Genomic DNA, 72,089 nt, shown 5'->3' with positions numbered 1-72,089 from the left:
CACATCAGTAGCTTTCCCCTGTCACCTTCTCTATCATGCTCCAAATTTCCCTCTTTTGATTTGCCCATGCCAACACCTCACCCTGACTCAAAGCACCACAGAAACTCCTTAAAGTCAGAGAACATGTCCTGAACACCTTTGGACTTCCCCCATGATCTGGCATTGCTTTCAGTATTAGGTGGCTAAAGACCAAGTGGTTTTCAAAACATATTTCCCTGTTTGTCCCCTATGGAAAAATTGTCAGCCAGGCACACATCGCTCTCTGCTTCCTATTGAGATGACTTAATGCCACTCTTGAGATTTATTAAAAGAAATATTATAAGTAGCATGGCTGTAATTAAGTCATTAAATATTACAGGGTGTGGTCTGCAATATATTCATTACTTTGCACTCTGTGAATTATTGGGAAAATGGATAAGGGCCAAGAACATGTGTGAAAATAGATGCCAGCCAATAGACCCTGATATTCAGATTATGGACTATCATGGTCCAAGTATTCTTTCTGAAAGAATAACTGTATTATTAGTAAGAGATAGGGTGGTGAGGAATCCAATTAAAATTCCAAGAATCCGGCCTACCAAACGCTTTCTACCTGAATACCTGACTGATTTCTGAGACAATAAACAAAACTAAATACTAGTAAAATATGTGGGACAATTCAAACAATGCAGAAAAAAAATGAATGCTCAGCAAAAATCATACCATTTTACCTCTTTCAAGTTCTTGTTTTGTTTTATTTTCTCATCCACATGAGAAGAGACCTAGATCTCCATATGATAGACAGAGTGCTCTTTCTGGATTCTATGATTCTAACTTTGTTTAGGCTATCAGAAGCAGAATATACGGTATACTTCCCAACCACTCATGCTGACATGGTTTATGGCCATAGAAAAATAAATGGAACCAAAGAAAGTCTAATAGGAGAGCCCTGAGTCACCACTTAGTATGATATGGTAAATGATGTGCATAACCAAAACAAAAGATGAACCCCCTTACTGGTCAACCTTACCTCTTCAAGTTTCAGTCAGGCATTTTAGATCTACAGGAGTTGACAAATAAACATGAGAAGCACAATTTGTATACTTTTTAAACATGCATTTTGGAAGGATTCTCTCTAAATTAATGCTTTGTAAATTTGATGCTACTTGAAATGTGTTAGAAAAGTATGGTATTCTAAGAAACTCTGTGATGATTGTTTTCCCAAGTAGCCAATAATTGACAGCTCATGTGTATGACTGATGGATTCACTTTTTCCTTTATGCAAAGTCCACCCTTAGCAGAAAATGAGGTGCCATAATGCCAGGGTTTCTCATCAGGTTTGTTCTTGCCTTTGTTTTGTGAAGATTAAGCAAGTTAATATATGTAAAGCTCTTCAAACCCAGCCCAACAGCTGTAAGCATTCAAGAAATGTCAGCTTCTGTCATTCATGTTGCATTTTTTTTCTTTGTGAGAGTATATTCATAAATTCCCAAATATTCCTTAGTGAGGTGGGTTGGAGAAAACTCGTTGCTTTTCATAGAAAAGGCTTCTTTTCTACGAACCTCTTCTTACTACCAGATTCTCCCTGAGGCAAATAAAAACTCTAACTGGAAAAACAGGATTCAACTAAATTCTTGAGAGGATTTCACAATCAGATTCAGCCCGAGTAATGCATTATTCATCACACTGAGTTCCTATTTTGGCAAAGATAGAAAGCCAGCTATAGGCCTTGGTGATATTACTGATATTAACTTCAATAGCAAAATCACATTTTTATTTAGTGTTTTGTTTTTTTCAAATAAGGTCTCACTAAATTGCCTGGCTTGTCCTTAAACTTGTACTCACACTGCCTCAGCATCCTGAATAGCTGGGATTACAAAGCAAAGGCCACTACATGGAGCTTGTATTTATCCTTTCATTGTCAAATCGAATGACTTAATTTGTTGAAGTTTATTTACCTTCGTTATCACCTGTGAAAATTAAAGAGTTTCATTAAGATTTTTATTTTTAACTGATAGGTTCATTTAAATTTCAAATATTTTACAACCTAAAAACACAGATATATGTTAATACTACCCATTCTGACACAAAGTATAAAGTAGGCAGCGTAGCATAGCTTTAAAACCTGGGTTTGGGAATCCAATACAACCAGGCTCGTTCTTTAGCCATGAAGCTGGAGGATCATTACTTATCCTTTTCTAACTTCAGTTTCCTTATTTCTATTGTAGGGCCAAAAGAGTTCAGAGATCTTGGAGATATTGGGAAGAATTAAATTATTTAAAATAAATGGTCAAGACCTTAATACATGGTTAAGTTCACATTATGTGTAATTCTACAAGAAAGTGAGCAGAATTTCAGGGGCCATTAGTATATCTTTGAACAGGGAATTATTAACCTCAGCAACGATTCCTTTACTGAAAGAATCAATGGAAATACAATACGTATAGGCTCCTTAAGTAGATATTTACTTGTACATTTTACATTAACATTCACTTGAATTTAAGCACACACACACACACACAACATTTATATGTGCATTTGTATATACAATGTGTATATTACTAGTCTATAACTTCCTTTGCACAAATTTAAGGACACAGTATCTGTGTATCTTCTAATCTTGAGATTAGCTCAGTATGTTCTCATTGAAAATCAAATGTTCTGTGACCTAATGTTTTCATACAGCTTTTTACAACACCCATTATTATGTATTCTTAATCCAGAATAAATCTGAAAGCCTTAGTGCTTTATGTCTAAATTTGGACTACCTATCAAAACTTTAGAAGGAGCCAAGAATGGTAGTACATGCATGTAATCCAGCAACTAGAGAAGGCTGACACAGGAGGTCAAGTTCAAGGTCAGCTTCAGCAACTTAGCAAGGACCTGAGCAACTTAAAAATAAAAAGGGCTGGTTATGTGGCTCGGTGGTTAAGCACCCCTGGATTCAATCCCTGGTACCAAAAACAAACAAACAACAAAAAAAAAGAACTTTAGATACAGTATTTCCTTACCATTAACCATTTCCAATACATCAAATACATTAATCATGTTACAAGGTCACTTGGGCCCTGCAGTACTTAGTTGGGTAATACTAAAATTTCTCTTGATAAAAGTGTGCAAAATTACCCAAGTGTAGGAAAGTATCCACTTATTTCTCTATTGGTAAATATTGGCAATTGAATTTATTGGGCACATAGGGTTGAATAACCTACTGATTTTAGGAAATAATAATATCTCATACTTTGTAGTAAAGATGCTGGTACTATCTTACCTTCACAGCACAGGAATTTTGAGTTGCTTTTGCCAATATAGTAAGGCAAATCATGAATATTCTCCTTTTAAAATAAGTTTTGCCCTGCCTGCTCCCACCTTTCAATCCACTTCACTCCTTTTGTAATCAAATACATTTATGGCAGGGTTAACTTGGGCTTAGAGTATAGCATGTGTCTCCACCAGATCTCCAGGCTTAACTGGCCCAAATGGAGCACGTGACCCCAACATCATTAAGAACTTACACTTATTAACGAAACTAACTGGATTACACTTAATTAATATTAATTGGATTATTGAATAAATTGAATTAACCCCAATATGCTTTTAATTCCCTTATGGTCTCAGTAAAAACCCCATCTCACAGTGAAGTTACTTTATTCACACCCCTCTCTCTCTTTTACAAATATTAATAGGGTAACTAAAACATGACCATCTTAACTCTTCAGGGTTCTGCTTTGTTTCTTTTTTTTGTAATATGTGTGTGTGTGTGTAATTGTTGTTGTTTGTTCTACTTAGTTGTACATGACAGCAGAATGCATTTCAATTCATCATACACAAATGGAGCACAACACTTCAATTCTCTGGTTGTATACTATGTAGAGATACACCATTTGTACAATCATACACGTACCTAAGGTAATGATGTCCATCTCATTCCACCATCTTTCCTACCCTCATAACCCCTCCACATCTTCCCCTTGGCCCACTCCAAATTTCCTCCATTCTTCCCACATCCCCGTCCCCCATTATAGATCAGCATCCACTAATCAAAGAAAACTTTCAGCCTCTAGTTTTTTGGAATTGGCTTACTTCACTTAGCATAATATTCTTCATCTCCATCCAACTACCTGCAAATTCCATAATTTTTATTCTATTTTAATGCTGAGTAATATTTCATTGTATATATAATCACCATTTGACCCAGCTATCCCACTCCTCTGTCTATACCCAAAGGACTTAAAATCAGCATACTATAGTGTCATAGCCACACCAATGTTTATAGCAACTGACTTCACAGTAGCTAAACTGTGGAACCAACCTAGATGCCCATCAATAAATGAATGGATAAAGAAACTGTGGTATATATACACAATGGAATATTACTCAGCATTAAAAGAGAATAAAATTATGGCATTTGCAGGTAAACAGATGGGGTTGGAGAATATTTTGCGGCTTTGTTTCTGATTGGTGTTTTTTCACATTGTGTATTGGCGTGTGCTTGCATTTAGGGTTTTTCGTTGTTGTTTGACACCAAGAATTGAACCCAGGGGCACTTAACCACCGAGCCACATTCCCAGCCCATTTTTTATATTTTACTTAGAGACAGGTCTCACTGCAGTTTTTTAGGGGCTCACTAAGTTGCTGAACCTAACTTTGAATTTACAATCCTCCTGGTTCAGCCTCCAGAGCCACTGGATTAACAGGTGTATGCCACTGTGCCTAGCTGCATTTAGGGTTTTCTTTTATATTTAAATACATTGTTTCTTCATCCCAATTTCTCTTATTGTTCATAAAAATGCTAAATATTGTTGGTATGGTATCTCATTTCTGTGAAGTTGGTTGTCTCCACATCATTTTATTTATTTCTTCATCTTTTTTAAAAATTGACCATCTGCTTTTTCCTTTAAACTGTATTTTCCTCTTGTTTCTGAACTTTCAACTTAAAGCAGAATTTCACTATTAGAGAATTAAGACAAAGAATAGGAAGGTATACATTCACCTAAGTCATTAAAAAAGAGAAACAACTTAATGCAGTCTGGAGCCTGTTTTAGGGAAATTCTATTTTGTGCTCAGTGATCTATAGATGAACTTGAGCAATTTCAGGCCAACAGACAATGCTTATATTAAATAATAACAACAATGTGAATACATAGTAATATAATTTTATAAAACAATTTGAATTATATAAATATTAGTACAAATAATGCATTAGAGTTTATAATTAGATATTTAAAATAAAATATACAATGAATAAACATGTTAGAACTATTAATATCAATTTATATGATATAATTGAAGACACTACTATGATAAACAGCATAATAGCCTTATGCTATTTATATTATTAAATGTTGTTTTTGTATTATTAACTCACTTATAGGATTAATTACAGGAGCAATGCTTTGGACATCATTTTTGGCCTCATTGTGCTACTTAGTAAATGTAAATCAGAAATTATCAGATATCCCTTACTCATTTGTTTGACACTGAATTCACTCTTGTGCCTCTTAGGCTCTTTGTTGAGAACTGAGGGCACTGCTTAAAACAGGGCAGCAATGCCCCCTGCCCTGATGTGACCTGCATTCTTGGGTGATGCAAGCAACATTTGAGTAACAAACATTCTGCATCTTACACCACCAAATGCTTCCCTCCTCTGGAGAGGTGGGGTGGTGGCTCATCAGATTTGTGAGTTCTCAGCATGCCTATTCCAGCCCTTTCATTTTCCACTGTTAGGATGATCTCTCTGACAGGTACCATTCTGAATATGCATTAAATATTAGGAAGCTCCCTTTGGCCACACATCTAAGGCATTTCTTCCAGTCTAGTATTCAGTAATAAAACTTAAATTTTGACCTCCAGGATTATCTTTACACTTTCGGTTGTATCCCCCAAGTGTTTCCAAACTCAGATGGTAAAGACTGTTACTCTTTCGTGGATTTCCTCCAGTCAAACGCTGAGCTAGAGAAAAACTGGGAACTGATTCCAGGTAAGATAACTTCTACCTGCCAGGACTTCTAGTTCTTCTCTTGTGACCATACAGACTGTAATTCCTTACCTCATCAAATTGGGCCATGGGCCTTTGCATCAGCCAATGAGCAGAGGACCTGTGTGACTTGCATATGGATGTATTCATAAGCCAGCGTTTCAGTGCAATATCCAGTGTGCCTATTCTATTCTGCCAGGGATTTCATAGAGGGAAACCCATCAGCTCAGAATCCTGAATGACTACAGCGAACAGAATCGTCCTGCTGAGTTGTGCTGGACTTGACATGTGAATGAGGAACAGAATTTTGATGTTTTAAGCCATAAAGACTTTGGTGTTCTCAGACATGAATGCAGACGGTCAGATTAAGATTCATCTTTCTGAGGAAGGACAGTGACAAGGGAGTTAAGGCTAGGGATAAGAAAAAAGCAACACCAATGAGGAGCAGAAAGATAATTTTAAACATACACTGAAGAAACAGCTGGCACAAAGGACCAGACTAAGTAAAGAGCACGGATTATTTAAGGAATTGATGGAATTCCAGCTTGAATAGGATTTGAAAGAAAAAGACAGTGGCTAGAGGGTGTCCCGCCCACTTATTCTACAGAACATCAACACCAGAGAGTTGACATGTGATTTTTATTGACCCAGCATGTTACCAATCCTGATTTTCCTGCTCAATGTGGAGGTATAAAAGGGAACGTTTAGGAGAAATTAGAGAAACGCAACTTGGGCAAATAATTTTCTTAATAGAAAGGCATCATCATTTGAGCCATGATAGATAAACTATCCTAGTGAGCACAGATGCAAAATGATTAGTACAAAGTCATCTGTGTCCTGTCTGAAGTATATGCCATTTTTGGGGAGAGGTCTCTTTAGGGCTTTGAAGATGGAGGTCTCAGAAGTTTAAACTTTATCAATTCAAGTCAACATACCTTTGTGTGTGTGTGTGTGTGTGTGTGTGTGTGCGCGCGCGCGCGCACACGTGTGTTATATTTTAAACCTGTTATATCTTACTGCCTACTTTAGTACTTCTCAAGCTTTTTAAAATTCAAGTTTCTTTTGAGGTACATGAAAATCTCATGATCCCTTACCACCCATTGATTCAGACATCCTGAAGGGACATAAAATACCTTCACCAGTAGACCACAGTCTGTATTTGTAGACCTATCATTTTCACAGGTGTCCCTTAGCCAAAACCACAAGGCTTTCTGTGTATCTTTAACTTGTGCTAAAGTGTTTTCTTAAACTACAAATCTCTGACTCCTACGTTCTCAGTGATTGCCCAAACTGTGGTCATTCTTCAAATTTCAGTTTGAATGTCTTTCATCAGGTTAATACTGTTTCAGACCTATTTATTCAATTAAGCAACTCTTTTTTGTGTGCTCCTCAGAATTCCATCCTAGCGCAGAATAAAATGCATTGTTATTTGTACATGCATCTCTCTCCACCATGAACTGTCAACTTCTGTGGGGAAAGTATTATTTGTTGGTGGTTCAACAAATGTTTGCTGATGAAAGGCTTGAAGGAAAGGAAGGAGGGAAGCAGCACTAAAAGGGAGGTAGAAGAGGCCACGTAGTTGAGAAGTATTTGTATTTGTATGAAACTGCCATATCAACACTTGGCTTTCTGGTCCTTGTGATTTTTTTTTTCTATTTTAAAAGTGATGCATGTTAAGTGTAGAATTTTAATGTAGATAATTTAAAGAAAAAAATCACCTGCAATCTCCTTCATATTGCTCTAAATTAGTGTTTTTCCTTGGGCCTTCAAATTTCCCATGACTTTGAAAATTCCTTTTTGTGCAAACTGTGAAAACAGATTTTTGTTATTTTGAAGAAATTGTGTTCATTTAAAAAAATGAATTGAAAAATATATCAACATCCTCATATGGTTTGACTTTAAATGCTGACTATAATTTGTGGTGGGCAAATATCTAAAAATGATGAACATGTGTTATGTTTACTCTGTATTTCCATGAATTTAGCTAATTTAAATAGAAAATGAACTTTTGATATATTATACTAGTTTCAGCCATTGTTTCCTAATTGACTATCAAATGAAAGTATTGTATATTACAATTTGTGGAAGACAAAATAGCAAAATAGGCTGAAAACTTATTTTAGAGAAAAGATAATTTTTAGATATTAAAGTTAAATTTTTAAAGTAATGTATGCTCATGATTAAAATTAGAAGAGTCAGAAAAACAAAAATGGATTCTATTGCCCAAGATAAAACTAATAAAAACAGCTTCTTGGCATCCATGCAGAGTTTTCTATTCATTTATAAGCTTTATAATCAAATTATTCCATGCTATTAAAAATTCTTGTGCAACTTCTTTTCAGATAACAGAATATTTTAGCTTTATCCATGTATTAGAGAATTTTCTATACCTCTAAGTGAGTGGATTTGAAAAAAGATAGACAAATGATGGGTACATATCTTAGTCTTCTTCTTTTATCTCTGTGTTTTCTGGTATGGCTGAGCCAAAACACATTTATGTCCTCCAATTGACTGAAATATAGGCTGCTTCCAGGTATATTAGTCAGGATTCTCCAAAGAGACAGAACCAGGAGAATACAGACACACACCCACCAACACACCCACAGATAGGAGAGGGGATTTCCTAGGGGAATTATCTTATGCCAATACAGAGAGGCTCAGATTCCCACCATATGCCATTGGAAAACTGAGGAACCAAGAAAGCAGGTAGCGTGGGTTGGTCTAAATCCAAAGGCCACAGACAGGAAAATCAAGGATGTAACTCTCAGTCTGAGTTCAAAATCCTGAGAAGCTGGAGTTCTGATGGCCAAGGACAGGAGAGAAAGGGTGTCCAGCTCCAGATCTTCACCATTCAGTCAACTGAGACACCAATCTCCTCCAACAACATGCTCAGGGACCCGTCAGAAGTAATGCTTTACCAGCTATCCAATTACTTCTTTGTCTAGTCGAACTGACACCTAAAATTGACCATCACTCCAGGGTTTTTATATTTTAACAGTACAGATTTTTTTTTGTCTGGTTGTAATTTGTTTTAAATCCAAACTAAACTTTTCTTTCAAAAGTAATTTTATTTTATTAGTCTTTCGTATAATAAGTAAGTTGGATCTTAAACTAATTTTTATGATATCCTAAAAAAATTTATTTTTGGTTTTCAACCCATTGCTATATGTTGTTTTATCCATTTTGCTTTATTTCTTTCTTATAGTAGTTTTCTTAGTGATTATATTTTAATTTCATTTTGAATACTCAAATATGGAAAGTGCTAGTTCTTGACTTTTTTTTTTCAACTTCAGGTAGCATTCATAGTTTGTAATACTGGCAGCTATAAAATACATGATTTCCCCATCAGAATTTTCTTTCACCTATTCTGGCTTCCAAGTCAGATAATTGCTTTCTCTCCTTTAAGTTTACATTGTTAAAGCTTTAACGTTTATATCCAGTTTGCCATCATAATCCCATTGATGTTCAGGAGAAGTCTTACATTTAAATTGATTTTATGTTCCTTGACAATTCTTTCAAGGCAATTTTTTTCCCCTGACTTCTTTGATTCATCTCTTAGAAGGCTGAATTATATCATCAAGGAAGTTTTTTTCATTTTCGTTTTTGTTATCTTTATCTAAGACCTAGTCATGAGTACTATATTTCATGATTACTTGTTTGTACTTTTCTTTAAAAACAGAACTTTGAGTAGGTTGCAAATTCTTGCCTCTCATTGGTCTCAGGGTTCAGATCTGGCAATGAGTTCTGATGGCCAAGGGCAGAGAGGAAAGGTGTCCAGCTCCAGATTTTCTGCTCTGAGACCGAACACATTTAAAAGTAAACTGCTTTTTTTTTTCTGTTTCTGTCTATAGAGTTGGTCTCCCACACCTACCAACGGGATTTTTTTTTTTTTTATCTTTACTTTTGAAAATTTTCTTCTGCTTCATCTTTGGATATTTTTCCATTTCTGTATGCTATACCTCACATGTATTAATTATATGATCATTTGATATTCTTACTTTCCATATCTATCAACTCTCTAATTATATGTTTCTTTGTGGCATACGTAACCCTATGGTGTTAATAACATATTTGAGGTTTAAAAATTTTGAACAATATCTATTCTATTTTTATTGTTGCCTTTAGTATATTTTCTAATTATTCAAGTGTTAGTTTTTAAACTTCATTCTTGAACTTTTCCAGTTTCCTAACATTGTCTTATATTTTAATCACTCATATCGCACGAATTTTTTAAAAATATTCACATCTCTCTCTAATTCTCTGAGGATTTATATAAAGAAGTACTAGGCTAAATTTTTCCTCTCTGTGTTATACTAAAGTGTACTTTCACCTGCCCTTTATGATAAAGTCTGTCTGTTTCACCCTCTTATTTGTGTAGCAACCATGCTAAGGTCCTGTTGGGCTATCTTTTGCTTATCATCCATCTTTGGATATTAGCTGCTCTAAGCTAGCCTACTTTTCCCTAAAAAACATTATGGGGAAGGGCCAGATATGACCTGCATCAACTGATTTGTCATCTCTGAACTCTTTTTCACCAAATCTGTTTTCTGTCCTGGGGACATCACTCTGCCACAGATTAGCCAGGCAATTAGTTCTATGTGACTTGCAGAGAAGCATCACAAAGTTCCTTAATTGGATGGTTAGTTTTTCTCCTTGGCCAGCAAGCAGTACAAGCCCAACCGTCATGTTCTTCATTTTTCTCATGACTATCCGCACCTTCACTTCCTCTATTCCCAAGTTTAATCATCATCATCATCATCATCATCATCATCATCATCATTATCATCATCAGGGGATGGAATCATAAGGACACTTACTCACTTTGAGAGAATGTATATTCTGCTTAAAGCCCCCCTCCAGAGATATATATGGGTTTTCATTGTCTTCCCTCTATTTGCTCCTAGTTACACTATGTTGGATGCATAGTTACAATTCATAGATTGTGTGTTGGGTTATAATAATCATCATCATCATCATCATCATCATCATCCAAGTTTCAATGAAATAATATAATAATAATCCAAGTTTCAATGAAAGTAAGATTTTGCATTTCCAAATTTAAGTTTGTGTTTTTGAGGTTCCTGGTGTGGGGAAAAAATAGACATTAAATAAATATGCTTTTATATCACCACATTTTGTAGGAAATGTACTTTGTGTGACAGGAGTCTGTTTTAGGGAATTCATTTTCATATATCAGTCACAAAGTTTTTGCTAAGTTTAATTCAAAAAATAAAATAAGAATAGGGGTTGGGGGTGGGTGTAGCTCAGTGATAGAGTGAATGTCTAGTATATGCAAAGATCTGAGTTTGATTCCCAACACTGAAGAAAGAAAGGAAGGAAGGAAGGAAGGAAAAATTACTGATGTTTACTATCTATATTTCTGGTTATGGGGATGTTATAACTATTTTCAATACTTGAAAATCAACTCTTTCTGAAAATAAAAGTAATACATTTCAACATCTCTAGCAATTAGAGAAATACAAATTAAAACTACTCTAAGATTTCATCTCACTCCAGTCAGAATGGCAATCATCAAGAATACAAGCAACAATAAATGTTGGCAAGGATGTGAGGGAAAAAAGTACACTCATACGTTGCTGGTGGTTCTGCAAATTGGTGCAACGGCTATGGAAAGCAGTATGGAGATTCCTCAGAAGACTTGGTATGGAACCATCATTTGACCCAGCTATCCCATTCCTTGGTTTTTTACCCAAAGGACGTTAAATCAACCTACTACAGTGACATGGCCACGACAATGTTTATAGCAGCTCAATTCACAATAGATAAACTATGGAACCAACCTATGTGCCCTTCAACACATGAATGGATAAAGAAAATGAGGCATGTATATTAGATGGACTACTACTCAGCTTTAAAGAAGAATGAAATTATTACATTTACTGATAAATGGATGGAGCTAGAGAATATCATGCTAAGCAAAATAAGCCAATTCCAAAAAAACCAAAGGCCAAATATTCTCTCTGATATGGGGATGCTAATTCACAATAAGGGTGGGGGTTGCTAGGGAAGAATAGAGTTACTTTAGATTTGATAGAGGGGAGTAAAGGGAGGGGAGGAGATATGGGTATAGGAAGGATAGTAGAAGGAAATAGATATTATTATATTATGTACATATATGACTGCATGACTAAAGTGATTCTACAACATGTGCAATCAGAAAAATGAGACATTATACCCCATTTATGTATATCAAAGTGCATAAATGCATTCTACTGTCATGTATAATTAATTAAAATAAATACAAAATTATTTGATTTTAAAAAGTAATATATGTTAACTGCCAAAAATTTAGAAATGCACGAATTATAAAAAGGGAATTCAAACTATGCATAATTCTACTACTCAATAACCAATATATTTAATTTACCATAAGATGAGAATTTTTTCACATTTTAATCTCTCCTAAAAGGGTTGTGACTTACAATTGGTGGCATGTCAAATTTAATTGAAAGCATATTTTATTTTTAGTGGCATATGAATTATGGTGTTTCATCAGAATACCATTTAATGCCATCTTAGATTTAATGAAATAGCACTCAATATAATGTCATATTTTTTCAAATATATTACTACAGGTTGTTTATCCCTAATCCAAAATTCAAAGATTTTTGAATTCTAACATATCACTCAAAAAGTTTTAAATTTTGGAGAATTTCAGATTTGGGATTTTCAAATTAGGGATACTCAACCAGTAAAGTCTGAAAATATTTCAAAAAAAAAAACACTCCTCAAATGGGACTACTTCTAATCCAAGCATTTCAGATAAGGAATACTCAACCTGTATTAAAACCAGAATTGAGTTCGTATTTATGTAATCTTGTGGCCAAGGTTAAATGAAACAAAATAATGAGATCCTTGTGTAGTAAAGAAACCTTATAATATCATGATAGATTTATTTAAAAAAAATATACTTTGTAAAACTAAGCAACTGCATAATTTAAAATAAAAAGAAGAAAAGGATTAGTTCAAAATCAACAGGTCACTTAACTTCTCTAAGTCAGTTCTATGAATCTCTAAAATGAACTTATGACCAGTACCTACTGTCTAGAGAAGGTATGATGACCCAGTGAAATTACCACCTCACTGCAGCACATATTAAATACTCAAAAAATGTGAGTACTAGCTCAATCATTACTAGTGGCAGTATTATTAGTGGTTCTCCTTCAGGGAATGGTTCCTTGTGCATTTGCTTCAAAGAACAGGTGACAAGCTCTATTTTATTAAATTGACTTTGCTAGGCACTGGAAACACATCACAGCTCCTGCCTAGGATCCTCTATGAACCAGTTCAGTTTCAGGATCTTGTCTCTTTTTGTTTGTGTTTTAGTTAACAGATCAATTTTCTCTGAACTGATCATTCCTGTCCATTAACCTCCAGCCAAATCTCTATGCACTATATGCTCACACATGACTTGCCACACTTTCTCAGACTGTCATCCTATTTCTGCAACTGTCTTCTAGTCCCTTCTTCCTTTAGAATGCTCTTCTTTCCTATTTTCAGAAGTTCAAATTTTCCTTAATCCAAAGAATATTTTAGAATCGAGAAAGAGGTTCTCTTTCACTTACATTCTGTTCAACCAAAAGCACAATGAGGAACAAGAAGTAGATAATAAATTAGTTCAGAGTATTGGGCGATGGCATTCACCTCAACTCTCCTGGCTCCCTCCCCTAATCCAGCTACTCTAAACATTACTCTTCCTCCATACTCCCCAGAGCATTATTTGCAACATTTCATTTCACCTTTTCCATCATAGTATTTGTGTGTATGTCTTATTTGCCCTACATTGAGAGGTCCTTGAACACAAAAATGTTATCTGTCTCTATAGCATCTGGCACACAGCACATTGAATAAGTAATTTTTGAATTAAAATTGTTCTTGTTGCCTCTTAAGAATATCATCAGAGATACTTAGTCTTTGAAGCAAATTATACCATATCACATATATGAGTATATTGATATATATGAAAAATCATAATATATATAATAAAACATCATATTTATATATAATACATGATATGTATATTACATATATGTATAAGTTTATATACACAGGTGTGTGTATTTATGTGTATAGATATACATATATGTGTATGTGTGTGTGTGTGTGTATATATATATATATATATACACACACACAGACACATATGTTTTTCTTTTTTTTTAATCTCAGTTTTCCAAGGTTTTCAAGACAAAAACCTGCCATCTCATTGAGCTTCTTCCCACCCTGGCCTCATCCTCAGAAGCAAACATTTCAATCCCTTGTAGCTAATCCTTCCTGCCACTTGTTCCTGCATATATACACAGTGTAGAGTGATTTTCCTGACCTTTCCCATGTTATTTAGTGGAAGATGAACACTGAGCTTTGTACTGCCTTCCCTTCCCTCACGCATGTTTTGCCTCCCTCCATACTCCATCATTGTTCAGTTTAACCCTCCTCAGTTCTTCTGCCCTCTCTTTCCAATCTGGACTGTTGTTCCTAAGGTCTGTTTGACAGCCGCCATCCAGAGTTTTTCTTCAGCCTCATCTTAACTATCCCTTTCTGTCCTCTCCTGTGTGGGTTCCCATGTTTCCTGGATCCCAGACATTTGTATTTGGGGTTTATTTCTTATTTTGGTGCATCACTTCCTTGGCACCTTTTTTCAAGAAAATTTTTATCAAAAAATAGTATTTACTCTTTGGGGAAGTAACATTTTAAAAAACTTGCATGTCGTAAAAAAATAAATAAATGAAAACCTTCATTCCACTTTTCACATGTGACTAGAAGTTTGTCTTACAATAGAATTCCAAGTTAGAGATGACAATTTGGAAGGCATCACCTACCTCCAGAGGCCTCAAGGAAGCTCAAGCAAAGGATCTCTAAAATTATGTGAAAAGGCGAATCATTGCTTATCCATGAGATGCAAGATACAAATCCAAGTTAGGCAACATTGGCAGAGACTGGGAAGAGGGACAGTGCCAAGTTTAAGGAGAGGCAGAGTCTCCAAATCATCAGTGATTTAATAATGATAGAACAGGGTAAAACTGAGAAAGTCCCCTGAGAACAAAGGGATTGGCTATGCAAACAATTATGTGGACCCAGAAAAAAAGATTGTCCTGTGACAAAAAAATACATAAAATAAACTATATCTATTTTCAACTGGGTGCCAGCAACTGGCTGAGGCAGAGCCCCTTTAGGCGCTAACTAAAATCTTGACACCCCGATACCATTTTCTTAGGCAAGGTTAGCTTGGCTCTCAACAAATTATATATGATCCTGAAATATGAAATGCAATCACCACCAGGAAGTTTTCTTACACTGATGATCTTTTCAGTCCAGCAAATAAGGCCAAGAACAAAATGACTCAAGAGCTCTTTCAAACTATCTTGCTGAAGAGGACCCTTTAGTTCTACAACATTAGGCAGCTGCTATCTCTGAGATGGGATGGTTAGGGATACTGGCGAGAAAAATAACAACCTATCTGGCTACTGAGCAATCAGAATAATCACTGCGTGCAGAATTCCATGAAGATACAGGATTCCAGCTGAATTTGCACAACTGCAAACAAGTGTGCGGTTATGCCTATGCTTAGACTGATGGAAAGCATCTCTTTGGTTAGTGGTATACACAACACAGCTTGATCTTTCATACTTATTGTGGAGAGCCTCAGGATAATTCAGGTGCTGTTCCCATACCAGACCACAATACAATAGTGTTTCCTACTTGTGGATATCAGATGATATTAACAGTCTGAGGCTATCCACTATTATTATTAGGTATGATGTGCTTGGATCTTCTGCCTCTTCCAAAACAGATCTGCTATATATCTGCTCTGAGAAAGAAACACTTACAGTACAAGCAAATCCTTCATTGAAAGCTTCTTCCCTGCAAATACTACTTTTTGAGTTTGGTGTATTTATGATGCTAAAAAAGCACTGCAGAAAGAAAAGCACCCCAGCATATCCCAAGTAAGGTAAAGGAGATTCTAGGGGAAGGTTATAAAAGAGATATGAATACTCTCCCTTCTTTTTCCCCTTTGCTAAAGTTTGTGGGGTTTTCATATGGGCCTTGATTCATAAAGTGTGGTTCCCTTGACATTAACATCGGATCACCAAGGATCTTGTTAGAAACTTAGACTTTCAGACCCCTGTCCTCCTCATTCAGAATCTTCTGCTTAACAAGATCCCTAGGTGAAACATATAAATATTAAAACTTGAGAAGCGCTGCCTGTAGAATCATTGCAACATATCAGAAGGCATAGGATGCCAATATCTTTCAATACTAGTGAAATGGTTGAAGTGATTGTTTGGTTAAGGCTATGTCTGCAAGGTTCCTCCACTATAAAGGTATAGTAGTCCTCCCTTAACTGCGGTTTTGGTTTCTGTGGTTTCAGTTATTGTCAGTTAACCAAAGTCCTGAAATAATAAATGGAAAATTCCGGAAATAAACGCTTTGTAAATTTTAAATTTTGCCTCATTCTTAGTAGTGATGAAATCTTGCCTCATTCTTAGTAGTGATGAAATCTTGCCTCTGCCCACTCTATCCCACCTGGGTTGTGAATTAATCCTAGGTTATTCATGTTGTATGTATAACACACCTATGTGTCACTTAGTAGGTTTCTTTCTCAGTTATTGGATTAACAGTCATAGTATTGCAGTATGCTCAAATAATACTGATTTTATTTAATAATGGCCACAAAATGCAAGAGTAATGAGCTGATCACCAAAATATGCCAAAGAGAAACTGTAAAGTGCTTCCTTTAAGTAAAAAGGTAAAACTTCTCAACTTAATAAGGAAAAATATTGTATGTTGATATTACTAAAATCTACAGTATAATAATATATTTTGAGATAGACCATGTTCATATAATTTTTATTACAGTATGTTGTTATAATTACTCTATTTTACTATTAGTTTATTTTCATTGACTTTTTACTGTGCCTGTTAAACTTTATCATAAGGTATATGTAAGGAAAAAATATAGTATATAGAGGGTTCAGTAATATCCATGGTTTCAGGCATTCTCTGAAGTCGAGGAACGTATTCCCTGTGGTAAGAGGGGACTATTCTACTCTGTAAGAATCAGAATTTTGTGATGAGATACTTTAAACTGCACAAATACTTTGCCCACTAATTTTAGGATCCATTAGTCATACTTGATCACAGCAATTATTACTATGGTATTTGTCAAAAGGTTATTTTAATATTTTTAATAGACTATTTTAGAACAATTTTAAAATGCACAAATATTCTAAAGTTTCCCCTATCACTAACATATTATGATATATTGGTTATCATTAATATACAAATATTGATACATTCTGACTAAAATTCATAGATTATTCATATTTCTTTTTCTTTAGCTAATGTCCTTTTCAATTCCAGAATTCTATTTGGTTGTCCTGTCTCCTTTGACTGGTTTGTGACACTTTCTCAGTTCTCTACTTCTACTACTCCCCTTCCTCTTAACACAAAACGACTCAGATGCTATTTAGAAAGTTTTTGAAATTGACTTCCTGACATGTATATCAGTTTTTGTTGTTGTTTTAGTTCTTTTCTAGTTTCTACTATCATGAAATGCTCTAGGTTTATCTTGTACTTTCCTGATTTCAGCTCTTGAACCAGATATTTGTCTGCTATGGAGTCTGGATCCTCTAATTTGTAAATGATATTTAGAATCCAAGATCTGGGGGTTAGATGTCCCTTTTGCTATGGGGATGTCATTACTTCTAGGTTACTTCAGCAGCAGAACTTGAAAGTATCTGTGTGTGTATTAACCCCTGCATACAAATACATCCATGTTTCCATGTATGTTAAAACCCATGAGCTCAGCCAGACACAGTGATGCATGCCTATAATCCCAGTGGCTTAGGAGGCTGAGGCAGGAGGATCACAAGTTCAAAGCCAGCCTCATCAAAAGAGAGGAACTAAGCAACTCAGTGAGACACCACCCCCCACCTCCTAAATAAAATACAACATAGGGCTGGGGGTGTGGTTCAGTGGTTGAATACCTCTGAGTTCAATCCCCTGTACCAAACAAACAGACAAAACAAAAAGCTCATGAGCTCATACTGAGACCTCAGATCCCAGCCTAACAGCATGAGGTTCTCTTTAGCCTTCCTCTTTTACTTATTTGCAAGTTTTCTGACAACAAGAAATTTGGTTATCATTATCTAAGATATCCACTTATTCATCTGGTTCTAGAATACAAATAAAGAAGTTTCAGAAATGCTTATTCATGTTTCTGTGAAAAATAAATCAACTAAGGAAAATGTTTGTGTAAAGTTCTTTTTATCTACAACCTTTCAGTATTCAACTGAAGTTATGTTTCCCAAAAGTAGGTAGATTGGCTCTTCTCTTCTCCATCCACTTCACTATAGTTATGTGAGTCACTTGTAATACAGTGAGATTCATCTATTGCTTTGTGAGATTGATTTTGAGATTCATTCATTTATTATTATATTCAATCTTAGATTCCAGAGAAGGGGATTGTGTCGAATGTCAATGAATCCCACCTATAACAAAGAGCCAGAAGCAGAGAAATCAATATTCCAGGACCTTTTGGCATTATGAGGTATTCAATGGGTATTGACAGAAACTTAAACCTCTTTGATTAGGATATGATTATGAATATTTTTAATTCTTCTTTTAAATAAAACCCCAAAAAGAAAAGTGAGATTTAGTCCAGAAAAGAGATGTATTCCTGATTTATGCTTGCCTTAGAACAATGATGTACTTCTCTTATTCATTTAATGAAATTTCTAATCTGAATTTATACATTCAAATAAAACTTGGTTGAAAAGAGAAGGATGTGACAATCAAAAAGCCATTATTGAAAAATATATTAGGCATTTACAAAATAAGACAGGGAAATCAAAAACAAGTGTAGGAAGTCTAAAAGATATCTAATATTCCATAAAACAGAAAAAGCACAAATAACTGAAAAAAATATAATAATTTATAAGAGAAAAATATATATCCCTTTGGGGACTAGATATCTAAAACTCACTATAACCATATACATTTTTGTGGACTCAAGACAGAGGTTCAGGATCGTAAATTCTATTAAATTATTAATATTTATCACCCTTTCTGCCCAAGGGAAATAGAAAACCCTTTCTTAATACAGGCCCACAAATAATACCCCAAACCTTAGTATGGCCCCTGTGGGTCTTACCCAATACCTCTAGTCTCACTCTTATTGGTGTGCTTTCCTACTGATATCTAAATCCCAGAAAGTCTCTCCTCTTAGTAAAAATTTTGGAACAAGATCTTTCTCACTCTCCTTATTGATTAGGAGAAAACGGTTTAATAGCTCTTTAGAAACAAATAAGCATACATTGAGAAATTCATGGACCAGGCTTAGAAGTGATGCATATCACTTTTGTCCACTATCCATTGGCAGAACCCAGTCATGTTGTCATGGCCAACTGTAGGGAGGCTGAAAAATGAGTACAACTGAGCACCTTTCAGAAAAGAGCAAGAGTTTGATCAATAGTCAAACTGCTACACCATGGCTAATAAATTCCCATATGTTGAATTCTTTGCTCTTTGCTTAAACTCATTTGATTTGGCATATTGTACTTACAACCAAGGATATAGACTAATATAGACCTTGATGATAATGATTGTTATGGTTTGTATGTGAGGTGTCCCCCAAAACTTCACATGTGAGACAATGCAAGAAAGTTAAGAGAAGAAATGACTGAGCTATGAGAGCCCTATCACAATCAGTGAATTAATCACTGATGGGATTAATTGAATGGTGACTGAAGGCAGGTGGGGTGTGGCTAGAAGAGATGTGGCATTGGGGTACATGGCTTTGGGGTACATTTTTGTGTCTGGCAAATGGAGAGTCTCTCTCTCTCTCTCTCTCTCTCTCTCTCTCTCTCTCTCTCTCTCTCTCTCTCTCTCTCTCTCTCTTTCTCCTTCCTGATTATGTGAGCTGGTTCTCAGTGCTACACTCTTCTGCCATGATGTTCTGCCTCACCTAGAGCCCCAAGGAATGGAACTAGTCTTCTGTGGATTAAGACCTCTGAAACCAGGGGCCCTCAAATAAACTTTTCTTCCCTAAAATTGTTCTGGTCAGATCTTTTAGTTACCACAGCAAAAAAGCTGACTAAAACAATGATATAAGATTGGCCAAGAACAAGTCCTAAATCCCCCAACTGAGCATTCAATTAATTGTGGTATAAATTCCATTTCATTATTTTTCTTATGAAAAATAAGAACAAAGACAAAATATAAAGAAAGAAGTAAAACATGCAAAGAAGGGTTACACTATTTTGCAAAATATTAAAGATCTGGGGGATTTTTTTTTAGTTAAACTTTTTCTCTATTCTCTAACATGCAATGCTGTCTTATAAAGTGACAGATTTCTTTATACTTTCTAAAAAAATTTTAAGCTTAAACGCTCAGAGGTTTTATAAACTCTAAAGTTATTTTCTACAGGTCTACACACACACACACACACACACACACACACACACACACACACCTGTGGTTCTTAGATTTGTACATGATCAAAATAAGGAGCTGATTTAAAATATTGATAACCGGGCCAAAATCCCAGACATCATCAATCATTGGTCTAGGTTAGGGCCTGTGTATCTGGGTTTATTTCATGCCATAGGTGATTCTGATACACAACTAATTTGGAGAACCACAGTCATAAGTTGGAAGAATAAATGTGAATCTTATTTTTAGCAATCATCATCTATTTTCCATAGTTCTTAAAGTTGAATTTGCAATTAAAGTAATTAAAACATTGGCTTATAAGGACCATATGGAAGATATCCAAAAATATCTGTAAGAATATTTTCCATAAAACAGATAGTAAGCACTTTGAATTTACCTATCTCTCTGGCTGAGCCGGTTCTGCACAGGCTTCCTGAAGAAAAATAATTTGACCTGGACCCTGGTACATGGGTAGAATCTGATAAGAAGAGCATAGCAGAGGCCATGTCAGACAGGTGGGAGCAGCATAAGCTAAATCACAGTTGGAAATACACCAGACAGAATCCAGGGATAACAAGAAATGATGAAGGAAAAAAAACCACAGTAGCCTAACTGAAGGCTACTCTGTGCACTGCAAACTCAGAATGCTATGGAAATTCCAAGAAGAGAGTCATTTGGTTAGAACAGCCAAGAAGACTTCATGAAGAAAGCAGAACTTGAGCTGGGTCACGAAGGACAAGTGAGATTTTGTTAACCAGAGAGGAAAAGGGAAAAAAAATATTTTTTTTGATGTTCCTAAAAGCCAACTAATGAAATGAAATACTACATAACCAAAATAGTTTATTTTTCACACAGATGTACTAGGGTCTTAGGTATACAATGTAAGGCTATTGTCAGGATAATTGCTAATTGTTGAAGTGTCAATTTGCCACATAGAGTTTGAGTGAGTTTTTCAGAAATAGGTAAAATTCTTTTAGATAGATTTCTTTTAAAACTAAAATCAGCAAAAGATTCAAATAAAAATAAGCACTGAAGAAACGGGAGAATGGAACACAAATGTATAATTAGCATATAAGCATAGATGTATAGCACCACTGGTTCATGGTAGACAAAATTTTGTCTCTGAATGGACTGGAAATTAAAACAAAAACAGAACTAGGATGAGTTACACAGTTCTCAATATCCATGAGAATGAACTGCACTCATTTTTTTATAGGAGAGAAATTTTACCTTGCACCTAGAAGTAAAAGAAATATATCAACTACATTTTAAATATTAGACCATTTCCTCAGGGATGGAGTTGCATATTTTCTTTATTGCAATCCCAGAAGATTAGCAAATCACAGAAGCTACCCATTGGGCTCAGCCATTACAGCCTCTTTGTTGAACTTTATGACACATCAATGGCTCACTCAAGAGAGCCAAAGCAAACTTGATTCTCAGTGTTTTCCCTGCTGCAAGCTCTAAAACCTTGGAAGAACCAGGATCATCAGAAAGGAATGTTTCTGATGTGTCTATACAGAGTTGGTTCAGCTGCTTTGATTTAATTAACAACCAGTCAATTCAATCAATTAACAATTTGATTCCATGAAAAACATTCCATCAAAATTTAGTAATATGAAAATGAAGTAACTTGCTAATATCCTAGATTTTTATCTATTCAGATTGCTATGTAGGACATGGACAGACACAGCTTTTTTTTTCCTTCTTTTTCTTTTTAGTGCAGTTCTGGGTATTTCTGAGGAGTGACATTATCTGATGATAATGACTTACATTTGCATGATGCTTTGAGAACTTCTTCACAAATACAACCACCCTGTGAGGTTGTGTTCCACCAATGAAACAGGGGATTCAGTGACTTGACCAAAGTCTGAGATCTAATTATAAATATCAGAGGAGAAAATGTAGTATCATACAAAAAGCTTCAGAGTCATGTTAATAAAATGGGTTTATTGTCCAAATTCTGCATTTACTAGTTGGGTGGTTTAATATCATCTGCTAAGTTTCAAACTCTTAAATCTATGCCTTCAACATTGATCCCATATTTGGCCCCTCCAGATTTAGTTTTTACCTTACTTATCACCTGAAATTTGGTACTTAACTCTGTTCTTACTCTTTTTTGACTAAGCCAACTCCATTGGCCTCAGTATCTCTGTTGTCTTGGATGAGAATCCCTGTCTCCAGAGTTCAATATAGAGTTCAACTCCTAGGCTGGTGCCTTGGTAGGTTCAGCTCTATAGATCCCCAGGGTATCTAAAGTCAGCCCAGACAACTCCCACAAGTACTAGAGACTAGCACAGGACTGATGACAAAGTGGGGGCATGGGAGGAGGCTGAGGCAGGAAAGATAATTAACCAATATATATACAGAATATACATTGATACATACTAAGTCCCTTAACCTGATGTGTGGGGGGTGTTGAAATGAGTTTCAAGTAAGAGTCTGTAAGTAATATCTCATCAGCAAATGCAAAAGCATAATCCTCTCCACTTCTGTTTATTTCAAGTAAACAGCAAATCAGTTTCCACCAGAGGAAGGTATTTTTTAAATCATGCTATGGATTTCCCTGTCAAAGTAGAATCATATAGAATTTAGTCCCTTAATCCAAGACCACAGTACTGTTTTGTTCCCCAAATACATTGGCAAAATCAGATTAAGAGTGCCTTTAATTAAAGTGCTATCAATGAATAAATAGACTGAGTGACACTGGATAGTGGCAGAGACAATTAAAGCAAAGTTACTTGGTGTCCTGTTTATCTGTCATATGGTTTGATTTATAACCTTCCTATGAGAGGTAATTTAATGACTCTTTAATAGAAGGAGGCTTGATAAAATACCAGCAGATGGTATTGTGGGTAATGACCCAGGCTATAATGATTTTAGTAATGACTTGTCTTATCCATTTACCTGTACTGGAACAAAGACTGAACTTGCATACATGCATGTGTATGTGCAAATATACACACTCTTCTGCCTGAAAGGCTGCTGAAAATTCTTCAGTAAAAAGAATTTAGAAACAATCAAAATACACATAAAATTCAAGAAAGGAGCATAGAATGGAGATAAAGATGTGATAATAAAAAATAATAGATATGATAGTAATAAAATGAAAACAAAAATTTGTTGCATGCTTTCTGCCTACGTTAACTTTCCATCAAAAGTCTATAGCATGCATCTTCCTATATATCTATCCTACTGGGAATGTGTCTTTTACCCAAATAGTTTATTCCTTTAACTAGCTTCATGGCATCTATACACACACTCCTATAAGCAGTACGGTATGGTACAGGTCTCATACCAAATGGTATCTCTCTTACTGATCAATTTCTCTAGGTGTCTGTTGTTTCAACTATATGTCCAACAGCTACATCCATGTCTTCAGCAAATTCCCCTAAACTTGCAGGAGTAAAAATATAATTGGAACTTGACTCAGAAAGGATGGACCAGGTCAAGGGGTATGGTGTCCTATCTATGGTTTGATGTTAAGTATTGGTAGGCTGTGAGAGACAGATAACTAGGTGGTCTGTCAGGGTCAGGAGATGAGGACAAAAGGGAAAAAGTCCACAGTGACTGACTCTGCTGATCATCCTAGACAATGGAGTTAAGGAATCTCAAGGACTGATTCTTTCTTTTGCCTCAGCCAGAACTGAGTCATTTTTAGCCACCATCCATAACTGGTCTCTATGAGTGGAAATATCAACGCATTATTTCAGGGAAGTTGAGCTCGCCTCTGACCTCTCCTCCTGGTGTCCCAGACAGTACTACTTGCCTCTGGCCATGATGAGAAGGTCTGTGAGCTCATTTCTGGGCAAACGTTTCTGTGGAATGGAGACAGGGTCCACTGGGGCTAATATGTGAGGGAAATTTCAGGGCCTTGCTTCCTAAGAGAGCTGGGAAAGACATTATTAGGTGTTGAGAAGAGTAGCCTGTGGGCTTTTTAAATAAAATAATAAAAGGAAAGCAAAATGAGAATTTTCCCAGGAAAACTTGACTTGGACATACTTTCTTTGGGTGGAGTAGCAGACACCAGAACTGACCTTACTGGCCAGCTATGGATAAAAATCAGGGAACACACAAAGCTTGTCATCTGGACTCTTGTTAAGCCTCTCACCCACCATCAGCCTCCCCTGTGTTCCAGTGCTAGGTTTACCCTCCCTGGGGGTATCTCAACCTGTTCCCAGTTGTACTAGCTAAAATTAATGAACTGGTTATCTAAGTTGTCCAGTACAATAACCAATAACCACATATGTCAATTAAGCAACTGAATCATTGCTAATCAGAATTGGGATGTATTGTAAATGTAAAATATATAGCAGATTTCTAGTCTTTAGTTTAAAAAAAATGCAAAATAGCACATAAAAAATTTGTTATATGTTGAAACAAAACATTCTGGACATATTATGTTAAATATATTATTAAAACTAAACTGTTCATACGTCTTTAAAAAATGTGGCTACTACAAATTTTAAAATTACATTCGTGGTTTGAGTCTGTGGCTCACATTATATTTCTGATGGACCACACAGTTCTCTATACTTGGACTCTTATTTCTAATATATGAATTTACTCTTGACAATGGTAAACTTTCTTAAACAACACATTTGATTTTAAGGGGAGTCAGTGGAAAAAGGTATATGGAGGAACAGGTAATCCCTTAACTTAGAATAAGCTTCCTCCTCTGCATCCTGGAGTGCTCTTATTCATTCACCAAGACCAGATCAAATGCCTTCTTCACCAGAAGCTCTCCCAAACTCTTCTAGCAGAGTTATTTACTCCCATTCTTACTGTATTCAAGTCCCATTCAAATCTCTACCAGAGCATTCCAAATCATGCCGTAATGTACCTTAAATGTAGATGTTTTTCCTTCTAAGCTGTGAATTCCTTCATAAAAGGCCATCGATTTTAATAAAATAATGCTGTAATAATCATACTAAAATATTTTCTGATTCTCAATTTATTCATTGATAAATTTATTCATTCACACTGATGGATAAACTTCCATTCAGTCAGCTGCAGGAATCTGACCACATCCCTTACTTTTCAAATAACCCATAATTATGGACTGTGGACTGAGATTTTTCCCCTCATGAATTGCCAACCCAACTACTTCCAATAAACTCACTTAGAAATAAATGCCTTAATGACCATTGAAGACAGAGTTTTAACTCTGTCCTTGACTCTCCTGCCTACGTAAGGATCCTGGGTTTATTTCCTTATACACGTTACATACATGTGATCCACTCTAGGCCAGCTTCATCTCCCATTCTAGAATTTTCTCCACTCTCTTTCTATTGCTACTTTCAAGATTCTGTCGTAAACTATATCCTTATCTCACCCCTGTGTATATACTCCTGCTTCCAAATGAAATGTTTTTTGCAGTGATTGGGTGTTGACTCTTCTCAAAGCCAGTAGAATATGGGATTCATTAAAAAGAGGATGACTTTATGAATTATCGAGGATGATATCTTGTCCTGTTTCCTGACAACTGCCCAAACCGAGGACTAACAAAGTCAAATTTCTGAACATGCTCAAACCAGGTTGTCCTTTTGAATCTGCCTGTGGCTTTGTCAGTTTCTGTCAGGTAGAGAGACATGAAGAGCAACTAGTCAAAGTCAGATAGTGGCTTAGTTGGTTGGAGGCATTTTCCTTCTACATACATGCCCCCTGGGATCTCGGGGACACAGATTGTTCCAGAAGTCAGCATCTCCCTTTCTTAGGGATACTGTGCAAATAGCTCATACTCCTGCCTTTGGAAAAGTAGGTTCCAACATTTGCAAAAGAGTGGCCTCAAAAGAGGAGGCAGTCTTGGTGTAGTTAACAACAGAACCTTGAGAGCAACAATAGAAAGAGAGTGGAGAAAATTCTAGAATGGGAGATGAAGCTGACCTAGACTGAATGTACATGCATGTAACATGTACAAGGAAATATCCCACAACCCTTATGTAGGCAGGTTGTCCATAGTCGTCAAAACCCTGTCTTCAATTATCATTGAGATAATTAAAAAAAAACAGATTACCAAACAACTATTTTTAAGTAAGTAAAAATCAACCAAAAGGTATTTTGAAAAATGTCATTTTTTTTTTTGTTTTGAGGAGACATTCAATATGATTCTTAAAGGGAATCTATTTGATGAATATCTTCATCTTTTAAATATGAGATTACACATTTGTGGAACTTTAATTCTTAGCTTCCTTGCCTAATTTCTATTTTTCAGATCCACTGGAAAAATAGATAAAAATGTGGTCTGCCTGGAATGTTCCCAGACCTCCCACTTTGCCTGAATAACATCCATCACTTCTTCCCTTCTCAGCTTGGACATCACTCCTGTTGAGAAATATTTTCTGATCTCCCACAATGAAAAATGAACTTAACTACTGTGTGCCTGGCTTTCAGCAAGGTACCCAAACTAGGTAAGTATTCAAGAAAGGTTTATTGACTGAATAAATAAAGAAACGAATGGCAGCAAGAAATATCCTTGACTCTAGATTATCCTTGTTTGAAGTAGACATGATATGATATACAGAAAAATCTAAAGGCTTCAGTAAAATGCTCTTCAAACTTATAAGTGAATTAAGTAGTTGAAAGATACAAAATAAACATACAAAAATCCAACGCATTTTTATATCATCAGTAATGAGCTTACTAATGAAGAAATGAAGAACATAATTCCATAATCCCCTTCACAAGAGCTATAAAAATAAGGAAATACCAAAAATATACTTAATCAGAAGGTGAATGGTTCCTACACTGAAATTTACTAAACACTGATGAGGGTTATTGAAGAGAACATAAAAAAATGGAAACTTATCCATATTTGTTAACTAGTAGAATTGCAGTATTGTTAAAATGTCCTTACTTCTCAGAGCAAGCAATACATTCAATGCAATCACAATCACAATACTAATGGATTTCTTTACAGAAATGGAGGGTGGAGGGAAGAACCTAAAATTTGTATGGAACCACAAAAGACCTTGTTAAATCAATCTTAAAAAAAAATCTCAAATCTGGAGACATTCAATCCACACCTGATCTCAAATCTATAAAGCTACAGTAACTAAAATAGCTTGGTACTGTCATAAAAAGCCAATAAATAAAACAATGAAATAATGGAATACAACAAAGAATGCAGGAATAAATCTGTTTCTATGGACAACTCATCTACAAAGCCACCAAAGCTATATTTGAGTTATATTTGAGAAGGACAATCTCTTCAATAAATGGTGCTATGGAAACTGGATATCCATATTCAGAAGAACAAAATTAGACTCCTATTAACACATACAAAAATCAATCCTAAATGGATCAAAAACCTAAATTTAAGACCTCCAAGTATGAAACTACTAGAAGAAAGCATAGGAAAGACACTTCAGGACATGGGCATAGGTAATGATCTTTGTTGTTAAAATCCTAAAAGCACAAGAAACAAAAGCAAAATAGACAAGTTAGGATTATATCAAACTGAGAAACTTCTACAGAGCAAAGGAAACAGTTAACAAAGTGAGGAGACACCCTGAAAAACAGGAGAAAAATCTTTGTAAATTATTCATTCAGCAAGGAATTAATATATTGAATATTAAGAGACTGAAAAAACTCAGGCAATTCAATTTTAAAATGGCCAAATGATCAGAATAGAAGACACATTTTAAAAGACATAAACAGACAATAAGTATAGAAAAATTCTTGAGATCAATAGTATTCTGAGAAATGCAAATCAAAACCACAATGAGATATCATGTCACCTCAGTTAGAATGATTATAATAAAAAAGAATACAAAAAATAATAAATGTTGGCAAGGCTGTAGAGGAGAGGAAACTCTTATACATTATTGATAAGAATGTAAATTAGAATAGTCATTATGGCAAACAGCATGGAGCTTCCTCACAAAGGAAAACTTGAATACGATCCAGCTATTCCACTACTATGTCTATATCCAAAGGTCATGAAATCAGGATAGCAAAGAGATATCTGCACTGGCATGTTTATTAACCTCAGCGCTATTCACAATATCTAACCTAGTGTATCAGTCAAGGTGCTCAGCAACAGGTGACTAGATAAGGGAAATGTGGTATACATGCATGATGGAATATTATTCAGCCATAAATGAAATGAAATCTTGTCATTTGTGGCAACGTAAATGGAACTAGGAGATATTATGTATTGAGAAGTGAAATATCTGAAGAAAAGAAAACACCACATGATCTCATGTAGAATCTGAAAAAGTTGATTTCATAAAAGTAGAGCATAGAGTTTAGGAAGTATGGGAGGAGGATGGGCAAAGGAGATCAAATATCAAAATATAGTTAGATTGGAGGAATAAGTTCTAGTGCTCTGCAATACAGTGAAGTGAATGTAGTTTATAATTTATTATGTATTTTGTAAAAAACCAGAAGAGCGGCTTCCAAACTTTCTAACAGAATGAAATGGTAATCATTGAAGGATATGGAAATGTTAATTATCCTGATTTGATTATTACATATTGTATGCATGTATTGAGTTATCACATTGAGTTGCATAAGTATAATTATGTTTCCAATAAAAACAAAAAAAATACTTGACTTAGAGATCAAATTCTAGCTCTACTGTCTATCAAAGTCATTAATTTTTCTGATTCTTGTGTGTTCAACTGTAAAATAGAGATCATAGCATTACAGCTTTCTCAGAGCACATAACACATCAAGAGAGAATGAAAATATTTTTTAAAGTGAAATGCCATATAAAATTTGAAGCTATAGCTTGAATCCTTTTCCCTTTTACCTATATACTTGCCATCAAGGTTTAAATATAATGCAACATCTGGGCACATGAGCTAAAATGGTCTGGGAGGCAGGTTGAATAGCCTACAAACCATGCCCTGGGCAGAGTGTAATCTCTCAATGAATTAAACATAATCCAGGGCTGGTATGTAGAAAATTCTCACTGGCTAAGCCAGGTAGTTCAACTCAGGGGTCCTTAGGTATCAGAGCAACAAAGCAACCATACAGACAGTGGATAGAAGAGCTGGCTTCATGCCTCTCATCCTCTGTGACTTTGTCCACAGTAAGGATAGACTGAGTTTTGAGACTATGGAGGTCAGTGGGAGACCTATGATGTCCTGTCCAAATATTTGAATAACTTTGCCAAATGACTGGGTTGAGTAGGAAGTTTTTAATCTTGCCTTCTCGGGGAGCAGTTTCTAACAAAGCCTGGAATATTGTTTTGGTGATGTGTGAAGAGTAAAAGAGATACATACAGAATCTGTGTTAACTCTCCTCTTGATTCAGTTTAGCATTTAGAATGACCAGAATGAAGGACTGACTATAAAGTAAAAAATAGTTAACAAGGGAAAATTGAATGTAGTAGACCTTGAACTTAGGGGCTTGTGTATGTTTGTGATAAGACACTGGTGACCTCATTAAGGTTGGTGGTATTTATTAGATAGGCACTGAGTTCTGGAAGAGTTTAGTATGAAGACAGCTGAGGAAAGAAAACTGAGACAAGATTTCTCACCTAAATCTGCCGTATGTTGCCCGAGTGACCTTGACAGCTGTATTACCTGTCATGCCCAAACATCTTTATAAGACAGATGAAAGGTCAGCATGATCCAAATCCAGTAGAGTCAATTATTGCATCTGAAAGATGAAAGGATTAAGTTCTTCCAAGTGTGGTTGACATAGTATTTTTGTGATAGTTACAAGGAACAGAAACCCAGCTCGCTTAAACAAAAGATTTATACTACAAGGAATCATAAGGGAATTCACAGACAGTTGAGAGAGAAAAAAAAGGAAAGAAAAGAAAAGAGGGGCTTCACAAGAACTAAATGTGAAACTGAGAAATCTAGGGGTAGGACAAATTTGTTTCTCTTGGGCACCTCAGCCTTCTGCTTCGTGGCTTCTCTTTGTGTCTTCCTTATCTTGATCGGCCTCCTTTTTACATGTGGTCCAACATGGTATCTTAGGCAATCTGCCATCACAACCTTGTAGCTGTTGGGAATGTTGGCTCAGGTGCCTCCCCTTTGATCCAATCAGCCATGGTCACTAAGTGCAGGACCACATGATAAAAGAAGGCAGTGGGGCTCTGGGTAAGAGGCAGAGGTACAGCCGTCACTTAAACTCAGGGATTATAAGTGGCACTGAAGATGTGGAAGAAAGCATGGATTGAGGAGGAACATGAGAGCGATGGCCTTTTTTATTTAGGAACCATGCCAATAGGACTAACAACCAGGATAGACCAAAGTGTGAAACATCTCCTCCCTTATGTTTCCAATCAATAGGCTTCCAAAGGAAATGGTGATTTCAGTCTGCTGTGAGTCACAAAGGGATAGGAAGATTCCTTAAGTGGGCCTCTAATTGTGGTTTGGAAAAAAGCCTTACTAAACTCTGTGCCTAATTTTTCCCTTACCAGCCAGTATGCTCAGTATATTAGCACCAATAACCAAAATATTAAAACGATTTTAGATTTTAAGTCTGTTTCATTGCCCTGAACATTCATTCCCTTGTCTTTGCAGGGTGGATTGGCCCCTATGGATTCCATGATCCATGGCAAGAGTTTAAATGAAGGCCCTGTCTTTTCCCAAACCCACCTCCATTTTTCACCACTAAGAGCCTTCCATGTCTGCAAAGCGTGTACACTGAAATCTACCTCAACCCACATCCTTCCTGCAAAATAATCACCTCTTAACCTTCCTGTGAGTCAGGAGAAATTCAACACCAGCATAGCTCACTCTAGGGAGCACTGACTGGGGAAGAGTATCAAGCTATTCCTGAGGACTGGCTTCAACATTTCAGGTTCCCATAGCAGTATAGATGTGGGAGCAGGGCTGGAGTGGGGAGACATTCCTGACCCCAGGGCTCAGCAGACTCATTACACCCCATGGGAGAAGCAAGCTTCTGAAATGCTGAGTCCAGGCCTGGGGTCCTAGCTGTTAAAGTCTAAGAACAGTCCTGACTGAAATGTTAGAAATCACCTAGAAACTCCTTGACCTAGGCAGGATCTGTGTCATGGGAACTAGAGTTAGGCTTCCAATCTCTTGTCAGGAAAAGAAGCAAGCACGGTGTGTGTCATCAGCCACAGGGGACTGGAAGGAAATGATCATTCAATGGGATCATCACAGATCCAAGGGAGGACTTCCTAAGTGAAATCCCATTAAAACAGAAGGTTCAATTTTGCAGTCTTTATCCCATAAAAACTTCAATGATGTGATATCGCCTCAACACCAGAAATTTAACATATTTAAAATCACACTCACTCTCCTTATCAATGCTAAGTGTATTGTTTTAATCCCAGTATATATCCTTTACTCCTTATCTCTTTGGCTTCTCTTGTTTCTGACACCTTCTGACATTAAATACTGTCACTAAGTCCCTTTGATTATTCCTGTCTATCACATCAAATGTCTCTCCTCTTTCCCATCCCTGCTGCCAAGATGTAGCTCTGGCCCTTATCACTTCCTGTCTAGACCATTATAATAAATTTCAGTCAATTTTCCACTCAAATCCAACATAAACAGTAGCAATACCTTTCTTGATCTTCTTAAAATACAAACCTGTTCACATTGCTGCTCTTCTTTAAAAGCTCCAGTGGTTCCTCACTGACTAAACAATGCATCCAAATTCTTTAACCTGGTATTGGAGTCCTTCGCTGCCAGAGCCCCTGCCAACACTCTGCATGGACTGGTCTTCTTATTTATTTGCTTTATTGTTATTATTTTTTTTAAAAAAAAGAGTCCCCATGTGATTGTGCAAAAAATATGAAAATGATGTAAATCTTAATTCTGATTTCACCAAAGATATTTTCGTCCATCTACATGTTCTTATTTACAAAAGTAGAAACATCCTGGTTCTTTTCATTGGATAGTATTATCAGCATTTTTCTATATTTAAAAATAATTTTTACTTGTTTCATATAATTTGTTACCCTGATAAAAAAATGTATATTAGCTGTTATTATGTAGTTAATCTGTTTATATAAAAAGTATGTAAGGTATGTACAACTTAAGTAAATAAGTAAACTTATTCCATACTTAGGTATACAACTAACCAGTGTTGACATTTTCATATAGTTACCACTTCTTTTATTTAACTACTGTAACATATTAGTTGGGGTCATCTTTTTTCTTCTTCTGTTTATTGCAAATGTTTACATCATGCTTTCTTTGTAGTAATAACGAACTAAATAATTTCTATTTTAAAAATATATTAGAACCAAGCTTTAGTCTTATTAATATCAAGAATGAAAAGTACAGCTTTATTCCCATAGTAAATAAGGCATGACTTTACTTTCTCACTCTCCCATTTCCTCACCAATTTTCCAGTTTATATTGATATAATCTGAGTTGAGGTTTTGGATCAAATTATTATTGTTACTTTTCTTAACATGTATCTGATGTTGAAGGTTATTTTTATATGTAAAATGTTTCATTACCAAAAAATAACCATTGATATTCAAACAGTTTTATTATTCAATACCTAATCTTTTTTTAATTTTTTACTTTCTTATTTTTGAGTTGATGATTTTATTTCTCAATTGCCTTCCCAGAATGTGTGCTCTAGTAAATTATTTTTTTCAGGAAGTACACCCTTATGTGATAATCTCCTAGTCCCTGCAAATCTGAAACATGTTTTCTTTCTCAAAACATATCTATGACACTTTTGCAGAATATTGAATTCTTACATTACAATCCTTTAAAATCCAAAGCACTTTTGCTCTTTCTCTATCCTTATGAGGGTCAGTATTTAGAGAAGCCCGATGTGAGTCTCATCTTTGTTATACTTAACTAACGGGTTTCAATTAGCTTTAATGTTTTTAAGCTGTACTCTATCTTCATTTTAAAAAAAATGTCAATAGGCTATCACTGGATGTTGGAAAATTGACATTATATTTATCTAATTAATTATTGAGTCCTTTCAGTCAAAAACTTGGGTCCTTCTTCAGTTCAGCACAATTTCTTCTTTTTTTTTTACTTGTTTTCCTTATTCTTTCTATTCTGTCATGCTACATATTCTATGTATGGCTTTTTTTCCCCTAAATCTGTGTTTAATTCCCTCTCTCCTCCTCCTCCTCCTTCTCCTTCTTCTTCTTCTTCCTGTCAATAATGCCATTTTATTACCTCCCAGATTCTTGGAAAAATTTTCAAAGTTTTATTCTGTTTTCAGAGTATTCAGTCAACTTTTCACTAATTCCTTTTAATTAAGCATTTTCAAAATTCCTATAAATATGTCTTGACTTCACAATATTCCTTTTCACAACTGCTTGCTCAACTTTCATAGCTTTTATAACTTCTTGAATTGTGTTGTTAATGGGAATGCAAATATTTCTACATCTCTCTTCTTCCAATCAAGAGAAGGTGGTCAAATCCTTTTGAATTCCAGTATAATTTATGTGTGTCTGATGAACTATCCCTATTTACTTCTCAGAGATGAAGAAAGAAAGTCTATCATACTTGGCCTTTGCTGGAACAGTAGAAGCTAGAGTAATGCAGGACTTCCTCTGTTTTTCTTGGATGAAAATTTTTGACCTTCTAGTGTTTGCTTCTCACACAACTCTGCCTGCCGTTCCTCTGAACTAGAGTTCAATCAACACTTTCATGGTCTCCTTGAAACCCTGCTTTCCCAAGCACAGAACCTGCTCCTATGGGAAAGGAAGTTTGAGGTCACTTTTCTGTGCTTTATTTAAACTGCCTTTTTTTTACATGTATCTAGATGAAATTACTTGATGTTTTCAGAAAGTGATGTGCTAGTCATCCATCACAATAATAAAATCTCTGAGATAATTTACGTATAAAGATAAAGAGGTTATTTTTACTCCATGATTGGTTAACTCTATTGCCTTGGGCTTGTGGTGAGGCAGAACATCATGGCAGGAACACATAGTGGAGCAAAAAAATGCACCTCAAGGCCCAGGAGCAAAAATGGGAGCAAGAGGAAGAGGCTAGGGCTCCACAATTCCCTCTGCAGTTATGCTTCCAATGATCTAGGGACCTTCCACGGGGTTCCACCTCCCAAAGTTTCTACCACCTCTGAATAACACTATCCTAGTGACCAAGCATTGGACGCATGACCTTTGGAGAAAAATCAAGTGGATTGCAGGTGGATTTCACAGTGTCTCATGTTCCCACATTTTTGCATGACCTTATTCAACTGTACTGTAATCTGGTGATAGGGACATTGTATATCACTACTAATGCCGCCACCTTCCCAAACCTTTCCTTCCAATCCTTCCTCTTACATCCTCCGTCATCTTCCATCAATATCTTCACTATCTCTCCCATGCTTTCTGGAAACTATGCAATTTTTTTCATACTGTTTTCTTCTTCTGGAAAGTCTTTCCTAGAGACTCTTCTCAACCTACCTCTTCCTACTAAAATAAGTAAGATTCAAATAAGTGTTAACTATAACAAAAGTGTTCACAAGGGAGGCAATTTAGAACTCTCTTGTGCTTTCCTGACTTGTTTGTTATTATGTACTAGAGTGTGCCATGAATGATAGCCATGCATGGTTATATCTTGTTTATACAACTAAAGTATTCAGTCTTTAAAAACAAGAATGATGCTTTGTTCGTGTTTATTGTCTTTATGAAGCATAAAATTTCACATAACCATCTCCCCCAGAATAATGTTGAATGTAAGTGTGGCTACCATTTTTATGCACTTCATATCAGCACATATGTTATTTCTATTTGCCATAGCAGTTTTCAGAAGTGAGTCTTATTATCCCTTTTTGTAAAAGTTATCTGAGGCATAGACAAGATTAATAACTCAAAGATCATCCAGTTAGTGACTGAAATTACATTCACACCCAAGTCTGATTTCAACGTCCATGTGATTTTCCTGCCACACCATTCTGATTCAATTAAATTTCAATTAAGTTGAGGTGACATCACCAGGCATAAAACTTGTCGAAGGAATATAATTGGTAAGATATGAAACAGCATTCCTCCCTTACTGAGTCTACTTTATGTCTTCTCTATTGGAAAACAAAGAATAGACCTCAAGGTTTCTACTGAATTATTAGCTACAGTACTTCCTAAGCCCTTTCTAGACATCTCTTTCCATTTCCTAAATAATATGACAATTTTCTGACTAGGATGCTACATCAAATAATGCAGACACATCCTACCTTGGAAATCTGAAGTCAGATTTGACCAAGAAGATAGCTTTTCCTCATGTCATACCCACAATTTCATCCTGCAATACTAACCTTACACGCCTTATGATCCAACACTACTGGATTCATCTATGCTTTGTGGGTGCAGCAGAAAAATAATGCACAGCAGCTGTTGTTCATTGGCCAGGAAAGTAGTCATTGAAAATGGTAAGGGCAGAAAAGAAAAAAGAAACAAACTTGAAAGCATGAACTGACAGCCCGTGGGCTGGGTTCAACTCATTGCTGCGTTTTGTTTGGATTGAACAGCATTTTGAAGCTATTTGACTTTGTGGCCAATATTTAAAAGTTTGAAATTTTCATAAAATTTTGAATTTCTGGCTTTCTTTTTAAAATATGAAGGTCTTATCACACTGAACTTGCATCTCTGTGTAAAATTTATGTAGTCAGGCTGAGCAGCAGCAAGGATGGCTAGTGTCTTTAACTGCAGACCAGTGACTTTGGAACATGCTATATATGTAGGGTAAGTATTAAATACAGAAAATTAGAGTGAGAAGAGAACTTAGCAAAAGTAAGTTTGGTAAAAGCCTTTTCATTTTAGAAATTAGACCAGAAAGGTGATGTGAGGTCACCCAAGATGGTTAGAACTATAATCAGCTAGATATTTTCACAACTCAGGCCACTGCTGTACTTATAAACAAGCTTCAAAATACAATAAGGACCTCTTATAAAATTACATATTGGTGGCCAGGCATGGTGGCACATGCCTGTAATCCCAGTGGCTCGGGAGGCTGATATAGGAGGATCGCCAGTTCAAAGCCAGCCTCAGCAAAGGTGAGGCACTAAGCAACTCAGTGAGACTCTGTCTCTAAACAAAAAAAATATAAAACAGGGATAGGGATGTGGCTCAGTGTTTGAGTGCCTCTGAGTTCAATCTCCGGTACCCTCCCCCAAAAAATTACATATTGGTGATTAAAAAATGGAGTGCATTGTAAAACATGTGTCTGCTCTTCCTTTAACAACCCCCCATATACTTGCATTCACACATTACCTTATTTACTGACAAATAAATTCTCCAAAATAGGAACGTCAATTTTCCAGAGTAACCACATATGAATATCAGTCTGATGTGGAATAACATACAAGGTCCAACTAGTCTAGACATAAGTGTTAGTCCTGTATTAACCATACCATCAACACATTATTTTGTTCTTTTATTCAACATATATTTATTGAGCACCTACTGTGTTCAAGGAACTGTTTGGGGCACTCACTGAAGATGAAAGGAATGAACAAGACAAATAAAAATTTTACCCTCATAGTCATAAATTAACAATATCACACACAACTGAATCTAGACATGTTTCTGCAGATCTAAAACAGAATTTCTTAGCACACAGCAAATATAACATGCCTAATCCATAATTTTCTAAATTATTATTAGTGACAAATCAGAGACTCAAATTAAGTCAGTAACTTCCTGTTTCAAATGACAGAACAAAGTTTGTGACCAAGTAAAAATACTTTTAATGATCCATGTTTCTAACCCAATAATTACATTGTTTTGTTTGAAGCTTAATTTTTAAAGAATTTCTATGAGGTTTAATAAATAGTTTTCAAAATGAAAAAAAAAAAGAATTTCTATGATGCAAGAATATTTATATTTGAATAAAATATTTTCAGCCATCCATAAGTCACAGAGAACTGCATTGTGTGGTTATAGGAGGAGTGAGCATTTATCATTTCCCAGGGAGTAGTCATTACTCCACAAAATACAGTCTAGTAAACATGTATTAACCACTAACTATGAAAGAGGCATCCTGTTTATCACTGGAAAGATAGAAAAAGGACTGCAGGATATTTACTTTCTTATAATAAAATTCATTAAGGACAGGAATGCAGAGAGAAAAAAAATATTTAATTCTGAGCTACCTCTGGTTTTACTGTTTTGTTCTAAAACATAGAAAATAAATATAGTAGACATACAGAAGTATGAAGCAAACAATGAGAGGAGTCAAGACAGGCATCAAAGGGCCATGAGTCTTGAGTTACTAGTAGTAACAGTAGAGGTCACAGGAAATAGGCTGACATCTCAGGGCACTGAAAGATCAAAACCTCCCCAGTGGTGGAGAGCGAGGATTCTTGTTATTACAGAAATTAAACCCAGTGAAACCCCTAGTTGGAATGAAAGATGGCTGGAATAAAATAATAGACTTGCTGTTAAAAGGAAAAAAAAGTGAGCAAGAAGAAATTGAAGAAGAAAGGGAGGAAGGGAATTAATTGACTTATTAGCTGGGTTTTCCAAGTATGGCCAGATCTAGGTAATAAAATGATGTCATCAGAAACCTCTCTCAGCTCACAGCTCTGCTATCCTTTTGTGTTGTCTTTAGTCTCCCTTCCTAACTCTGGAAAACACTGAAATATCTCCTTTCTTGTCCCCACCCATTTTGGGGTGGGGACATTCATTTCCTGACTCAGAATTTAGACAATTGATTATATTTAGTCAATAATTTATGAATTTATCAAACAACCTCTTTTTATTAGTCTTATAAATCCAAGTATCTTAAGGGCCAAGCAATTCTTGCCCTTTGTTCAATAAGTAGCAGCTTGTATGCCACTTTTCACAAAGCAGATGATCAATAGATATTAGGTGCATTGAAACCACATTGAATTAATCTTAAGTGAGGTGGTTAGGGCCTTGTATTTGGAGAAAGGATGAAAAATGATAATTTATAATGTAGGTAGTGGAGCAAATAAAGTTGTCAGTGACAAGTTGTATGAAAGATACAAATTCACACTAATCTTTTCTGGTATTTCAAAGTTTACATGCTAAAAATGAGGAATAATGTTAACATGTAGCAATAACCAAATAGCAAAGTTTGACTTAAAAAAATCAATTTGTGGGGAAAAAATAAATTTTACTTTGGACACCTTGAGCTTTAACAGCTAATGAAATATTTTAGTGACTAATTCATATTTCCAAATGCCTACAGAAAATAGAAGAGGTTGAGGTGTAACAATAGGAATTCAGGAGTCACTGTTATTAACATAGGCTTGAGGATGATGACCCTTAAAATGGACAACATTTCAAAGGAACGAATGACAGCAAGTTTAGCTTTCTGCCACTGGATGGGCTACATATTCTGGAAAAATCTTCTGCCATCAACTCTACAAAATTCTGGGACAAATAGACTTTCAACTGCATAATGAACAACATACAAAATAAGAGAAATTCATAGGTTTTTCTTAATGATTAAAGAGTCTGAAACTAAATGTAAACAAGCGATAAAGTCACCTAGTACTCTAGGGTGTCTCAGACGGCAGGAATCTAGATTCTCTGGTTTTAATGATGATGATGAGAAAAGATGAAAAAGACCTTATTCTGGCTTACAGTAATAAGCCAAATCTGAGACTCCTGTAGAAAGTGGGTTACTTGATGAGATAAAATCCTCAATAAAAACTTAATCCACAAATTAAAATGTCATCTACTGAGAAGGCAGCAACAGCAGAACCAGTTTGCCTTGGACCTTGGTAGAAAGGAAAAATGAGTCCCCCTCACCTGGAAATACGTAACGACAAGCCTGTCTTCACCTGGGTGGGGTACTCAAACACTTGACAACTTTTCATTCTAGTAAACTGCAAGCAAAATTAATTTTTAAGGGTTTTCAGGCTGTTAGGGTACCTGGCTGCAAGAAACACATATCTTGTTTAGAGAAACATTCCTTCAGCTAGATTCCTCAGGATCTCCATAAATTAATATTAGCCAAATGGTACAATAGAATAGAAAATTATCAAAGACCCAAATAATGCCCTAAATATTAGAGTCAGCAGAAAAACATGTGTTGGAATAATCAATCAAATTATATAAAGGTATTCTTTAAATATTCTGGGGGGAAAGAGAAAAGGTACTTTCAAGAATTAGCCAGGCATACGTGAGAAAGAGCTCAAAAAATTACCATAAATAGTTGAAATGATGGACTTCAAAACTCAGTGGATTGCTTAAACAGAATAAACACAGCTGAAAAGAGAATTAGAGAACTCATGACAAAAATTCAGAGTGACTTCGAGAATAGAGTTATAAGGATACACACACACACACACACACATATATGTGTGTGTGTGTGTGTGTGTGTGTGTATGTATGTATTTGAAGTCAACAAAGGGAAAAAAACACACAGAAATGAAGAGAATTGCTATTCAAAGCAACAATGGCTTTCTATTTTTCAGGCTCCATGAGAGCCATGTATCTTTGATTCAGGAAGCACAACCAACTCCAATGAGTAAGAGAGAACCCACTCTTTAGTACACAGTAGGGAGTAAAATTTCAAAACACCAATGGCAAAGTGAAAATCTAAAATGCAGCCAGAGTGAGAGTAAAACCATATAAATGTCAACAGACTCTCAATTGCAATCTTTTTCTTTTTTTAAATAGTTTTTAGTTGCCAATGGATTTTTCGCTTTATTTGTTTTATTTATATGTGATGCTGAGGATTGAACCCAGAGCCTCACACATTCCAGGCAAGTGCTCTACCACTGAGCCACAGCCCCAGTCTCAAAACTATCTGTAGAGAAATATCTCTAAGGGGTTCAGGGAAAATATTGGTCAACATGTAATTATATCCCTACCTATACTTCTATTCAAGAATGTAAGTGAAATAAAGACATTCTGGTAATAATGTGACAAAATAAGAGAGAGAGAGAGAGAGAGAAATGTACTACCAACATACCCACACCAAAGAAAGTCATAAAGTGCTTCAGAAAAAAAGAAACTCAGGTCACAAGATAGGTCTGGTATTCAAGAAATGCTGAGCAAATCCACTGATAAATATGTAGGTAAACATCAACAAACAAGGCGGCTTGAAAGGTACAAGACTAAAATATTATACCACAGTAGCATGAAAGAAGATGTGGGAGATACACATGGAATAATAGTATAAAACTTCATTGAGAAACATTTAAGAAAACCTAAATGGAAATACACGCCTTTATTACAGATAAGAAGATGCAATGCTGAAAAGATGTCAGTGATGCCACAAAATAATTTGTGAATTCAACAAAATTCAAATTAAAATGCTAGAAGTGTTTGTTTTTCTGGAAACTTAGCTGATTCCAAAATCTATGTGAAAAAGCAAAATGCTAACAAGAACCAAATTCTCTTGGGAAGAAAAGTCTGAATGACACAAGTGGGGGAGGGGAGATTGGTGGTAACAAAGCATCTGAAACCCCAATATTAGTTTTGAAGCGGATGAAACTGGCATTTTTATAGGTCAAAACAAAAATTTATCATGATTCAGTCTAATAATGAAGATGTCACATAGTATTGTATTGGGAAAAACAATGGACAAGGAAAATCTAGAATAGAAAGCACAGGAATAAGCAGATACCTATCTGGAAACTTGTGGTCAAAACTGCCATTATAGATCATTGGGAGAAAATTAGTGAAGGGTGTTTCAATAATTACCTAATAGGAAAATAAGGTCAAACTAGATTTCTTGCCTAATGACATAAACAAAATAGCTTCAGATAGATAAAACACAGGCTTATGAAAATCAAATATTAAAACTGATAGAAGAAAATATAGGAGAATGTCTTTACAAATTATCTGTTTTCTTTTTCTATAGTAATAGAACTTTCATATAGCTACATGACTGTCCAGAATAAGAATTACATTTCCTATCCTTCCTTGCAAGAAGGGTAACTGTGTCAAATTTCTGGCCAGAAGGATGCACTTGAAAGTGTCTATAAATCACCTTCCAAGGGCCTCCTTAAAAGACAGCTAGAGCCAGGTATGATGGTATAAGCTTAAAATCCCAGCAATTCAGGAGGTTGAAGTAGGAGAGTTCCAAGATCCAGCCAGTCTCAGCAACATAGCAAGGCTCTCAGCAATTTAGCAAGACCCTGTCTTGCTAAAATAAAAAGTAAAAAGGAGGTGGGGATGTAGCTCAGTGGTAAAGTGTGTCTGGGTTCAATCCCCAGTATATTTAAAAAAAAACAAAACAGCTGGAACACATGTCCTTTACCCTTCCCCCTCATTTTACTTCTCCTTTTTCTTACCATCTGCCTGAGTTATAGATATGTGAGGACAACACAGCATCATGGCAGTGGAGAAGAAAAGCGGAACAGTTCTAGAACTTTGAGGAATTCCTGGAACATAGCTTCCATACCTGCACCAAATTGCCTCCTTGAGATTTTTTGCATGAGAAAGAAAAATAAGGTTCTGTCTTATTTCAGTCACTATTATGTTACACCTCTCTTCCTCATAGTCAGATCTAATGCTAAATGGTACAATCTGCAATGACATTTTTTCTTATTTCAAAAGAATCTCCAGAAAGAATGATAGAATACATAGACATAATCCTATAGGAATAACCAATCTTGATACCCTAAAGAAAAATATAAAAAAAAAATTGATACAAGTTAGAAATATCAAATGCTGTTAAAATATGGACAGTGAGAAAAAAATACAGAAAAAAAAATACTCCTACATTTATCTAAATTAGAAGGAGGTCACTCATGACTTTAGAGGACTGTTTCCCAAAGAGTGACTAAGAAGCCAATGAAGCAACTCATCACCCAAGGGATTATTGCCACTTGCATGTTACTTGGAAGCCTTCCACTTGCATACAAAACCAGCATACAAACACGTTTGGTGGTTTGGAGCTACGGGTGTAACTAGGTGCACCTGAATCATCAAGAAGTAGAAATAGCCCTTGCCCTGGATAATTTCCTGATGCTTTTTGGTAATCATGGCACACCCAATAGGATTGTATCTGGTATAGGTCTCTGGTCACCAGGTATCTATTGCCAATTTAATTGCAGTTTAACCTATCTTTGTACTTAACTATCTGAAATAATTTTTTTCCCTCTAGGATTTAGAAGGTAATCCATTGCATGCCTTGGAATTACTCGGTGAGCTACTATTACCAATATAATTATGTATGTACAAAAAAAGCATTTATTGGTAATAGAAAATGACAACTCTCCTAAAAATGTAACTACAAGGTGAGCCTCTATTAATTACCAGTCTCTGTTCAGAAGGCATGAACACCAGAACACCGGGAAGCAGAAGTGGATGCAGGCCAGAACTTTGAACTTTGCAAAGTCCAAATAGGCATTCTTTGACATACCCAAGGGAGGTGCTTTTGAAAAAGTGTACACAAACTAAAAACACACATGCCAAAATAAAATTTTCCATAAGAATTCCCAGCAAAGAATGAATTTAGAAGATTTCAGCCATTGGAACATATAATAGCCTATATTTATTTGTCCTTAAAGTATAATCAGGAGCACACTTGATTTGGTAGATTCAGTGGTGGAACTGACAAAAAATAAATAACAGTTGGGTTTGATGGAGAAGACTGGAACTATTACAAAAGCAGGGGAAGTTTGTCTCCAAAGGATAAGGACTCTATTAGAAATGGGAGATAAGCTTCCCCTATTACCATTAGAGAGTGGTAGTTTCTAAAATTTCCCTCAGGATTTTTTTTTTACTTTAAAAAAAATCCCACCACCATATACATCCATAAGCATGAGACTCTAAATAGAATAAGATATATTCCGCGATTGTATATTTATATCAAAGTGGATTCTGCTATCATGTACAGCTAAAAAAAAAACCAATAATTTTTTAAAGGTCTCTACTATGTCAAACATTTACATTTCACTCCTTCTCCCATTAGAATTGGTAGAGTGCTCAACCTTGAAACAGTTAAGGTCGTGCAGGTAACCTATAGGGAACAAACACACAAAAAGGCCACACGTACCTAATGAGGGGCTATCCTGCAGCATTAGGTGCAGCACAGGTGCCTCCAGGAGTGGTCAGTGACCTAACTGTCTCACGTGTCATCTAGTAATCAAGATTTTTCTCCCTGAGTCACATACACTGTATTACCTAGATTAAGTGCATGCCATGCCATCCCACATCTATGTTCCTCACATGCTGAAGTTATCCTTTTCTAGAAGGACTGAGAAAATACCTATGGGAGGGAAAAGCCAGGAAAGGAAACACAACTCAACCTCTCTTTTCCCGAAGCAAGAATAGAGGTGGTGGGTTCATGGTGAAATTCTGAAATTCTCTCAGCCAAATCTCTCCGGTTTTGATCAGTTACAATAACCACAATTTATCAAAATATTTCTGGAATCGTTGCCACTACCCTGGAAGACCAAGGCATTATTTCTCCTATGTCAGCTACAAGGTACAAATGCCCACATGGACTCCACAGGGAGCCAGAAGCAGTTGTTCAGCTCTGGCCAGCCATGGTTCCTGCAAACAGACCTCTTATACTAGAAATATAGGCACACCCAGGACCTCTCATTAAACTCACAATAACAGGCTATGCATTGTCCTGATTCAAAGTTGGCAACTTTTTGCACTATTCTATGGTAAGGATTTAATTCTACACTTCTTACACTAGCTTATTTTCCTTTTGGCTACTGAACAGATTTAAGCTACAGTGGTTGACCAAATTGTCTAAGCTACAGAGAATCCTCACCCATGTGAAAGTGGAGAGATTGTGAGTACCCAAATACAATGCATTATGCTAAGAAATTTTGTTTTTACATAATTTCCTGGAATATCTGAAGGACTCGATGATAGACAGAAGACTTTCAAAATGTTCTTTTCTATATATTATATATTCTCCATTTCTTTTAAAGGTCACTTAGATGGAGTTACATGCAAAAGCTTCAAGGTTTCAAGGCTCAGTGTACTTGGAACTTATGTCTAGGATATTAGATATCTTTGTGTTTACATTTTTCATTTACCAATTATACTGTGAACTGTAATATTGTGGGAAAACATATTATATACAATTTGTATACCACCTACTGAATTCAGTACTTTATAATGACTAGTGGTTTATTTATGAGTTAATAGATACTCAAAACATTCATTGTTGATTATATTTTAATTATTTAAAGGTCTGCTCACCCAAGAGAGGGAGGAATACAAAGAAATGTAACAATGTAATTCATATCTTCAGTTCCTGTTACTTTTACTGAATTGAGTTGAATTCTCCCTTCTAAGTATGGTTGACATATTTAGTGTCTTTGCTTTTTTTTTTTCTTTTTTTTCCCCACTAATTTTGTCTCTTTCGTCACAAAGATCACTTAGTAAATATATATTGATAGCTCATCTTTTCCCTCTAAATCTTGCCCATCCTCCTAGCTCCAGTCACCTTTTAGAGCTCTATTCATGGGGTATATCCTTCCTTTAACGTGATTTTCATTGATTCTATAATATTTAATAACTAAGGAAGGTACCCTGTACTCATTTCATATTTATTATTGGGGAAGTTAAAAATGATCACTGAGACTTCTGATTTCCAATGCCACCTGTAAGGAACTTGCAAGTCAACACTTCATCCTAACAACAACTGCAAAGCTGAACAAAGCAACACCAGCGATTCTTTTAAGGTCCATAAGTGAGATACGAACACAGTATGATACGCTCTTCCCAGGACTGGAGAGACAGACAGGCAAATGCAGCAACCATAACTTACCAGAAAAGAGACTCACAAGTGGAAAGCACTGCGGGAACCATTGCTGGAGTAGGAAAACCTGATCTGTAATTGACAATTTGTTGGAGGCTGCATGAGCAAATCCAAGAGTTAAAAATTCCAGGAGGTCCAAGCCATGGGAGGTCCCCACATCCTTGTGAGTTTCACCCACAGAGACTTGGCCAGGTGCTCAGTAAATACTGGAGAAAAATCCTCTCTGACATCCGGCAGGAGGAGTGTGAAAAGAACCATTTTGAAACGCACCAGAGTTCTCTGTTCTTTCAGCAAGGCGCAGCCTCAGGAGAAGCGAGTTTACCAGAACCTAACCTGCAGGGTATTATCAGAGCTAAATGATCTCAGCAAAGGAAAATACCTAATTTGAGGCAATTCTAGTCATCTGTTTTACCTACAGTAAGAGGGAAAGATTGAGAAACACTTTGAAGTTCACAGTTCAAGGATAAGCTGACTAAAAGATGCCCCAAAACAGACTATAGAACGCTTCCCCTTCTCTGCTTCACTAAAGGTCTACTTACAGCAGTTTCTTATGTCTACCTATCGAGAAAAATTACAAAGCATACTAAGAAAAAAAAACAAACAGAAAAAAGTTGAAAAAACAGAGCAAGCATCAGAACCAAACATAAAAGAGATTTTGGAATTATCAGACTAGGATTTTAGAACAACTACAATTAATTTGCTGAGAGCTCGAGTGGACAAATTAACCAGCACACAGCAAGAGATAGGCAATATAATAAGACATATATTCAAGAAAGGACCAAAAATAAATGCTAGGATCAAAAACACTAAAATAGAGAATGCCTTCCCAGTCTACTAAACATGAATGGATGCTGTAGTTTGTCAGATGCTTTTTCTGCATCTACTGAGATAATCATGTGGCTCTTGTCTTTAAGTCTATTTATGTGATATATTACACTTATTAATTTTGGAATGTTGAACCAACCTTGCATCCCTGGGATGAAACCCACTTGACTTACTGAGCAAGATTCCCAAAGCACAAGAAGTAAAATTTAAAGACAATAAATGAGATGGCATCAAACTAAAAAGCTTCTTCACAGCAAAAGAAACAATCAAGAGTGCGAAGAGAGGACATACAAAATTGGAGAAAATATTTGCCACCTATACCTCAGATAGGATGTTAATTTCCAGGATATACAAAGATCTCAAAAATTTTAACACCAAACAAAAGTCCCAAATACTCCAACCAATAAATGGGCAAAGGAATGGAAGAGACCCTTCTCGGAAGAAGAAATACAAATGATCAACAAATATATGAAAAAATGTTTAACATCTCAAGCAATTAGAGAAATGCAAATTAAAACTACACTGGATTCCATCTCACTCTAGTCAGAATGGCAACTATTAAGAAGATAAGTAACAACAAATATTGTGAGGATGTTGGGAAAAGGGAATGCTAATAAGTAGCTGGTGGAATTGCAAATTGGTGCAATCCTAGAAAGTTGTATAAAGAATTCTCAACCAACTAGGAATGAACCACATTTGACCTTGTTATCCCTCTCCTTAGGATATATCCAAAGGATTTAAAATCAGCATACTTCAGTGACACAACCACATCAATGTTTATAGCAGTTCAATTAACAATAGCTAAGCTATGGAATCAACCTAGATGCCCATCAACAGAGGAACAGATAAAGAAATTGTGGTATATATACACAATGGAATATTACTCAGCCATAGAGAAGAATGACTTTATGACATTTGCCAGTAAGTGAATGGATCTAGGGAATAACATACTAAGTGAAATAAGCCAATCCCCCCAAAAAACAAAGATCAAGTGTGTTTGCTAATATGTGGAAGCTAAACCACAATGAAAGGTTGGGGAAGGTAAGAAGAGAATTTCAGTAGATTAGACAAAGGGGAATAAAAAGAATGGACGGGTGATAGGAATAGGAAAGAAATAGAAAGAATCTAACATAATTTTCCTATGTGCACATATGAAAATATATAAGTGAATACCACCAACTGCCCACCTGCAAGAATGGCATCCTAATTAGAATAAGATATATCCAATACTTGTATTATTTTATAAAAGTGTATTCTACTGTTATGTATAACTAAGAAGAACCATTAAGATAAAATTTTTACAAAAGAATACCTTTGATGGTCCTATTAGTAGAATGAACACAGCTGAGAAATGAATCTCTGAGCTCAAGCATATATCAAAGAAACACCCAAACTGAAAAAAAAAGAGAATCAAGACTTAAAAAATAAAGAAAGGAATACCCAAATGCTGGGGACAACTACTATATGTGTAGAATTTGCATCATAGGAATATGAAAGGAGAACAAAGAAAGAAAAATAAGAAGGAATATTTGGTACAATGATTGAGAATTTCCCTCAAGTAATGTCAGACACCAAAACAGAAATAGGAAGCTCAGAGAACACCAGTCAGGTGATCGAAGATTATATAAAAGATAAAGGACAAATACTGAAAGAAGCCAGAGAGGGAAAACACCTAACCTACAGAAAAACAAAGATAAAAATCATCACTGTGTTCTTCTCCAAAACCATGCAAATCAGGAGAAATTGGAGTGACGTTTTTGAAGTGTTGAGAGAAAAAAGCAAAAGAATGAGAAAAAAAAAATACTAACCTAGAAATCTGTAGACTGCAAATTCGTCCTTCAAAAACTGAAAAGAAATACTTTCTTGAGCAAACAAAACTTTAGAAAATGTTTTACCAGTAAAATCAGCCTTGTAAGAATGTTAAAAGCAGTTCTTCAGAGAAGAAAAATAATATAGGTTAGAACTCAGATCTACATACAGAAAATAAGAAAACGAAGGCAAAATAAAATGGTGGGTTTTTTTTTGTTTGTTTGTTTGTTTGTTTTTTTGGTACCAAAAAGATGGATCCCAGGGGTGCTTAACCACTAAGCCACATCTCCAGCCCATATATATATATATATATATATATATATATTTTTTTTTTTTTTTTTTTTAATTTTGTGACAGGGTCTTTTTTTTTTTTCTTAAAGAGAGAGAGAGAGAGAATTTTTTAATATTTATTTTTTAGTTTTCTGCGGACACAACATCTTTGTTTGTATGTGGTGCTGAGGATCAAACCGGGGCTGCACGCATGCCAGGCGAGCGCGCTACCGCTTGAGCCACATCCCCAGCCCGTGACAGGGTCTTACTGAGTTACTTAGGGTCTCACTAAGTTGCTGAGGCTGGCTTTGAACTTGCAATCCTGCCTCAGTCTCGTGAGCTGCTGTGATTACAGGTATGGGCCACTATGCCTGGTTCACAGTTCTTATTATTTACTCTTCTAACAGATAAAAGTTTACCCAAAATTATAACAATGAATTTAATTATGTATGCTGACATATGTGTCTTATGTTTGTGTATATACTTATGTATCTTACATTTAAGTGAAATGAATGTCAACAATATTACAAGGGATAGAAAGGAGAAGTTGGGATTATTTTGTTATAGGAATTCATACTTCTTATGAAACAATTTGGGGTTATTTGACAGTGGACTTGGCTTAATTGTTATTGTATATTGCAAAATTTTAGGGAAACCACCTAAAAAAAGTAAAGATAGAAATATAACTGATAGGCTAAAATAGAGAGAAAATGGAATTGTATAAAATGTTCAATTAACTGCAGAGATAGAGAACAAGATAAAAATAGAGACAAAGAACAAGGACAACAAATATGTAACAATAATAAATACAGTAGATAATAATCCAACCATATCAATAATTACTTTGAACATTAAAATGATCCAAATATATTAATTAAAAGACAGAGATTATCAGAGTGAATGGAAAAAAACACAACCAAGCTAGATGTTTGATACAAGAAACTAACTCACTTTAAATATTAAGACACATTTAGGTTAAAGAACATAGATGGGGAAAAAACATACCATGCTATTACTGAGCAGAAGAAAATAGGAGTGAAGCAAGTTAATTTCAGGCAGGGCAGAGTTGCAAGCAAGAAAATTTTCAGAGACAAAGAATACTACAAAATAATAAAAGGGTCAGTTCTCCAAGAAAACAAAATAAATTTTAAGATGTATGTACCCAACAACAGAATGTCAAAATACATTAGGCAAAAACTGAGAAAACTACAAGGAGAAATAGATAAATCCACAATCATAGCTGAATACTTTAGCATCCCTTCATGGAAAATGGACAGATTCAGCCAGGTGGAATATCAGGATGGCATAAGTAAATCCAATACCATCATAAATCAATTGGATAATTTATATCCATTGATTACTTCATATAATAATAGCAGAATACACATTTTCCTCAAGCTCACCACCTTGGACTACTTACCAAGATAAGCCATATTCTGGGCCATAAAATATAACTTTAAGAATATAAAAGACTAAAAATCATACAATGTCCACTCTTAGATCACAGTGTAATTAAACTAGTCAGAAATAACAGAAAGATAACTGGAAAATTCCAAAAGGCATGAGGATTAAACCACCTACCTCTGAACAATACACCAGTCAAAGAAGAAATCTCACAAGAAATCAAAACATATTTGGAACTAAGTGAAAATGAAAACATATCAAATTTTGCAGGGTGCCGTGAGAGTGGTGCTTAAGAGGGATATTTATAATATCGAATGCATACACTAGAAAAGAACAAGGATCTTAAATCATTCATCAAAATTCCCACCTTGGGAAACTAGACAAGAAGACCAAAGCAAATCCAGAGTACATAGAAGAAAAGAAACAATAAGAAATCAATGAAACTAAAGACAGAAAAACAAAAGAGAATCAAAGAAATGAAAGGCTGTTCCTTGAAAAGATCAAAAAAATAGATGAACCTCTAGCCAGGCTGACCAAGAAAAGAGAAAGAGTACAAAATAATAATTATCAGAAATGAAAGAAGGGACCTTAAAGGTATGATAAAGGAATGTTGTGAACAACTCTATGCTCACAAATTTGATAACGTATATGAAATAGATCAATTCCTCAGAATATGAAATATGCAAAAAATCATAGAAGAAAAATAAAGAATTTGAATAGTTTATAATTATTAAATAATTTTAATCAGTAATTAATAACCTTCTAAAGCAGAAAACAACAGATTCAGATAGATTTACTGGTGAATTCTACCAAATATTTAAGGAAGAAATTTTACCAATTTGCTAAAATTATTTTCAATGGATAAAAGGGGAGAGAACACCTCCTAGTTCATTATATGACCAAAGACATTGGAAGAAAACTTTAAATCAATATCTCTTTATCTCTTTGAATATAGGTATAAAGAAAAAAAATACTCAATAAGACTTTATCCAATTAAATTCACCAACCTATAAAAAAAATTTAACACCATCCCAAATGTGCTTTATCCCAGTTGTGAAATGCTGACATCTGATTCAATATTCAAAAAATAATAATGTAATCCATCACATGAACAGGCTAAAAAAAAAATCACATTTTTATTTTTTCAGAAGCAGAAACGGCATTTGACAAAATCTAACCCCCATTCATGATAAAAATTATTTCAAAAAAACAGTAAACTAGGGATGGATTGTTATTTCCTCAACTTGTTAAGGAAAATTACAAAAATTCTTCAGCCAACATTGAACTTAATGTTGGGAAACTCAGAGCTTTTCCACTACGAACAGGAACAAGGCAAGAATGTCCCACCTCACCACTCTTTGTCAATACAATATCATTACGTCAGCAGCCCCCCCAAATTAAATATAGATTCAACTATAGCAAAATAATTTCCATATGAGGAAAGCTACAAAACTCTGATGAAATATACCAAAGAACTGAGAGATGTCATGAATCTGAAAAGAAAGACTCAGTATTGTCAAGATGTCTGTTCTTCCCAATATGGTTCACAGACTTGTTACAATCCTAATCAAAATCCCAGCAAGTTATTTTGTGTGTATCACCAAACTAATTCTGAAATTTATATGAGGATACAAAAGACCCACAAAAGCCAATACAACACTGAAGTAGATGTATAGAGTCAGAAGACTTACCTTACATGTTCTCAAGTCTTAGTGGGAAGCTACAGTACACAAGACAGTTATTGGTGAAAAGTAGATAAATAGAAGGCCTAGAAATAGACACACAGAAATATAGTATATCAGTCTTTTTTTAAAATATCTTTATTTGTTTATTTTTTTTAATGTGGTGCTGAAGATTGAACCCAGGACCTCACGTGTATGAGGTAAGCGCTCTACTACTGAGCTACAACCCAACCCAAGTATATTAGTCTTTTTGACCAAGAAGCAAAAGAAAAACCATGAAACAAAGATCATCTTTTCAAATTATGCTGGAACAACTGATACCCATTTGTGAAAGAGAGAGAGAGAGACAAGAAAGAAAAAGAATCACAAACCTCACAACCCTTTGCCATAGTAAACTCAAGATAGATCTTATACCTAAATATAAAATACAAAACCATAAAACTCATAAAAGATAACATAGGAGAAAAAACTACATGATATTACATGCAATAATAACATTTTAGTTCCAACACTGAAGGCATGACCCATGAAAGAAATGATTGATAAACTGAACACTAAAATTAAAAATTTCTTCTGTGTAAAAGACGATGTCAAAAAAGAGAAGAAATACAAGGACTGGGAGAAAATATTTGAAAGAGAAATACCTAATAAAGAATTGTCTTCCAAGTATAAAAATAACACTTAGAAATAATAAATAGACAAACTGACACCACCAAATGCTGACAAGAACACGAAGCATCAGGAATGATCATTTGTTGCTGATGGGAATGCAAAATGGTACAGGAGGTAAAATGAGCAAAAAGACATGGACAACACCAATGCTGATGAGGATGGAAAGCATCTGGAAGACAGTTTTCCAACATCTTACACAACGAACATGACTCTTACCATACAATCCAGCAATTGCACTCCTTGGAATGTACCTAAAGTCAAAAAGTTTACATTTACATCACGACTGGCACATGGGTGTTTATAGCAGCTCTCTTCCTTATTACCAAAACTGGGAAGCAACCAAGATGTCCTTCAGTAGGTGAATGAATAAATAAACTGTGGTACATTCAGAAAATAGAATAACATTCATCATGGAAAGAAAAGCTATCAAACCATGAAAAGACATGGGGGACCTTTAAATGCATACTTCTATGTAAAAGAAGTCAATCTGAACAGGGTAGGTGCTGCATAATTCCAAATATATGACATTTGGGAAAAGGTCAGACTATGAAGCAATTTTTAAAAAGTCAGTGTTGCCAGGGGTTAGGGTGGAGAGGGATGAATAGGTAGAACACAGCGTTTTAAGGGCAATGAAAATGTGCTTGTGGTGCTAAAATAACGTATCATTATACATTTGTCAAAACACATAGAATGCACAAAACCAAGAGTGAACTCTAACATAAATTACAGACTTTGAGTGATATGTGTCAAAGTAGGTTCATTGATTATAACAAATTTACCACTGTGACAAGGGATATTGATCATAAGGGAGATTATATATGTGTAGGGCAGGAGATATATGGGATATTCTATATTGTACCTTCCTTTCAACATCGCTACTATAAAATAATAGTCTATTTCTTTAAACACAAACACACACATTACTAAGTTAATTTCTGATACCTTTGAATGTTACCAGCCCTTTTTGCTTTGATAACAAACCCTACCTTTATGCATGACAACAGAGTGGGAAGGTTATATCAGTTGGTCCAGTTCAAGTGCTTTCCTGGGAAAAGGGTCAAACTCCATCTGAACCATATTATAGCTAGCATGGAAATGAGCAGCTTACCCTGAGCCAAGCCACCCAACGTAAGGAGAAACTGGTCTGAGAGAAAAATCAGAGAGTAAGTAAATAGCAGAGACAAAAGATCTACCACTGAACGGCTCAAAGACCCTGGACCCAGCTGTTCCTGGGGAAAGATTCATCCCAATCATTTGCAGGGCTTGGTTCTATCATCCAATAAATCCTACATTTTTTAAGATTGAGTTTTAGAGTTTTTGTTGTTGCTGTTGTTCTCATTAGTTATATGTGACATCATATACATATGGAGTATAATTTTTCATTCTTCTGGTTGTCTATGATGTAGAATCCCACCAGTTGTATAGTTAGATATGTACATAGGGTAATAGTGTCTGATTCATTCTACTATGCTACCCCCATAGCCCCTCCCCTCCCTTTATTCCTCTCTACCTAATCTGACAATCTCCCCTCTACCTAATCTTGTTCATAAATTCTTTAGGGAATTGTGTCTGTAAAAGTTTAGCTATACTGCTTTTGCACATGATATTGGACCTAGTATAGGGCCCAGCAAAAAATGGAAACTCAACAAACAATTGTCAAAGTAATGATATTTTGATATTGTGTTAAAATTCTAGAATATTTTGTAAGATGCTTCAGATGTTCATGAAATTTTTGTGTAAAAAGTCACGTGCAAGCTCAGAGTCTCGGGAGATACTAAGACTTTAGAGAAGTCAACCATTTTAAGGTACCAAAGTCCCATATTTAACCATGTTACAAATATATCCCTTGTTATTAACAAGCTACTGCCTCCATTTGTCATTCATGTCATTACACCTTCTCATAGTGGAAAATGCTTACTATAAATGTGTTTAAATGTTTTTATTATACATCATTACACTGTCAACCACATAACAAATAATATCTGTGTATACATGACGTGTGTGTGTGTGTGTGTGTGTGTGTTTGTCTGTGTTGCTTCAACCAGCTTCCTGGGAAGTTCATTTATCACACTTAGAAAACTTGTGATGTGAGTTTAACAAACTTAAAGTTTGTTCCAGTTTCTTAAACGGGCCCCTTTCCATGAATCCTGTTTGTGTCTTGTTCATAAATATGGAAAGTAACTGAAGGTTTTCTTTTAACTTGTCTTGATTTCCTTGAAGACTCTGGCACACAGCATGAGATTAAAATAATCTGGCATCGCTGGCTCCTTTGCCCACGAATACCAAGGAATAAATATTGGAGTGACGGATTCTCTTTTCCTTGTCAACCGTGAATGTGTTCCAGCCTGAGGCAAGGTCTAGAAAGTAATTTAAAAATAAACAAATAGAACCAAAGAGTAACTCTATTGTTTTATTCAAAGTTTATTAAAATACAAGAACAAATTGTAAAAGCACACATACCACTCGGCACCAATATAATAACACTCTTTCTACTGATAGTGTCCAAAGCACTTCTTTTTCTGCAACAGAGCAGCAGAGATATACACACATACATTCTCACCACAGTTACCCAGGACTCTCAGCATCGTGTCCCGAGTATTCTCCTTGCTAGGGAGACAGAGATGGGGAGAGGCAAACTAATGTGACCACATCCAACCACTAACTGAGTCAAGGACTCTTTCGTCAGTAGTTATCATTCGCACACTGGTCAACTCTGCACATCTCTGTCTCCCTCTTCGGGTGCCCGATCACTTGGGCTAGGGAGTCCAGTGATAATGTGATGCAAAACTAAACAGAACTGGCCAACATTCCCTACCCAATATCTTGTAATTGCTTTGGTTATAAAGTACTGGATACTCATGTCTCCACATCCCCCAATCCTAACACATAAAAACCACACTGACCAGCAACATGGGCTGGACAAGTCTTGAGAGAATTTTATTTATTTCCCATCCCTTTCTGTGGGCTTCTTTCATTTATATGTTTACCTGTTTGCTTCCCCCCCCCCCCCCGAGGTGGAGGGGGGAGGGCAGTTCGAGCCAAAATAGTGACTTCATTAAACATCTGCCGGGTCTCCGAAGTCTCCAGTAAATATTAAATAAACTCCCTGGAGCTCTGGTGCTGCTGCCCAAGACGGGCAGGCGGCCCTGACTGGCATGAGAAGTCTTGTTTGGATATCTGTGCGCTCGCTCTCTGCAGTTCAGACTCCGCTTGGAACAGAGCTGGGTCTGTCCAGTCTGAGACCTTGTTTGTGGTGCAATCTGGAACACAGGGCTTTAGGAAGTAGCCCAGTGCTTTGCTCATCCTAGTCACTCAGGGGCACTCAGCAGCCTTCCTCCAACCCTAAGAACTTTCTTTTCAAATCTTTCCACCTCAGCAGACCAAACCCTCAGAGGCTGGTTCTTATCCAGTGCACAACTTTCCTCCCTTACCCAGCTCAGTTCCTTCCTTTCAAGGAGGGCTTCAGGACAAGACTAAGATAGCACCATTAGCAAACAGCAGTTGGTGTTTACGTCCCATTCTGCAAGTTCACATGAACAATGGGTTTGGCTCCTAGGTTGAAGGCAAACAGGGAAGTTGGGATATAATTAAATATACTTGTAAGTTCTGATTTTTGACAGCATCATTTCTTGAAAAGCTCCTAGAATTAAAAGACTTATCGTTTGATCTCCACTTCTCAGAGACATGACATTGCACATGTTCTGAAAACCTCTGAATGCTAGTAAAGGTTTCCATCAATCCTCAGATGGAGCAGACGTAGTGTCTACATTTTCCTCTTTGCAATAGCCAGGGGATTCTAATTAAACGTATTTTCCAAACCTTCAGTCAGAAGTCAGATGGAACAAATGTCCATGTTCATTCTCTTATGATATTCAGAATTGGAAGTCCTAAAAACCAGCAAATTCTTTTTGCTGTGGGAATAGGCATTAGGGCATGCCAAGGGCACCTTGTATCCACCTGAGAATTTTCCCAAAGCCATTAATGTTGTCTTTAACCTGCCACTCTGGTATTTTAGGCAGCAAGGCAGCCCCTACACATAACCTCGCTATGTTTCATAGTTGTTATTCAAAAGCCCTAGCAGTGAAATATACTCAGTCAAAATGAAAGACAATAGGTTTTTCTTCCCTCCCTGATCAGAGAATAAACATCTCTTGGTTAATGGGGTAAGAATTTAACTAAATTTGAAGTTGATATTTCAAAAATCAGGGACACATTCTATGAATGAGACATAGGATTAAAGACACGGGATTAAAGATCCAAAATGTGAAGACAGAAGTCACTTAGGTTAAATGGCTGCCACTTTAGCTACACAAAGCAAGAACGTGACTAGTTTGCCTCTAAGAAGGTCAGTCACACTTTCATAGCTGTAGAAAATACTTTTAGATTATTGTGCAGGCATTTCATTCATGCCCATTCAAGAAAGTCATTGTAAATGCCACTAATATTTTCTCTAAGCAACAAAGTCAGTTTTGGATAGTTCAAACAGTAAATGTTTGAGTAAATCCAGATGTTATGATAATATCTAAAATTTCTTGGGAACTATTTCAATACTAGACAAGCTCACTCAGCTTAAGAGGCTGAAGTGATAGTTCCATGTAAACACAGTCTATGAGTGGGGGTTGGGTGGGGGTTAGGTGCTAAGAGAAAAAACTCAGAGTTCTATATATATATTTTTTTTCCTTGTGAGAATTACAACTATCAATTTTCAAAAAAGGAGCATATATTATAAAACACATCATGAGTGGATATCAACAATCTAATCATTTCTTTGAGCATATCAGCTAAGCACTGGTTTTCCTCAATCTCCAAGAATGAGTTCTTCTTAATTTTACAAAAGATACATCATAGGATATCATAAAAGTTTATGTTGAGATAAATAGGTTACATAATTACAGGCTTATCAAAACACTGATAAGACCAAGCCATTCTACATATTGTAGGATTCCTGAGCTTTGTCAATCCACTTTCTCCATTGGCCCTTCAACTGCCTTTCTTCCGGTACCTCTTCCATGTTCTACTGAACATGTCTGTCTCCCTAACAATCAGCTTATACCTTTGTATGTTTACTTCCTCTGCTTCATTTCTCCTTCAGAGTTCCCTCTGGGAGAAGAATTGTCTGCATGCTCACATACACACACACACAAAACCTTCTTTCTTTATAAATAGAGCACAAATGGGTGATTTTTCCAACATCCTTTTCCCCAGATGACTAGCACTGTGTTAGCCAAATCTCATCCCCCCACCAGCTTCTCTGACATCCTGTTCCATTATCCGCACACTTAGAACAAAGGGGAAGTTTAAGGACAGCAATGTGGGTGTGCTGCTACCAATTTGTCATTTTACTTTGCTGGGCACCACATAAATCTCAACACCATTTTGAAGACAAAAATCAATGGGGGCTACCGATAAGGTTGACTGTAGAATTTAACAATGGTGGAATCTGAAACCATCTAGCCTCAGTATGGTTTTACAGCAATTCATGAGATAACATCACATTTTCAAATTTTGCTTTGTTTGCTTGTGGGTCTTCGTTAGTAGAACTTAAAACATTGGAAAGTTTAGATGTTGTAAAAAAATAATTGTGTCACGATGGAGCTTTAATATCTAAACAATATACCAGTTTGTGATAGGACTGATTTCTTGCTCCAGTTTTTCTTTAAATACTTTAGGTTCCTGCACACCCAGTTTCCCACTTTTTTCTCATTTCAGGCAACTAGTTTAAGAAGATACGTTCAAGTTTTGATTATCTTTTCCTATTAGCTTTATTTTATGATACAGCTATTAATGAAGTGGACATAAGAACGTTAGTGCCTTTAAACTATATACTGTGGTTTGATAATATACTCAAATTTTTTAAAATAAAAAAATATGGTACAAAATTGTTGTCTATTCTTTTGGGGGTTACAATCTTTAGATATTACTTACGTATAAAACTATATTGTTTTTAATCTTAAAGGGAAACAAGATATATATATAATTACAAGTATGTGCTCTTGGGATCTTAGATTACTGAACCTCAGCTATGGGGACTAAAGGACAAACTTGAAATTCAAATGTCAATAGAAAACCCATTTTATCCAATTCCCTGATACTAAGGGTAGCCTTGTATGAGTGATTCCAAAATTATTGATAGGAATTAAACTTTCTCCAATTTTGCAAATGAAGAAAGAATGATCACCTTTAATTCACTGTAGTTCACCTACTTTGGGAGGAAAACACAGCTGTAGCTGAATGGCCAGGGTACTGCCCCCAAATGCATTCAGCTCGGCATCCTCTGTAGACTGAGACTAGGAATGAGTAGAGCCACATTATAAGTGCAGGAACTGGGAATAACAGCCCAGCACCATCAGGCCCACTGGGGTTCCCCTGGACAGGTATCATGAAGTATAATTCACCCACTGAAACATATACACCATATGCATGTTTCATAAAGTGATTATTACACAAAAAAAGTCCTCAATAGCACACTTATTTAAGCATGTGGGGTGTTTTCCTTTCAATCCCCTTTTCACCCTCAACATAGAAATATATGATAAATATCTTGTTTTCACTATGCTATTTTTAGATAAATTTTTTCCTTTTCTGTCTTTATAAAGTTTCTATGTTTTGGGGGCTAACAAATTAATCTCCCTGTGTAAGTTTCAAGGTGAAACTCTGGGAAGTTTTCTAATCTTTCTGCCTCCTCTCTTTCCTAGCTGGTACTTTGATTTTTTTCCAGTTGTCTCCATCTGCCTAGAGAGTAACCCTCAAATTTCAGACGGTCATTCTAAATGTGCAGATTGAGGAATCATCCCTGGTATCTACAAATACACCTGGCAGGAAACGCTTTGGCTAGCACCTACTCTAACACATGAAACACCAAGGCCTTGACCACGTGGCCCGAGTTCAAGGATGCATTATAAGTCAGTATTTGGGAACTTTCCAGTTGGGCTCTACCCATGCTGTCTAAAGCCTAGGTGGCAGACTTTACCTTTACATGGATAATAGCTTCCCTAACACAGTAATTATTCAGGTAACCCTTGGGTTCGCTTGCATCAGCGATACCACTTCTTTCTCAAGGAAGAATGAACACCCACCGAAATCAGAATTTCTTCCTTCCCAACTTGGATCTTTTCACTCAGGGGTTCTCCCCAAGAAGAGAGGTAACAGGGCTACTATTTAGCCCAATGACATTTGAGTAGTTAAAGAAGTACTGGGATGTTAGAGGTTTATGTTCTTCTGACAGGTAAACGCCTGTCCTGTCTTTCGGTGAGGCAATGGGCCTCAGTTGAAATAGTGGATTCAGTTCTTCGTTTCCTCTCCTTTATATAATATCTTTTTAAAAATAATAAGCTCTATTACAATCATACCTTTAACCAGCTAATCTAGAATTCATCTCTTGCTGAAATTCTTCTCCAGCCAAAGCCGGACTTCTTGAAGGTTGTAGCAGAAGGGGCCCTTTCCTCCTAGATAAGCAATCTTCTGTCTCTGCACAATGCACACACGTTCAAAGGCTACCCCGTAAGCTACATTGGCATTGTTGTCCATGCGGTCAGCCACAACCCGGCACTGGGGCGGCAAGGAGAAACGCTCCAGAAGCTGCTGGGCCGCTGCACATCGATCTTCCTGATTCCGGTGCTTCTTCACCTCAAAAGACAAAGAGGAGTCCCCAGGCACCGCCCAACCATCTGAAGGATGAGCCTCATCAATGTAGACCAACAGGAAGTCCGCCACTGATGAAAACTCTTCCACCAGTTTGCTGAAGGCAGGTAGCTGGCTAGTAAAAGGAGGTCAAGTGGCTGAACCAAAGTTGACCACCAGTGGGCGCTCCGGACTGGCAAAGTCAAGAAGGTGGCATTCTGCTCCATCCGAGGTCTTCTCCTGGGCGCCACTTCCACCATGGTTACCGCCTTCAGGACTGGACACATGTACCACACTGGAATTGGGGGCGTCTTCACCCAACTTCACCTAATGTGAAGGCATAAGAGAAAGAAAGAATTCCATATTAAACACATTGCTGCTTCAATTCACTCTAATAAAACTGACTCTAATACAATTGACCCTAATAAAAAGTGGAATTTCCTTCAGAGGCTATGGGCAAACGTACATTGATTTGAGGAAAAAGGAGGCATGACAGGTGACATAAAGGATGGCCAAGAGAATAAGGATCTCTCTCATCTGTATAGTAATTCTTTTCATCTTGGAAGACACTGCAGTTACCTCTTTTCATAATTAAGTTGAGGTTGGTATTCTTTACTAGCCTTACTTTGCTGTCAATACTTAGCAAGCAAGTGATTAATTGACTTCATTTTCAAAGTTAGAAGCAAATGGTCTCCTTCAAGACACATTATCAGGGTCTTGGGATATACCGCCTCTTTTTGAATTATAAAATACTCAGGCATCACCTAAATTTTCACCTATGGTACTAAGCTTTTTAATCTCAACCAAGGTACGAGAAGAGATTGGGGCTCCTCCCGAGCATGAGGCCTCCCTGGAGTTTTTCACTGTTACTGCTTCGGTATGGTTCTTATGACTAGAACCTTATAATTTTCACTAAAAACTAAAACATAATCCTACCGTTGGTTAATTTCTCATTTTTCATGTGTTTTTGTTTATTTATTTGTCCCCCCCCCTTTATCTAGGAAGTCACAAGCTACACATTTTTCTATCATATAATTTATCAACAAGCTCCTCTGAATGATAAAAATTTCCAGGTGAAAGAAGTATAGTCAGGTATCGTGCCATGTTAAAATAGGTGCACACAGTTAAAATAGTTGAACACTGAATAATAAAAGAAAGTTTGTGGCCTTTAGATCTGTAAATTGATAATAAAAAGCAGGCAACATAAAAGAGCCAATTACTTCAGTTTGAATTAACACAATTAGATCTTTGCCTAGAATGGTTTAATCAAAGCCAATAACATTAGGGAGAGCTTATGGCAGTAAAATTGATTCTTACACACTATCTTTAATATTACAAAACACTTCCAACTAGATCGACTTATTTCCCCTCATATAAATACAGCCACACATAAAGCTGCTGCTGACTGAAGTCACTTAGAAGTGAATTGTTTAAGATGTAACAATCCAAACTGATTAAAAAACACCCAGGCTTTTATTCAGTGGCTTCTATCCAATGTTAATGCATAACTCATTTTAACACTAGAGAAAGAAAAGAAGTTCTTTCTCTCCCTTCTCAAAAATCCTAGCAGGGCAGGTTTGAAACAGGTACTATTTGTTCCCTAAAAGAATTATTAAAATAATCATCTTTCTCCTCAGACAAGAAAGCTGTTGGTGTGATTTAAACAAACACATCTGGGTTCAGTCACTACCCTTGGGAAATTATTATATTAATTTTCTTGGCTAATCCGCAAATGACTCTAGATGGGGGAATCTGAGAAGCCACCTTTAACTGGATTATTTCAGGTGAACTCTGCTAGTCTTTGATGTACTAAAAGATACTTCACACTTAAAGATACATATTTTAAAGATTTTAAACCCTTTTTAATCTATGGGCTCTATGGGTTATTTTTTGTAGATGCAGGTGGTGACCGGCATCCCCATCACCTTCTCATTAGATCTTTTCTACTAGGATAGTAGTAATTATTCTAGAAGAGTTGCTTTTAACAGAGCTGTGTGTGCTGTGCTCCTCAACATACTCAACATAAGACAACCTAAATGCATTCATATCACTATAAAGACGTCTGATTAAGTAAGCAACCTTCACGCAGGAGAAAAATAATCTCTGTACTATTGACTGTTAGGTTTGGGGGGAGTGAAAACATCCCCCTGCATTTTGGAGTCATTGATGAGGCCTCCAAACAATTGTGTGGTCTTGATAAATGGGCCTCTAACTCTCACCTAAGCAGACCTGTTGATCCCTTGTGTTATTCCTGACTATTCAACTGAATAATCTTATTTGATGCTTTGATCACAGGTGATCTCTTGTTACCTGCAGTGAATTTTCTTAGAAAGTTAATACACACTTCTCTTCTTGGAACGGACAATTCATCCAAAGAAGTCTTTCCAAATTTGACTAGTATGCCTTAGAAAATCTAGGACAAGTACAACACTGTCACTCTAAAGTTAAAAATTAGGAAAGTTACCAAACACGTGATGCTCTTTGGGGAGGGGAAGTTAGCATTTTGTTAGGCTAGGATGCACACGATTTAAAATTTTTGTTGAATGGATTATCATAAATGCTTGTTGTTATAATCCTGGATCAGTGAGGAATTTTACACTTAATAATAAACTTGACCCACAGTGAAATAATCACATTTGGATGATGGATAAACTCACTGAGGCAGATAAATTGAGAAATATGAATCCCAGAGACCTCCTGTAGATTACTGCCACAATCAACACCTGATGGTGTTGATTTGCTCTTGATTATCTCAGCTGGTTAGTGAAGAAAACAAATGTGACTAATCTTCTTTATTGTGTTGAGCCGCCACAGGATTCAACTATAGGCTAGAATGTCATAAATGCACAGATATTCTCATTCATAAAGGTGACCAGGTAAGAGATTATGCATAGGTATGATTAATGCTATTAATAATGCTAAGAAGGAAAAACAGACACCTGTGATCCATAAGTCCAAATATTAATTGACCCATGGTCTGCTTTTGCAAGCATCATATAACTAATCATAAACTGTCCATCTTTGCTAAAACCTGATAAAGGACAACTAAAGAAGAAGAGATTTCAGTTTGCTCTAAACAAAACAAAAACCTTTTCAAAGGACATTACTGTTCATTCTCATCTCTGGGTTTGATTGCCATGAAAATTAAATTCCTATTAGACCAGAGTTTCCAATGCAGAATTTCTTGGTTTGCTTGGTTAACAACCCTGCTGAGATGGAATTGGAGAATCACCATCTTCTTCCACGGTGGAGAATTCTTTGCTCTCCCCAGGAGGAAAGCATTCCTTGACACGGAGCCAAGATGATGAAGAAAATAAAGTTGGTCCCATAATAACATTAAGGCTGCAGGAAAGAAGCTCAACAAAAACAAGTTATCCCCTGGTACTCCCAAACTTTGTTTTAATTTCCCACAGTGGCACAGAAAGTCTCCTGGCCACAAGTTACCTATCATCTTAATTTCTCCTTCTTAGAGGGTTTGTGTTTGGTTTTTGTCCTTAATGAGACATATTTGCCAAAGAGGCATTCAAAAGGCATTTTTTACTCTTGCGGAAGAGTAATTAGGTCGGTACCTCTTTCCCTGCCAGCATTAGCCACTCTAAAGAGAACCCTGCCCAGTATTTAATGCCCAAACACAAGAAGCATCATTTCCACTAATTGGTCTTGAAGTTCCGATGTTCCCAAAGGGTCCCTTTATTTCACAAGGATCAGAAAGGACATACGTAAAATGTGATATCGTCATCACTGACTTTTATCTCTCTCATCTGCACCTAGTACAGTTGTCCTTTCTTATGCTTTTGCAAGCGACATGAACAACACCAACAAAGGCAGCAAATAAAGAATTTGCATGTTTACAACAGAGGGATCTCTGGCCCAAGTTCAGGGGCTGCAAGAGACGTGTTTGTGAGTGTGAACATGAGCATAAATACATAGCAAGTATAAACATATGATTCCCTTGATGTTGGGATTCCTTTCACTGACACCATTCAGGGCATAAGGGAAGAGGATGCTGCTTCTGGACTGTGAAATGCAGGGCAAGGGGAAGAAAGATCCATTCATCCAGTGAGAGCAGAAACAGAGCATATACCACTAACCTTGGTGGTTTTTTTTTTTCTTCTTCTTCTTCTTGTTTCTTTGTTTTGCTTTGCTTTGCTTTCCAGAGAAAGGATTTTGCATAAACTATCCATATAGTCTCATGACAAAAAGAAAAGTGAATCTTACAAATGGGGGGATGGGTGCGTGGCAGAATATTTACACATACTCCTTGCTATCCAAAGTCCTGGAACTGGCTTTATTAACACCAGGAAGTTCTCAAAATCTTTGATATAATCACCAGGCTACATCAACAGCCTTGGAAACATGACCAAGCAACCATCAAGCAGAGATTTAACCACTTGCCTTCAGATTGGCCAGATAAGTCAGGGCTAAAGAACAACCTACCTACTCCTTCTAAGCTCAGTGCCCGTCTTCGCCAATTCTTTCATTTGTACCTAGAAAAAGCAGCTGTGAGCCCTATCATGTCCCAGTGAGTTAGCCAAGTGATGGACAAGCCCTGGCTGTGGCCTTCTTTGTGATATTTGGGGGACAGTCTCTCTCTTAAAGGAGCCATTTTCCATTGTAGGAACTTGTGTCAAAAGGCTGGAGGTGAATGAAGAGGAGGAGGAGAATGTTAAAGAGACCCTTTCAGAATCCAAATTACAGGTTCAAATGAATATGTTTTCTGTATCGCTGCAATATTAACCGTGCAGAAACTGAACTGCTTGTCAGCATCCATACTGTGTATTGACTTTTACACTTCATTTAGGCAAGAGCCGGACTCCCAGACAGGAAAGTTTGCTTATTGGTTGTGTTTTCTGAGTCTTTGCACACCAGCACAAGGATCCAGTGTTCAGATGCAATGACACCGACTCAAGAAACTTAAATAACAAACATCTCTTACTGACTTCAGAGTTTCTCATGAGTTTCTATAGACTGTCTTTTCAATCAAACTTTTGTACAGAATCCCCTCTTACCAATCCAATTTAACTTTAAATCTTTCAGTATTTTAATAAACAAGTGTTCTACTAAATTTAATTTTGTTCCCTCTTTTTTTTTTTAATTATATCCGTGCTGCCTCTGGTGTGGGTAAAACACAGGATCATACTTTTCATACAATTTTTCTAAATATCTTCCTACATATCTGACATTCCCCCACTTAGGAGAATGAAAGCTAGAAAAGGATATGTCTAGTTGTATCCCACATGGACACGCCCCTCATTCTAGAAAACTCTGCTTCTGGGGTGGTAGCCTCACAATAATGCAAGTCAAAGTTAGGAAATACTGTGATGCCATCTCAGGCAGAGCCTCCTCCAGGGCCTCTAGAAACAGTCACGCCCAAAGACAGTGGCACAGATGGCAACAGCATTCTATGAAGTAACTCAACCTGTTTGAGAGGTTCTGAGTGACCCTCAAAAGCCAATGCAGCAACCACTACCCCAGTCATACTGGAAGCCAGAAAAATACTAAAATTCAGTTCAAGCTGTGCCTCAGTGTTTCCACTCATTACGCACCCAGTCCAGTCTTATCTCTAGATAGTTGGTTCCTGGGGTTGCTTCTGTACATGGTAACAATGGTATAAATCATTAAAAGCCTAATAACATCAGTCATGAACTTGGCCAGTAATAAATCAGTAGGTAGAGACAAAGAATGACAGAAGAGGAAGATGCCAACCACATGCCAAAAGAATAAGCAAATCATTCAGCCTTTCCAATTTCCTAGAATGTGGATAATGACGTATTACAACACAACAGAACACTGTACTTTAGTTAAAATATAAATAATCAAATTTCTTATGGAGGCATTTGTTTACTTTCCCATTTCTATCTCACTAAGCTGCTTAGTAGGGGGAAAACTTGGTAAGTGTGATTAACATTATAGCTCATATAGTTGATATAATGAAGAGATGACATTTATATTAGACATACATGCACATAAGTGAAATTCTCCCAAGAAGTTATTTTTTTTTCTTTTATAAGCAAAAGTTGATTGTATTTCCAAAAAGCAAGACTTTAATATAAGGAGATCAAGACTCTGACATTTCCATGTTATCAGCTAAGACATGCAAAATACAGAGGCAGATGAGGGAACTTCCTAATTAATAATATTTCATATGCCTGTGTACTCATCCTCCTCCAAATTCCCTGCCTTTATTTAGAGCAGAAGATAAAAGTTTCACATTTAATATGTACATTTGTATCTGATCATTTCAGCACCTACTTGCCCACATTTTTCATCTGCCTCCACATACATGATATAAATGAGATTTTACTATTAGGACTTTGAGCATCCATTCCTATTTGCATCAAGGAATTGACATTTACTAATAAGAGTTCTTACTATTCACCTGTCTTTAGGGCAATAAATGCAAACCCTCTGCAGGTGACCTCAATAGCAAAAGACATGTGTTACAGTGAAAATTCCCTAATTCACAACAGATATTCTTCTCTTGTACATTTGAGTTTTCAGTGGAACAACCCTGCCCTGGCTTCCTTGCTTCTTCTATTTTCCTGGTGCAGAGCTTTATTTTTTTTAGTGTTTATTTACAGAGGACTCATTCCCTTTCCCCTCTATTATTGCTGTCTCGGTTTCTGAGGTTCTGTCTGCTTTACATGTGCCACTGCGTTGAACACCTGGCTTCAATATTCCTCGCAGACTCCTGATCCTGACGTCTTCTACAACATCCCCCAATACTGTTGGGGAAAACCAGGAGAGTCTCCTCTGGTAACAATGTTTTGCCAAATGAATTATCTCTTCCCAAACCCAGAGGGTCTTCAGGAGCCATCCTTGCTGAGCGTAGGGGATGGGAGCAAACTGACAAAGGCCAGGTGACCAAGCATTACGCTTTGCCCCTTAAGATCTCAGTTGAAAATATTCCACCAATATCTCCAAGCAGTCACGGACACCAGAATTCAGCTCTGGTTTTTCAAAAGTAGCTGGAGACAACACTCTCAGAGATAAGGCAGGCCACTGTGCTCTAAAGCTCAGGGCAGAAGAAGGTATACCCAAGCAGATCCATCAGCTCTTACAACACTATGTTTTTACTTGGAGAAACAAAGTAAATCTGGTTTCCCTTACAAAGTCTGGATTCCTGACAGGCACTTTGCAGATCTCTCTTTTACAAACTGATAGCCAGTAACTAGGGACTCAGAAATCCCAGGCTTGCTCTTATTAACTCTCACCCCTACCAGAAACAAAGCTGCTGTGATGCTCAGTCTCACTTACCAGGAATATTTTGTTGTCAATTCTCTGACAGTTTTGAACTGTCTTTCCTAAGTGCACCTCCTATCAAGCAAAACATCAAAATTCCTGCTTTTATGAGAGCCTAAGAAATGCAGCATCTCCCCTCCCCCAACATTTTCTGACTTTACCTGAAGTTATTCTAGGGGCTCAAAATCCTCTACTCCAGAATCACAGCAAGATAATAAGAACCTTTATTTAAAAGACTCGTTATTAGGTCATACAGAGTCCTGAGGGCTTAATATCTGTCATTCCCAAATCAAACCTGTGCAACAGGTGTAGAAAGTAAAGGTAGAGGCTCACTCAACCTCACAGAACCACTCACAGAACCACCAGGCAGTTCCCCAGATACAAGTTCACAGCTCTCGCCCCAATGCCCCCTTGGCCTCCAGCCCCCAACATTCTAGCCCCCCCTGCCTGGTTGACCTAAAGAGGAGCCCTCTGGGGTCAGCTCACCTGTTTGTAGGCATCCAGGAGGAAGCTCTTCCAGACGCAGCGCAGTCCCTCTGAGGTCAGCATGCGCCGCCACTCTCCGCGAGTGGACTTGGAGCGGCTCAACAGCAACACCACGTGCTTGAGCAGAATGACCGAGTCATAGAGCGCCAGGAAGAGGCAGTTGGAGAAAAAAACTGGCAGAATTTGCAGTGTGATCAGCAAGTCTACGCTGAGGATACCCATCTTCTCTGCCTCCTGAGTCAGTCCCCTTGTGCGCTCTGGTTCCCCTTCACCCTCTTATTTAAAAGGGGGGTGGTGATAGAGGGGGGGGGGAGGTAAGGGGAAGGTGGGGGGTGGGGGGAGAAGGAGAAAAACTAAATTAAAAAGAAGCCCAAGTTGTCTCCTCTTTCAAAGAAGCAGAAATGGCAAGACCAAGTTCAGTCTCTCCAGCCCAGCAGTTGGAGTGTGCCCATCAATTCATTCAATTCGGAGCTGCTGCCTTTTTTTTTTTTTTTTTTTTTTTTTTTTTTCAGGATTTAAGATGTTTAAAAAAAAAAAAAAAAGAAACTGGCATACCCGTCCCTAATCCAGTTACTCCTGTCAGAGTCCGTTAAAGACAGGCAGCTCTACTTTCATTTCCAAGTACCTATGAGACTGTGGCAGAGACTGCAAAATTTTTCTTTAGCTTTTCATTGTCTCTATGTTCTTTAAACGTAGCCTGTTTCTTTCTTGAATTGCCAGAGTTTTTTTTTTTTTTTAAATGTGCTTTAAGGGTGGTTTCTTTCTTTCTTTTTCTTTCTTTACTCCGTTTTACACACAACTTTCTGTTCTTCTGCTGTTCCCAGCCTGTCTCTCTCTCTCCCTTCCCCAGGAGCGAGAAGACCTGGCTCTTCTTTCCTTACTCCTCTGGCTTTTCCTTCCTGCTATCTGTATGTGGTGCAAAACGCCTCTCTCTGCGCCCAGCGAGGCTCCCTGAAGCCTTTTATACATTCCCTGGCTAATTGCTGCAATACAGAAATGAAAGCCTAATCTTGCTAAAGATCTTGACGTCATTGAGAAAGAGGGCTTTACTTTGGCCAGACTGCAGTGAATAGAAAAGCAAAACTCGACAACTTTTTTTTTTTTTTTTTTTTTTTTTTTTTTTAAGAAGGGGTTGGGGAGAGACACTGAAATTTTGCTTTGTGATTTAAAGAGAGAGAAAAATTATACCTTTGACAGCTTTCAAGAAATGCTTTCAAACTCAGGGCAGAGTCGTTTAATATAATGTGTAAATTAAAGTGGTAACAATCTCTCCTATGATTATCATTATTAATTGATTAGGGGTTTTGGAAAGAAAGGATCCTGGCAGGCAGGTAGAAAAGAGAAAGACTAAGTCCGGATGCTTTTTGTTCCGTTTCTTTAGAGAAATGGTATATGCTCTTTACACCTTTATACCATCACTCTGTTCTTCATTATATGTGTGACCTAGGTCCTTTAAATATTTTTGAGTCATGATCTTATTTAAGAAAATGCAAAGTGGGTTGTGAGAAAACTTTTATACTATTTGAGTACCATCACAGCATTTCTCTAAAGCTTCTTGAAGAAACTTAATACAAGTTTTCTTTTTAGTTTTACTGAAGCTTCCAATCACACACACACACACACACACACACACACACACACACACATCTTTTAGACACAGAAAGAGCTAGGTGACCCGACCTTCTCTGAGCTTTATTTTGCTTCCATGAAGATGAAATTAAAACTTTCCATTGGATGGCACTCAGATGCCATAAGGCTGAGAAATGAATGATTGGTAAGAAAGCTCTTTTCAATTCAGTACTTTCCTGCTTCTGTTAGTATAACCCCTAAGAGACCTGAAGCTCTAGGAAACCTTCCTTTTGGCTTGATAAAAATTAAAATGTATAGATGGTTAGAGAAACTCTGGATTGGTGCAAGGCGCCACATTGACCTCAATGACTTGCCTCTCCCACTGGTCTCTAGGACAGTTACTTGAACAGCTAATGCTTTAGCACCATGCCATCATTCCCACCCTATTTAGTTTTTCTTCCCCTCTTACCTAAGAAATGTTTCCTTGGAAGAAGGAGTGGCAAGTACAGACACTAGGATGGAATGTGAAACTTTAATTGAAAATTATCTGAGTTTTCTACTGCATAGAGCTCTTAGTAAGCATGAGCTAAGCACTGGAGGCAAACCTGTGGTCAATCCATTGCTGTTATTTTGTCCCTGTGGCTAAAACCTGCAAGATCACAGGAATAATGTAAAAGCCTAGAGCAGAGGTCATCAATAGGTGGGCCCATGGGCAAAAGTCTGCATCCAGAAGCATTTTGTTTGGTTGGCAGGGTGCTTTTTTCCTTTTTAAAAAAATAATCAAAGAAGATGCCTTTAGGAAGTCTGAGACCAGGGATTCTTGTCTGCTTTGTTCTTTGTTACCTCTTGAGCACTTAGAACAATGTTCAATGAGGATGTTGTAAATGAATGAATACATCAGGCATGTGGAGGGCCTCTGCTTTGCTCCACACTAGGGGGCGCCATTCACATACAATATGAAAAGAAGCGGGGTCCTGAAATTGTGCGTGGCCTTTCCCAGTGACACAACCCTCACCACTCCCTACAGCCTGACTCCTTCGTTTCTGTCCTGTTTGACCCACTATGTATTTTGTATCTCCATCCCAGGAACTAAGTTTATAAAGAAGACTTCAGAGGTTATAAAAAAAAGTTAGAAACCACAGAGAAAATTTTGTCCTAGGATCTGCATACATTATTAACAAAAGAATATTATGTATATAACATATATTTATTCTTAAACTTCTCAATGTCTTTATGGAAGAAAAGAAAGGACAAAGAGGAGGAGGTGACAACATGGTATTTGAAGTAGTATAGATGGGAAAGCTACATGTGGGTGCGAGACCAAGTCTCAGCCAACAATGACAGAAGGAGATGTGGGCTCAGGAAATGAAGCTTCCTCTCACTGCCCAAGCCTGAGAATCTCACCCCTCTCAGTCATTCCACTTTGTTTGAATTCAGCCAATGCTCCTCTGAGGTAGAAACTTCATCCATTGTAAACCAAATTCCGCCTCCCTTGTCATTTGTTCTCAAGGACTGAGATATGTTTGGAAGTGGCAAACTAAGAAGAATTAGTGGGGAAATCAGAAAAGGCTTTCTTTTTTAAATGCAAAGTTCCAAGCACATCCAAACTATAAATGGTTGTAAGTCATAATTATGATGCTGATGGATGATGTTTTTTCCTTTCCTGTTTTTCTTTTTCTTTTTTTTTTTTTTCCTTTTTCCCCAGAAGTGTTGAAAGGCAGCTGTAAAAAATGTGAGAGCAAATAGGCACATGGTCAACCAGGTCATGTCATTTCTCAGATTTCTTCTATCATTTTTTTTTCTGAAGAAATTAATAACTGAATCACAAAATTGGAAGTCACTCTTCTACCAAACAATCTGTCTGTCCAACCTTGGAAATTACAGTTCTGCAAAGTTAATTCTCTTTTTATATGTGGTTCACAGTTGCTTGTCATAATTATTAATATTATTTAACATTTTGATCTTCAAGTAATTTTATACTCATTAACAAAATAATCATAAATTAACAGAATATGATTCTTTTTCCCCCATGACATACATAACAAAAAGTGGCTGAGCATGGTTGGAGAGTCAACTGGGTATGGGATATTTTCCCAAATTCTACACTAAATTTTTCTCTTTTAACTGTCTTATGGGTCCTGGTCGTTGCTCTGAGAATCAAAACTCTTACCAAAAGGAGTCCATTGGTAATCTTATGTTCTAAAATGCAAAGGATTTAACACCTGTTTTATTTAACACCTGTTCAACATTGCCCCAACCCAAGCTCCTTGTTTACATTTCATATGACCATTTAACAGGCTCGGATATCTTCTTGGTCATTTAAGTGTCTTCAGTAATCTACATTGTAATGATCTAAACACAAGCTATCATGTGGCATGCTGGTTGTATTTCCCCCTATAATGTTGTACACCAGTTTGAAATGTCTAAAAGAGACAGCCCAGGGCAAAAGGCTTTAGATTGGTAGAATCATTTTTTTTTCCTCTTAATAAGAAAATATCATATTCTACCATTGCCTCTTTCAAGTGCAAAAGTAATAAATGGTGAGTTTTTCTCTAGTCTACTTACTTCCTGAGTCTTAAACTAAGACTGAAGAAATGCAGTGAGCTCACAGCGGACTTGAAAGTTTCCAACATGGCAGCTCCCACCTTTATATGTAAAAGAGCCAAAGAGCATCCAAAGAATTCTGTTCATTCTGTGCTTTTTCAAGCAGTCTTAGTTCCATATGATTTTATTCCTTCTCACTCAAATGATTCTCCAATGCATAAGAAAAAAAAATTGGTATTGTTTCATTTTTACTTTATAAAAAACTTTGTAGAATACATACAATAATTTTAACTCCTAAAATGTCTGGCAAAGACAGGCGTGGTTAATGGACATACCCTGCAAACTAGTGCAGCTCTTATCAGAGAAAAGAATCACAAACTGTACAACCTTCTGCCTCTCCTTTGTCCTGATTGTGCCCGAGAGGGAGTTGTGATGAAAGGTTTATACCACAACTACTGAATCACTCCAAATTCCCTGTGGGCCCATCCATTCTGCAAACACAGCCGTGTTCCCTGCCTTGTGGTGAAAGGAGAAGCTCAATGGATAAAACACACAATCCCAGAGTAAACGCTGACACACCTTGAGCAAAGCGACTTGGGGCTGAGGCAGAGAAGGCGGGCGCTGTGGGAGGCAAGAGCTCTGTCCCCACAGCCCTTCTCTAGCTCCTGGCAGGCAGGCGCTGGCAGAGGGCACAATCCCAGTATTATTGCATTCTTCCCTCAGGAACTGTGGCTGATCTTTTTCCAGGCCACCTACTGGTAAGCAGAGGAAGGGGGAAAAAAGGGGGGGGGGAGGTGGTGGGGGCAGATGAAGAGAGAAGGGGAAATAAAGATGGAAAGGAAGAAGAAAGAGGAAAGATGCAACCAATTGCTGGTGGAGGCGGCCTGCAAGAGAGCCCATTGTGGTGAGGCTTTCTGTGAGGAAGAGAACTGTCCAGATCCTGGATGGCGGGCACCACTTCATTTCACAAAGGCCACTGAACAGCTG

The 72,089-nt window shown here is 36.6% G+C and overlaps 1 protein-coding gene across 1 annotated transcript; it reads right to left on the bottom strand.

The window, feature by feature from the left end:
• Positions 1-54,037: 54,037 nt before the first annotated feature.
• Dio2 (iodothyronine deiodinase 2) lies at positions 54,038-67,913 on the bottom strand. The gene is given in 3 exon segments (XM_027931723.2): positions 54,038-59,015; positions 59,018-59,588; positions 66,990-67,913. Coding segments are annotated over 3 exon segments (816 nt in total). The 5' UTR covers positions 67,212-67,913; the 3' UTR covers positions 54,038-58,992.
• Between the last annotated feature and the right edge of the window lie 4,176 nt (positions 67,914-72,089).

Source organism: Marmota flaviventris, chromosome 2 (genome assembly GCF_047511675.1).
Source record: "Marmota flaviventris isolate mMarFla1 chromosome 2, mMarFla1.hap1, whole genome shotgun sequence".
Lineage (NCBI taxonomy): Eukaryota > Metazoa > Chordata > Mammalia > Rodentia > Sciuridae > Marmota > Marmota flaviventris.
Note: the sequence above shows the minus strand (reverse complement) of the source record. Positions and strands in the feature narration are given on the sequence as shown.